Source organism: Giraffa tippelskirchi, chromosome 3 (genome assembly GCF_054371585.1).
Source record: "Giraffa tippelskirchi isolate mGirTip1 chromosome 3, T2T-mGirTip1v1.2.pri, whole genome shotgun sequence".
NCBI lineage: Eukaryota > Metazoa > Chordata > Mammalia > Artiodactyla > Giraffidae > Giraffa > Giraffa tippelskirchi.
In genome coordinates, this window is record NC_137277.1 from 179,489,333 (window position 1) to 179,559,505 (window position 70,173).

The 70,173-nt window shown below is 50.0% G+C and overlaps 1 protein-coding gene and 1 long non-coding RNA gene across 5 annotated transcripts; both read left to right on the forward strand.

Annotated features, from left to right (window-relative positions):
• The first annotated feature begins 5,655 nt into the window (after positions 1–5,655).
• Positions 5,656–28,386, forward strand: MATN1 (matrilin 1). 4 transcript variants are annotated; one of them, XR_014080973.1, is made up of 11 exons: positions 5,673–5,897; positions 12,748–13,094; positions 14,197–14,419; positions 15,327–15,452; positions 16,438–16,854; positions 17,783–17,935; positions 19,502–20,031; positions 23,653–23,889; positions 27,466–27,500; positions 27,705–27,759; positions 28,251–28,386. XR_014080973.1 is itself a non-coding variant. In XM_081586132.1 (8 exons), the coding sequence occupies exons 1-8, from the start codon at positions 5,846–5,848 to the stop codon at positions 20,578–20,580; spliced, it is 1,863 nt and encodes a 620-aa protein (XP_081442258.1). In that variant the 5' UTR covers positions 5,656–5,845; the 3' UTR covers positions 20,581–20,654. The 4 variants fall into 4 exon arrangements, 3 of the variants coding, with proteins under 3 accessions (XP_081442258.1, XP_081442259.1, XP_081442260.1); XM_081586132.1 differs by lacking the exons at positions 23,653–23,889; positions 27,466–27,500; positions 27,705–27,759; positions 28,251–28,386 and adding an exon at positions 20,566–20,654 and having other exon boundaries at positions 5,656–5,897; XM_081586133.1 differs by lacking the exons at positions 5,673–5,897; positions 23,653–23,889; positions 27,466–27,500; positions 27,705–27,759; positions 28,251–28,386 and adding exons at positions 10,915–11,023; positions 20,167–20,654 and having other exon boundaries at positions 19,502–19,580.
• A 5,536-nt stretch (positions 28,387–33,922) lies between these two features.
• Positions 33,923–49,547, forward strand: LOC145543703 (uncharacterized). Its single transcript, XR_014080974.1, has 4 exons — positions 33,923–35,600; positions 44,711–44,865; positions 45,122–45,166; positions 45,855–49,547. It is a non-coding gene; the product is annotated as an uncharacterized LOC145543703 (long non-coding RNA).
• Positions 49,548–70,173: the final 20,626 nt, after the last annotated feature.

Consider the following 70,173-nt stretch of genomic DNA (forward strand, 5'->3'; position numbering starts at 1 on the left):
CCTGGCCCAGGTGGTCAAGCAGGACATTGACCTTGAAGCTTCCTCTGCCCCTTGTGCTGGGGGGACAGGCCAGGCAGGGGGACTGCCTAGGCAAAGACTTGGAGATGTTGATCACAGGTCAGAGGGTGGTTCCCGTCTGGAAGTGTCCCCTCTGAGAACTCACAGTTTATGACAGACACCACAAGTTGTTCAGCCTAGTCCTTCTTGCCAGGGCCAAGTTGCTGACAATTTATATGGAGGTGGGGCTGAATTCTAGTCCGAGGGTGTGGGGAAAAGCCAAGGTATTCTCAGGGGCTTCAGGTGGAACCTTGGAGGGAAAAGGATGTCACCATGCACCTTCCCGGCTCCTCTGTCCTGAGAAGTGATGTCAGGTGTCTTAAGGGGAGGGTGAGAAGGAAAGGTTCAGATGTTCCTGGCATTGGGCATCCTTACAGAGGCTGTGGGCTTCCCAGGTAGCTTATGGGTAAAGAATCCAGCTGTAATTCAGAAGATGCAGGAGACAGGTCAGGAAGATCACCTGGAGGAGGAGGGCATGGCAACCCACTCCAGTATTCTCGCCTGAAGAATCTCATGGACAGAGGAGCCTGATGTGCTACAGTCCATAGGGTTGCAAAGAAGCTACTAGCATGCACGCATGCACAGAGGCTGTAGGTGGAACCACCTTGACACTGTAACATTCCTCTGTTGCCCATGGTCACTCTGTAAGAACAGGGCCAGATCTTGCTCTCAGGTGACCAGATTCCACAGGTTGCTTCCCCAACACCCTTCATCACTGAAGGCACTGCAGAGGGAAGGGTGTGAAGACTCGGTAAGCACTATGTGCAGATTTGCTGTAATTAACACCTAGTCTTTTCCTTGTGACTCAGCTGGTAAAGAATCCGCCTGCAATGAGGGAGACCTGGATTTGATTTCTGGGTTGGGAAGATTCCCTAGAGAAGGGAAAGGGTACTCACTCCAGTATTCTGGCCTGGAGAATTCCATGGACTGTATAGTCCATGTGTTTGCAAAGAGTCAGACACGACTGAGCGATTTTCACTTTTATATTTTTATTAGATACAGGCCTAAATGTGGCATTCCTGGAACATAAGGTTCCAAGTCAATTTTTAATTTTCTGAGGAAACGTCATCTCGCTTTACATAGTGGCTGAAACAATGTACACTTCCACCAACAGGGAACAAAGATCCCTCTTTTCCACATTCTCACAGATGGAGGAGATACCTTATGGTTTGATTTGCGTTTCTCTGATAGTGATGTTGAGCATCTTTTATGTACCTGCTGGCCACTTGGATGTCTTCTTTGAAAAAAAATGTGTATTCACTTCTTCTGTCCATTTTTGAATCAGATGTTTTTGAAGTATAGTTGATTTATAATATTGTGTTAGCTTCATGTGTACAGCAAAGTGATCTATACATTTAATTTTTTCAGATTATTTTTCCTTATAGATTATTACAAAGTATTGAATATTATTATACAGTAAATCTTTGTTGTTTACCTATGTTATATACAAGTGTGTATCTTTTAATCCCATTCTCCTAATCCCTTCCCCACCCTTTGGTAACCATAAGTTTATTTTCTATGTCTGAGTCTCTTTCTGTTTTATAGATTCATTTGTATCATAAAAATGTCATATTTACTTGTCAATCCCCTGCCCCTTCTTTGTTCTTTTTTGAAAATTAATTAATCAATTAAAATCTTTTTTAGCTAAGCTGGGTCTTCATATTGTTCATTGGGTTCTCAAGGCAGGAATACTGAAGTGGTTTGCCATTCCCTTCTCTCAAACTACCGCACAACTGCACTCATCTCACATGCTAGCAAAGTAATGCTCAAAATTCTCCAAGCCAGGCTTCAACAATATGTGAACCGTGAACTTCCAGATGTTCAAGCTAGTTTTAGAAAAGGCAGAGGAACCAGAGATCAAATTGCCAACATTTTGCCAACATCATTGAAAAAGCAAGAGAGTTCCTGAAAAACATCTATTTCTGCTTTATTGACTATGCCAAAGTCTTTGGCTGTGTGGATCACAATAAACTGTGGAAAATTCTGAAAGAGATGGGAATACCAGACCACCTGACCTGCCTCTTGAGAAACCTGTATGCAGGTCAGGAAGCAACAGTTAGAACTGGACATGGAACAACAGACTGGTTCCAAATAGGAAAAGAAGTATATTGTCACCCTGCTTATTTAACTTAAATGCAGAGTACATCATGAGAAATGCTGGGCTGGATGAAGCACAAGCTGGAATCAAGATTGCTGGGAGAAATATCAATAACCTCAGATATGCAGATGACACCACCCTTATGGCAGAAAGTGAAGAGAAACTAAAGAGCCTCTTGATGAAAGTGAAAGAGGAGAGTGAAAACATTGGCTTAACACTCAACATTCAGAAAACTAAGATCATGGCATCTGGTCCCATCATTTCATGGCAAATAGATGGAGAAACACTGGAAACAGTGGCAGACTTTATTTTTGAGCTCCAAAATCACTGCAGATGGTGATTGCAGCCATGAAATTAAAAGACGCTTACTCCTTGGAAGAAAAGTTATGACGAACCTAGACAGCATATTAAAAAGCAGAGACATTACTTTGTCAACAAAGGTCAGTCTAGTCAAGGCTATGGTTTTTCCAGTAGTCATGTATGGAAGTGAGAGTTGGACTACAAAGAAAGCTAAGTGCCAAAGAATAGATGCTTTTGAACTGTGGTGTTGGAGGAGACTCTTGAGAGTCCCTTGGACTGCAAGGAGATCCAACCATTCCATCCTAAAGGAAATCAGTCCTGAATGTTCATTGGAAGGATTGATGCTGAAGCTGAAATTCCAATACTTTGGCCACCTGATGCGAAGAACTGACTCATTTGAAAAGATCCTGATGCTGGTAAAGATGATTGAAGGCGGGAGGAGAAGGGGACGACAGAGGATGAGATGGTTGGATGGCATCACTGAGTCAATGGACATGAGTTTGAGTAAACTCCGGGAGTTGGTGATGAACAGGGAGGCCTGGCGTGCTGCAGTCCATGGGGTCACAAAGAGTCTGACACGACTGAGTGACTGAACTGAACTGAACTGGGTCTTCATTGCTGTGCATGGGCTTTTTTCTAGCTGTGGCAAGCAGGGGCTACTCTCTAGTTAGGGTGCACAGGCCTCTCGTTGCAGTGGCTTCTCTTGTTGTGGAGCATGGGCCCTAGGCACGCAGGTTTCAGTAGTTGTGGCATGTGGGTTCAGTAGTTGTGGCTTGCAAGCTTAATTGCCCTGCCACATGTGAGATCATCCCAGACCGGGGATTGGACCTGTGTCCCTTGCATTGCCAGGTGGATTCTTAAACACTGGACCACCAGGGAAGTTTTGCTCTCCCCCTGTTCTATGCCCACGTATATCACCTAAGGTGGATAGAATTCTGAGAAGCCTCCAATGACCTATGACCTTGTCTAGTTCTCTCCCCTCGAGTGTGGGTGGATCCTGGGATTCTGATCGGACAGTCACTCCTGGCTTTGAGTTATGTTATCTGGCAAGTTGACTTTAAGAAAGGGAGATTATTCTGGGTGAGCCAGACCTGATCAGTTGATCCCTTAAAAGGGACTGGGCTCTTCTGGAAGAGGGGGTTCGGCATGAGAGAGATGTGACCTGTGAGAGGCCTTGGGGGAGCCCACATGACAAAGAATGCCAAGTGGCCCCCTGCAAGCTGAGTGTCTCCTGGGTAGCAGCCTGAAAGAGACCGGGGGAGAGTGGTGGAGGGGGGAGGTTCAGTCAAGGAACTGAATCCTGCCAGCCACCGTGTGGACTTGAAAGAGGGTCCTGAGATCCAGAAAAGAAGAACAAGGCCTAGTCTTGACTTCAGCTGGATTTCAGCCTTGTGAGGGACTGAGAACCCAGACTTCTGACCTTCAGGAACTGTGAGGAACTTTGTTTGCTATGTTCAAGCTGCTAATTTTGCGGTAATTTGTTACACAGCAAAGGGAAAAGAATGTAGCACTCCTTTCCAGATTGGAGGAAGTTTTATTTTTCCTCTTCAATGTCTAAGTGGCAGCTGCACCAACGATCTCGCACATCTGAAGTCTTGGTCAGGGTAGATTCAGAGTTTTGAGACTGAAGGGTGGAACAGGTGAGCCAACCACTGTTTGCACATCCTCACACTCTCTTCTCAGGTCTCCAGACACTCTGCTTTGAGGGGAAACAGCAGGGATTTCAGGCAGCCCAGAGAGAGGTTGGATACCTCAGAAAATGAGGGAGAAAATATATTCCGTTCTGCTAGCTAAAGCATTGTATTAAATTCAGAGCTCATATTTTTTAAGAGGGAAAGAGACAAATTAAAATGCCACTGGGAGCTGGCACCATGTGCTGAAATCCATGTGTTGTAAAGGATGGTTGTAGGAAATGAAGTTTTCATTAGAGAAGAATTGATTCAGTAGGGGTGTGACCATGATCTTTAGGTTGCTGAACATGGTACATGGGGGAGACTGGCTCACTCGCTGTCTTAGCTGGATGGACAATACTTTGGGGGATCTCTGAGCTCCCAGGACAGAGAGCAGATTTACGTTTCTTATTGGAGGCTGGGTGAGATCGGTGCTTTAGTTACAGCAGAAACCCCTGGAGAGCTTAGAAATACAGGTTCCCTGGGTCTGGGATGGAGCCTGGGAATCTGTATCCTCTTCTGAACTATCTTATCCAAACTGTCTGGATAGCTTGGGAGCAACTGAACGAAATACAAAACAGAGAGTGACTAGCAAGGGCATCTGAATGAGAATTGTGCTCAGCACTCCACAGATCCCAGTTGCCCTTGGGGTCCTGTAGGGGCATGTCTCTTTCTGGCCTTCACTTGCCCCACTGCTTGGGGGTTCTGTTCTTCCCCACCCCCAGGTGGGCCCCAAAACTTTGCCTTCACTTTGCTTAAGTTCCCCACCTCTGCCCCCCGCCAGCGCAGATCCTGAGACATAGACTTGGGTGCAGGTCGTTTTTTTGGGAGGTGGTCCCAGGGAGTACAGTGAGAGCAGGAGGGAGGCAGAGCAGGGATAGAAGCCAATAAAAATGTGCAGTGAGGGAACTTCCCTGGTGGTCCAGGGGCTGGGACTTGGAGCTCCCCATGCAGTGGGCCTGGGTTCGATCCCTGGTGGGGGAACTAGATCCCAAATGCTGCCAACTAAAAGTTTCCATGCTGCAAATAAAAAATTCCACAACTGAGACCTGAGGCAGTCAAAGAAATAAAAGTAAATGTTAAAAAAAAGTGTGGTGAGAGAAGATAGAGGGAGTGACTCATTCTGCGGCAGAGAAGAGATGGGGAAGGCTGGGGACAGGGAGAGAGACTGGCAACTGCCTGGAAAAGAAGGAAAGAAACAGATTTTGAAGGACGTTAAATGCCCAGCTAGGTCTGAATATTCACCTAGAGGTGATACAAGACCATCATAAGTTATTTTGCCTTGAGCAGAGTGACAGAGAGTGTCCTGCTCACTAGATACCCACATCCATCTCCAGGCAGAGTCCGGTGATGTCTGCTCCTTTTGTCTCTCTTGTCCGTGTGGCTGGAGACCAAAGGCTTGGACATGATGGGTTAGCAAGCTGGTGGCAGCTTTGCAGAGGGCCCGTCTAGCACTGAACTGCATCACAAGAGAGAAGCAGACCTTTGTGTCGAGCCATTGTGATCTTTTGAACTGTGAACTGTGGTGTTGGAGAAGACTCTTGAGAGTCCCTTGGACAGCAAGGAGAGCCAACCAGTCCATCCTAATGGAAATCAATCCTGAATATTCACTGAAAGGAGTGAAGCTGAAACTCCAATACTTTGGCCACCTGATGTGAAGAACTGACTCATTTGAAAAGACCCTGATGCTGGGAAAGATTGAAGGCGGGAGGAGAAGGGGATGACAGAGGATGAGATGGTTGGATGGCATCACCAACTCAGTGGACATGAGTGTGAGTAAACTCTGGGAGTTGGTGATGGACAGGGAGGCCTGGCGTGCTGCAGTCCATGGGGTCGCAAGGAGTTGGACACGACTGAGTGACTGAACAGAACTGAACTGATTGTGATCTGAGTGCTTGCTTGTTACTGTCACTTAGCCTGTTCTATGCTGACTAATACAAGAAGACACTCTGAGAACCGTAAGCACAGGTGTGGCCTTCAACACCTTTCCTTCTCCACTGTCCTCTGACACTGGCGTTGAGAGCCCAACTTTATAGATGAAGGGCAGAAAAGCAGAGGATTCATCTGATGTCAAGACAGCTGGCAGGGAGCAGAGCAGAGCCTCAAGCCCAGCTCTGTCTGATTCTAAGAGTTTTTTCACTTCATAGGAGTCCTTAATATCTGGCATGAGCACCAGTGACAGAAATCAAGATAATTTTCCATGACATGTGGATGAAAAAGTTAAGTTTAATTCATTTTGAATTTATTTGAAGGCATGTTGGAATAAGCATGTAATCTGTACATCAAACCAGTGATTTCATGGCTACCATTTCAAATTAGAAGGAGAAATTTTTGCCTAAAAGTGAGTTGCTTTAAAGTTAGAAAGATTCATTAAAAAAAATAGTAAAAGATATATGTGCTGAAGAATTGATGCTTTCGAACTGTGGTGTTGGAGAAGACTCTTGAGAGTCTCTTGGACATCAAGGAGATCAAACCAGTCAATCCTAAAGGAAATCAAGCCTTAGTCTTCATTGGAAGGACTGATGCTGAAGCTGAAGCTCCAATACTTTGGCCACCTGATGCTAAGAGCTGACTCATTGGGAAAGATCCTGATGCTGGTGAAGATTGAGGGCAGGAGGAGAAGGGGACGACAGAGTTTGAGATGGTTGGATGGCATCATCGACTCCATAGACATGAGTTTGCGCATACCCTGGGAGATAGTGAAGGACAGGGAAGCCTGGTGTGCTGCAGTCCGTGGGGTCGCAAAGAGTTGGACAAACTGAGTGACTGAACGACAACAACAAATGTGGATCCAGTAAATGGTGATGATGTTTTGAAAGGAGGAAGGAGACAGGCATCCGTGGATTGCGCTGCGTCTAGAGATATCCAGGTTTGCTCTTCAGGAAAAGAACTGAGTGTGGGGCACAGGATGGGGAGTCCTGCGGGCCTTCTCCTGACCCACACTCTGCCCAGAGGCCTCTTGGTGGATCACAAACACTCTCTCTTGGATAAAACACTAAAGGTTTTAAGTCTCTGGAAACCCGGGGTGTGTGAAAACAAGGAGAGGGAACGGGTGAGCCCTTCACGGGCTGCCTGTCTGACTTCAGGAACAGCCTCGGTGAAGGCGCCTCAACGCACTGTTTCTCCTCGGCCAAGACCGGACACACTGCTCCCCATTCTGATTCCTGGGGTAAAATGTTTCACATTTTAAAAACACAAATATTTAGTTTCTCTCCTCAATGTATATATTTAACATCCAGGTCTCCTTCCCCTCCCTAAGCTCCCGCTATGGAATGTTAAAGCTGCCCCTTTGGGGGAAACCCATCTCTGTTCCTGAAAACCTACCTGTAGCATATTTCTGTGGCTTCGCTAATGAGCAAAGTGACACAGAGAAGGCGCTTGTATTCCTCCGAGGAGCCCATAGACCTGCCATTCAGAGAGGAGCTGAAAGAGCTGTTTCACGGGCCTAGCCGCTGCCCCGGCCAAGAGGGCTTTGTACCCTGTCCATCGGGAGAGGGGCGGTGGTGGGCGAGGAGGCTCCAGCTCACGTTCTGCTCGTCCACCTTCAGGAGGGAAGTGGTGGCGGACACTTGCCATCGGCCACCATCGTCCACCGCTGTCTGACCTTTGCTGGTTAACATGGAAATGGACCCAGTTCTTCACCAGTTCCTTCTTTTAATTTATTTCTTCATTTGCTCACCAGAGATCTGTGATAGGCCTGGGGAGTTCACTGATGATTAGACAGATAAGACCCCCACAGGGAGGGAGCTGACATCCTCTGGAGCAGGGTGGGGGTGGCAGTGGGGGGAGCAGGTCCTACATTCATAACACAATTTTGGGAAGTGATTTGGGCCACAATGACTATGCCCTGCGGCATCTCGGGAGGAGAGAAGCAGACTTACAAGTTGCAGAGAGACAAGAAGTCAGCTTCAACTGATTGGAGGAGGTGGTCAATTGTGAAAAAATGAAACTAAAATGAAAAGTCAGAAGGATTTAACTTCCTTGTTCTCTAAAATAGGGGCAAAGGGGAATGAGACCTGATTTATAAGCTTGGCTCTGTCTCTAAACGGGCTGGGTGGCTTCAGGCAAGTCAAGAACCTCTCTGCGCCTGTTTCCTCATCTGACAAATGGGCTAACAGAGTTGGGCCTGATGACCTCACAGGTTTGCTGGGGGAACAAAAAATGCAGAGTGACCCAGTGAGTGATTGTGTCACGTCACATGTACAAGGGACTGTCACCTTCATCATTCCTGAAGGTTGCGACAATGCTGGTTGGATCAGCTGTGCCTGGCAATCACTTTTTAAAAAATATCTGTACATTTCCTTTTATGGGGGTGTAATTTATATAGAGTGAAATCACAGGTCTTAGGTATTGGTAGTTATACCTCCCCAAAGATGATAATCCTTCAGCCTTACAATCTCCACTTCCATCCTCTCACTGACTCCTCACATGGTTCCAGTGAGGCAGGCAAGCCAAGTCATGTCATCCTGCCTGGCAATAAGCTGAGGCTCAGAGAGGCTAAGTCACCAGCTCCAAGTCACACAGTTGTGAGCAGCAGAAGCGAGTTTGAACCTGGGTCTCTCAGATGGTTAAGCCCATGCTTTCTCTATCTCATCAACTACTAGACCTGCAAGATGACACCATCCTTATGGCAGAAAGCGAAGAAGAACTAAAGAGCCTCTTGCTGAAAGTCAAAGAGGAGAATCAAAAAGCTGGCTTAAAACTCAGCATTCAAAAAACTAAGATCAGGACATCCGGTCCCATCACTTCATGGTAAATGGAAGGGAAAACAATGGAAACAGTGACAGACTTTACTTTCTTGGGCTCCCAAATCACTGCAGATGGTGACTGAAGCCATGAAATTAAAAGACGCTTGCTCCTTGGAAGAAAAGCTATGACCAACCTAGACAGAATATTAAAAAGCAGAGACATTACTTTACCAACAGTAGTCATGTATGGATGTGAGAGTTGGACCATAAAGAAAGCTGAGCACCAAAGAATTGAAGCTTTTGAACTATAGTGTTGAAGGAGACTCTTGAGAGTCCCTTGGACTGCAAGGAGATCAAACCAGTCCATCCTAAAGGAAATCAGTCCTGAGTATTCATTGGAAGGACTGATGCTGAAGTTGAAACTCCAATACTTTGGCCACCTGCTGTGAAGAACTGACTCCTTAGAAAAGACCATGATGCTGGGAAAGATTGGAGACAGGAGGAGAAGGGGATGACAGAGGATGAGATGGTTGGATGGCATCACTGACTCAATGGGCATGAGTTTGAGCAAGCTCTGGGAGTTGGTGATGGACAGGGAGGCCTGGCATGCTATGCCCATGTCTATGGGGTCCTAAAGAGTCAGACATGACTGAGCGACTGAAATGAACTGAACTGGGCCTAGATGCAATGATGGGGACCCTTCCTGGTTATATTCCTTTATTTATAAGCCTTTAGTTATGCCTTGTCTGTGCAGACCCTGGACTGGGCCCGGATGCAGAGATGAATCAACCAGACACTTATCCACTCATGGGTCAGACAGACAAGGTACAGAAGCACAGGGAAGAGGTCCTAACCCAGGGGAGTGGGGAGAGAGATGGGCAGGGAGAAGGCCCCTCCACCGAGCTTCCCCCACGCAAGCAGGGTGCCTGAGAGCTCTTGCCTGTGGCCCTTTTCTGGCATTGACACTCAGCTGCACTTAAGACAAGTTACTTCAAAACTTTAGTTTTCAGTTCCTCATCTGGGAAGTGGGGGTAATAGTATTGGTTGCCTCAAAGGGTTGTCCAGAGAATTCAATGAGATGGTTCGTATAAGACTGCTTGCCCCTTCAGTCAACTCTGGGAGGTGGGCACCATTAGCATCCCCACCTTTCAGATGAAGCACAGAGAGGTGAAGCAACCTACTCACAGTCACACACAAGTAGAGAGCACACCCAGCTCATCTGGCTCCTAAGTCTGTGCTCTCAACCATCTTCCCTACTGCCCGGCTCCTACTGAGCTGTACTCAGTCGCTCAGTCGTCTCTGGCTCTTTCCGACCCCATGCAGTATAGCCCATCAGGCTTTTCTGTCCATGGGGATTCTCCAGGCAAGAATACTGGAGTGGGTTGCCCTGCCCTCTCTAGGGCATCTTCCCAACCCAGTGATCAAACCCAGGTCTCCTGCATTATAAGCAGATTCTTAACCATTTGAGCTACCACAGAAGCCCACCCCGCTCCTACAAGGGGCTCATGTACATGTTCGCTCCAATATGACTCTGAAAGATTGTTAGGCAAGGAGCGATCAGAAGGAGGGGGCATTATGGGCAGATGGTCCTGGGTGGGCAAAGGCTTGAGGAGCACTCAGATCCAAGTGTGGCTGGAGAGCAGGTTGTGTGTGGAGAGCCAACGGACAGGACAGCCAAGGCTGGAGGTAGGAAACTGGGGCTGGAGTTGTAGGTAGGAGAAGAGTGTTGGTGTGGGATGAGGGTGCCAGGCAGGGCTGTTGGACTCAGGTTTACCTGGGCTCAGTCTAGCAGCTTCGGGCCAGTGCAGGCTCCGGGCCCTGGAGGAGCCACCCTCCACCCACCTGATATTTCCTGGATTCCAGCTGCAGCTTCTGCAGGCAAAGGAGCCCTTGTGGTCAGAGGGGCCTCTGGAGCCCAGGAGGGGTGACTCCCTCCTTCCCTCCCTGGCACACACACCTCCATTCAGCCTGGCTCCGCCCTCCAAGGGGGCTGACCCCACGTTAGTGGGGGGCCCGCCTGACTGGGAGGCTGGGCCAGCGGGCAGTGAGGTTGATAAGACCTGGCCCCCACTGGCCCCCACGACTGTGCTGCTATTGCCCGTGGGCCAGAACCATGAGGGCACTCAGTGGCCCCCGCCTCGTGCTCTGCGGCCTGCTGCTGCTGCTGTTCCAGGCCCCATGCACCCCTGGCCTCGCCCCCCTGTCCAGAGGTGAGGGGGCCCCATGTGAGGTGGGGGATATCGGGCACTGAGACAGACAGAGGCTAAACAAGATCCAGGATGGAGGTTGGGGGGGAGGCAGGGGTGCCCCACAGGGCTGACCCAGGAGCAGACAGAGATGGTGACAGACACAAGGACCAGGGTGGGGTGCCCCTGTCTGTTCTGTGTGGGGAGCTCGAGATGGGTTGTCTGAGCCTGTCTCTGGGCTTTGCAGCTCCCAGGCTGTCCTCAGGGACCACGCATCCGGCAGGGACCTTGGTCTTCTGGATCACTGAGGGCGCAGCCTGCTGTCACCTGGGGCTGCAACCAGGCCCAGGGCTGAGCTCACGATTCTCTGATGACTGCAGATCTGGGGGGTGGGGGTGGGGGGGCCAGACGACATTCCCCCTTCCACCAGCCCTTCCAGCATATTCTGAGCTGGGCTCTCCATAAGCTGTACCGCTCTGAGTTTCAGCTGTGGGGACAGAGTCCTAGGATGCCCAGCTCCTCCTATGCAGATGGGGAAACTGAGGCCAGAGAGGGGAGAACCTGTCTAAGACCACACAGTGAGCGAGAAAGCCTCATAGCCTCATGGCTCCGGGTCCACTGTCCCATGGTGTGGCCAATGCCCTCTCCATCTCTGGGCCTCAGTTTACCCATTTGTAGCCTCAGCTAGTGGAGACCAGGAAGCCAAGCTGCAAGGTGATTTCTGAGGTCCCTTGAGGACCTCTGGTGTCTGGGCCTGGGGCACCATGGCTGGGAGATAGGACTGTCCACACACCTTGTCTTTCTTGACTCTTCCTGCATCCCTGCTTGGGAGCAGCCCAGATTTAGTGCGGGACAGAGTGCAAACTTCTGTACTGGCTGCAGGGTCAGGCCAGTGATAACATCAAGCATTAGCCTATCCTCCCCTCCAGGCAAATGAGAAAACTGAAGCTTCAAAGCTGCAATGATCTCCCCAAGGCCACAGAATGGCTGAGCTGGGATTCAGAATCCCTCTACCTCACTTGGACTCTGTGTCCCTCCCAGTACGTGGTGCTGCCTCCCAGGCTGTCTGGAAAGACATCGCTCCCTGGGGGTGTGTCTTGGGAGCCCACTTGGTCAGACTGCCAAGGTGGCCACGAGGAACTCCTGCTGTTTTTCCTGTTCTTAGATACCAGTCAGCAGGCTCTATGGGATTGGGGCAAATTGGGTGCACTTTGCTGATTTTCTCTGATGCTCAGATGAAAGAGCCCACGTTGATCGGTGTTGCATTGGCTTTCAAGGCTGTGCCTGCCGGAGGGCCGACCCTCAGTTCCCTCCTGCCCAGGCAGGGGAAAGAGAATCCCTTGTTTATACTCTGGGCTGAAACCTGAGACGTGAAGGCTATCTTCTCCTTTGCTGCCTCTGAGGACTCTACATGCCCAGCCCTGAGCTGGCACCTTATACATATTTTTGCTTGTCTTCAAAGGATTCTGTAAGGAAGGGATCGCCTGCCCATTGTACAGATAGGAAACTGAGGCTCAGAGAGGTGAAGGTGCCATTTGAACCTCTGTCTTTCCTATGGGCTGACCTGGGGACCTCTGGCAAGTTGGTTGCCCGAGTGTCCCCATGCTGACAGTAGGACCCAGCCAGGCTGATTCATGTCTGGTCTACTCTGCCTGAGGCCTCAGGTCTGGACCTAAGTAGCCCTTAATGCTCTGTTTCTTTGTCTTGAGTATCTCTGCTCCATCCTCCCGACCTTTGCCCTCTCCCAGGGCACCTCTGCCGGACCCGGCCCACCGACCTGGTGTTCGTCGTCGACAGCTCACGCAGCGTGCGGCCCGTGGAGTTTGAGAAGGTGAAGGTGTTCCTGTCCCAGGTCATCGAGTCGCTGGACGTGGGGCCCAATGCCACCCGCGTGGGCCTGGTCAACTACGCCAGCTCCGTGAAGCAGGAGTTCCCGTTGCGGGCCCACAGCTCCAAGGCCGAGCTGCTGCAGGCCGTGAGCCGCATCCAGCCGCTGTCCACGGGCACCATGACGGGCCTGGCCATCCAGTTCGCCATCACCAAGGCCTTAAGCGATGCAGAGGGTGGTCGCCCCAGGTCCCCCGACATCAGCAAGGTAGGGGCTCACAAGAACATGGCAGCCTGTGGCAATGAAGAGATACAGCTAGGTTTTCAGAGGCAGGAGCCTCGGCCCCTGGAGAGGAGGAGATTGTACAAGGCCGCTCCCCAGGGGACCCAGGGTAAGGATACTAAAAATAGTGCTGCCTCCTCTGGCTTCTTATCAAGAATCCTCTCAGGGGGCCTCACCACACCCTCTTTATCCAGATAAAGAGACATGGGCTCAGGAAGGTGAGCTGTATTTCTAACCCAGGCCCGTCAGGTCACCAAGACAGGGGTCGGGCATCCAGGCCAGGGGAGGAGACTCAGGAATCAGAAGCAGACTCAGGTCAGAAGCAGAAAAGCAGCCAACGGGGCTGGACGCTGAGTCCCAGATTCCCGCAGAGCAGTGAGGAGGACCTGACTTAGGGCAACAGGCTGGGCAGGGGGTGGGGGAGCGCCAGCCTCAGCACCAGGGTCCTTTCCTTTGGCCCTTTCCCAGATACAGCACACAGGGGACTTGTGGGAGGGCAAACGTTTCCCTCCTAGGGAAGTTAGTGTCTTGGGGAACAGAGGGAGAAAGGGCAGCGTCTTCCTGCATTCCGTGGGCATCTATATGGGTACCGCCTCTCTCCCAGGGTATACAAGGGAAGATGGTCAGAAGAGAGGAAAAACTGCCATTCTTTAGCTTCTGCCTCACTCTGGTGGCCAAAAGGTAGAACTGCACGCTGTTGAGTATAGCGGTTTGGCCCTGCCCTCGCAAGCCCCCCAGGCTGAGGGAGTAGAGGTGGCTCTGCCCTCAGAGGTCACAGAGCTGTCTGATGGAGGAGGTGACACCCAGAGGCCCTAACCAGGTGGAAGAGCACCTTAGCCACGCCTCTCACTCAGAGGAAACCTTTCTCCCCTTCCACTATCCAAGTTCTTTTTTCCCCGGGCTGATGTTGGTGGTGGTGGCAGTCATATCCACCTGTGACCCGGGCTCGCCCCTCCGCCCCTCCGGGTCAATCTCCTTTTATGTCAACCGTCCTGGGGTGTTGGGGTGGGGCTACTGGAGGACCAAGTGGCCCACCCCGCGTGGGGAGGGAGGCCAGGTCCTCGCACGTCCCTCGTCTGCGTCACAGGTGGTCATCGTGGTGACGGACGGGAGGCCCCAGGACAGCGTGCGGGACGTGTCTGAGCGGGCCCGGGCCAGCGGCATCGAGCTGTTCGCCATTGGCGTGGGCCGCGTGGACAAGGCCACGCTGCAGCAGATCGCCAGCGAGCCGCAGGACGAGCACGTCGACTACGTGGAGAGCTACAGCGTCATCGAGAAGCTGTCCAAGAAGTTCCAGGAGGCCTTCTGCTGTGCGCGGGCGGCGGGGGGCAGGCGATGGACCAGGCTGGGGGTGGTGCTGGAGGAAGGGAGGCTGTGGAGAGGCTGTCGGGTGTCTGGGCGGAGCCAGGGCAGGGGCGGGGCTGAGAGTGGACACTTGGGGGAGGAGCCTGGGAAGGCGGTGGCCTATACGGGGCGGGGACTGAGATTGAGACCACATTGGGGGCGGGGCCAGCGCCTTATCTGGGCAACCCAGTCCTAGGTTGAGGGACTTGGGGAGGAGACGACGCTCAAAAGAGCTTTTTCTTTTTTTTTGGAGATAGAGTCCTGGCACGGAACATGGGGAGGGCCTAACAAAGCCTGTGCTATTTGGCTGCGGAGTGTGTATGTGTGTGTGTGTGGTGGTGGGGGGGTGGTGTTGGGGTGCCAGAGTCTTCTGCGATGTGGGAGGGTCTGAGCCTGGGCATTGGGCTGGAGAAAGTTCAGAGCCTTTTGAGGGGTGGAGGCAGGCAGTGCAAGGATTCTTTTTCACGTGTGAAACAGGTCTAGGAAGAGCCTGAATCTAACTGTGAGAATTCTAGGCCATAATGCACAGTACCGCAAATCTGGTATTTCACAAATATTTATTGAGCGCCTTCTGTGTGCTGTGTTCACTGCTGCATGTTTTGTTCTAGTCATTTGGAATACATCAGTGAACAAAAGGGCTTTAGGCCCTGCCCCTGTGGCCTATATCATTTCAGCAGGAAGCTTTAATTTATTATCAGCAATGTCACCGTCTCCAGGAATGTCAGCCTGGCTGCAGTGATTCTGGCCTGGGTTGAGGGTCTGGAATCCCACGTGGGTGAGGGTCTGAGTGTCCCTGAACGTATGAGGGGCCATCTTGGCTGAGATATCCAAGGCCTGGTGACTGTGTGATTCTGTCTCCTCTCGTCCCTGCAGTGGTGTCAGACCTGTGTGCCACGGGTGATCATGACTGTGAGCAGGTGTGTGTCAGCTCCCCGGGCTCCTACACCTGTGCCTGCCGCGAGGGCTTCACCCTGAACAGTGACGGCAAGACCTGCAATGGTCAGTGGGCTGGACACAGGCAGCCTGGGGAGGGTGGTGGGGAGGGGATGGGGCCTTGGCCAGTCCCTAGAAAGCCCACCCAAGCCTCCCTGCTCCTTGCCTCTGAACCAATCTGCAATAGTTGTCTTCTATGGACTTGTGGACACAGAGGGGGAAGGAGAGGGTGGGATGAATTGAGAGAGTAGTATTGACATGTGTGCTCTACCATGTGTAATACAGATAGCTAGTGGGAAGCTTCTGTGACTTCCCAGGCGGCTCAGTGGTAAAGAATCTGCCTGCCAATACAGGCATTGCAGGAGATACCGCTTCGATCCCTGGGTTGGGAAGATCCCCTGGAGGGGGAAATGGCACCCCCCTTTAGTATTCTATCCAGGATAATCACATGGACAGAGGAGCCTGGTGGACTGCACAGTCCTTGGGGTCATAAAAAGCTGGACACTACTGAGTGACTGAGCAGGCAGGCAGGGGAAGCTGCTGTAGAGCACAGGGAGCTCAGCCCCATGCCCTGTGATGCTTAGAGGGGTGGGATGGCGGGGGGGGTGGGAGGGAGGCTCAGGAGGCTTGTGTGTACATATAGCTGATTCATGCTATTGTATAGCAGAAACTAACACAACATTGTAAAGCAATTACCCTCCAGTTTAAAAGAAATAGATGCCTTCTAGAGTTTGGTGTTTTCAGTTCTCTTCCCACTGTCCCTCTTTCTGCCACTGTGGATATTGGGTTTAGTGTGGTGGAAGGAGTTATATAGTCTTGAGCTCACATCTTGATGCCACTACTTCTGAGCTGTGTGATTTAACAGCATTTAGAGATTCAAGATTCAATGCTGTAAAAGGGGACCAGGAGCTTAGGCTTCCAAGAGGGAGTTTTGAGGCCCAAATGGGATGATCTTCTGAACAGCTCTTGGGTGTGGTGGGTACCCAGCCAGTGGCTGGGATGAATGACTGTGTCCTTAAGCTTCACCTCCGTGCCTTCCTACTCTCTCTAGTCTGCAACGGTGGTGGGGGCAGTTTGGCTACTGACCTGGTCTTCCTCATTGATGGGTCCAAGAGTGTGCGGCCGGAGAACTTTGAGCTGGTGAAGAAGTTCATCAACCAGATTGTGGATACACTGGATGTATCGGATAAGTTGGCCCAGGTGGGGCTGGTACAGTACTCAAGCTCTGTGCGCCAGGAGTTCCCGTTGGGCCGCTTCCACACCAAGAAGGACATCAAGGCAGCCGTGCGGAACATGTCCTACATGGAGAAGGGCACCATGACTGGGGCTGCCCTCAAGTACCTCATCGACAATTCCTTCACTGTGTCCAGCGGGGCTAGGCCTGGTGCCCAGAAGGTGGGCATTGTCTTCACTGATGGCCGGAGCCAGGACTACATTAATGATGCTGCCAAGAAAGCCAAGGACCTCGGTAGGTGCTCCTGGGACCCTGAACACCACCAGTGGCCAGGGGTACATATGGAACAGCTCAGTTCAGTTTAGCTTAGTGTCTGTTCTGATGAGTGCCCTAAAACCAGGTTCGATATAAATGAGGTTTGTCCAACTCTTTCTTATACTGATGAGAAAACTGAAGCCCCAGAAAAGTAAATGGCTTCTTCTGATGGTCTTTTGGTAAGTGAGGCTTGGAAATTTTCCAGCTGAATATTCCTAAGAACACACCATCTGTTGGCAGGCAGATGGTGTGTTCACTTGTCACTTTGGGACAAGCCTGAGTCTCAGCTTTATCACTTATTAAATGAAAATAATAAAAACCAGTAGATGGATATTATAAGGGTTACATGAGATTACAAAGTTCTCAGTACAAAGAGTCAGTACAAGTCTGAGATATGGTAGCTTCTCAGTAAATGTTGATTTCTTCAATGTCTTTGTCCCAGGCATTGTGCCTGCAATTCCAACATCTGCCACAAGGAGGTGTCTGGTGTTGATTGCCTGGGCATTCCCAGATTTAGCTACGGTTGCCTGTCCCTATGGTGAAAGTGAAGCGAAGTGAAAGTCACTCAGTCATGTCCGACTCTTTGCAACCCCATGGACTATACAGTCCATGGAATTCCCCAGGCCAGAATACTGGAATGGGTAGCCTTTCCCTTCTCCAGGGGATCTTCCCAACCCAGGGATCAAACCCAGATCTCCTGCATTGCAGGCAGATTCTTTACCAGCTGAGCCACAAAGGAAGCCCAAGAATACTGGCGTGGGTAGCTTATCCCTTCTCCAGAGGATCTTCCTGACCCAGGAATTGAACTGGGGTTTCCTGCATTGCAGGTGGATTTCTTACCAACTGAGCTATCAGGGAAGCTGCCTGGCCAAATGGCCACCATTATTCACCTTGTTCCTCTTGGTAGGCTTTAAGATGTTTGCTGTGGGTGTGGGCAATGCCGTGGAGGATGAGCTGAGGGAAATTGCCTCGGAGCCCGTGGCAGAGCACTATTTCTACACAGCTGACTTCAAGACCATCAACCAGATTGGCAAGAAGTTGCAGAAGAGGATCTGTGTGGGTGAGTGAGACCAGAAAGGGCACTGGTGGGAGGAGTAGGTGGGGGTCTGATGATATATGTGTGTGTGTTTGTGTAACCATCCTGGACTAGATATGCGTGGGGAAAACAGGAGCTGGGATAGCATTGTGAGTTGGCAAAATTGGGAGGAGGGCTGACCAATATGACTTTTCAGTTCAGTTGCTCAGTTGTGTCTGACTCTGTGACCCCATGGACTGCAGCACACTAGGCTTCCATGTCCTTCACCATCTCCTGGAGTTTGCTCAAACTCATGTCCATCAAGTCGGTGATGCCATCCAACCATCTCATCCTCTGTCATCCCCTTCTCCTCCTGCCTTCAATCTTTCCCAGCATCAGGGTCTTTTCCAATGAGTCCGTTCTTCACATCAAGCGGTCAAAATATTGCAGTTTCAGCTTCAGCATCAGTCCTTCCAATGAATATTCAGGACTGATTCCCTTTAGGATTTACTGGTTTGATCTCCTTGCAGTCCAAGGGACTCTCAAGAGTTTTCTCTAACACCACAGTTCAAAAGCATCAATTCTTTGGCGCTCAGCTTTCTTTATAGTCCAACTCTCACATCCATACATGACTACTGGAAAAATCATAGTTTTGACTAGACAGACTTTTGTCAGCAAAATAATGTTTCTTCTTTTTAATATGCTGTCTAGGTTGGTCATAGCTTTTCTTCCAAGGAGCAAGAGTCTTTTAATTTCATGGCTGCAGTCACCATCTGCAGGGATTTTGGAGCCCAAGAAAATAAAGTCTGTCACTGTCTCCATTGTTTCCCCATCTATTTGCCATGAAGTGATGGGAATGGATGCCATGATCTTTGTTTTTTGAATGTTGAGTTTTAAGCCAACTTTTTCACTCTCCTCTTCTCCTCTGTCTGGTTTTTTAGAGCCAGCAAACATGTGCTGAATGCTCTTCCACAAGTGACACTGTTCTCAGTGCTCTCCAAATATGAAATCATTTAATCCTATTTGGTAGGAATATTATTATCCCTATTTTAGAGACAGGAAAACCAAGGCCAGAGGGGTGGAACAACTGAGTAACTGGAGGAGCCAGGATTTGAACCCTGTTTCCTCTCCTGGTTCCCAGTAGTAAAGAGTGTAGTTTCCCCATTCAGACAGGCCTGGGTCTGCATGTTTGCTTTGACACTAACTAGCTGCTGGCTCTGGGCAAGTTGTTTTCCTTCTCGAGTTCTTCGTTTGTAAAATAGGATTAGTGACTTCAAACCCAAAGAGTTGGGGTGAGGAGACACCAAGATGACCTACAGGCCCCTGACTACAGCGTCCTGCACATCGTAGGTGACCAGCGTTGGGGAAGCTGTTTTGGAGTTCTTTATCAGGATTTTGAGGGATCAGGAAGACATTCAGGGATCGCCCCCTCCATCACTCCTGGGAGCTCTGTCTTAAGAGTTCTACATGTCTCTCTGCCTTCTCGCATCTCCCAGGCCCCACAGTCCCCCAAGATACTCCAGTTCTGGCCCCGATCAGTGACTACCTGCCTCCCCAGCAGGCAGCCACTCACCATCTCCTTTCTCTTTCCCTACTTCCTGTCCACCCCAGAGGAAGATCCGTGTGCCTGCGAGTCCATCGTGAAATTCCAGACCAAAGTGGAGGGGCTGCTGCAGGCCCTGACCCGGAAGCATATCCTTTCCCAGAAGCCTCTGCGAGGAGGGGGAGAGGTCAGGAGGGCCCTGTGGTGGGGAGGAGAGAGCCCTGCCCCTTGTGTGGTGGGGTCGGGCAGGCTCCTGCTGAAGACGGGCTGGATCCTGGCTCGGGAGGCTGGCCCTGGCTTTGGTACTGACAAGGGAGAGACAGAAACCAGGAGCTGGAAGCTGGGCACACACGGAGTCCTGGACACGCTCGGGAAAACATGGTGCCTGTGGAGTCCACTTTCTCAGGCGCTCGGTGGCCTGCCTACCCACCAGACTCCTCTCAGATGGGGCTGCACCCCGCACAGCTCCCCGGGCTCAGGCAGGACTAGGCGGGTACCCAGCAGGCCTAAACCTGCACCTGGGCAGGGCTGGGATTTCCAGACCCACTGCAACTGCCGGCTTGTTTTTGGAAAGCACCATCCTGAGGGCTGTGGATGGGTAAGTTTTGACACTGGGGTGAGCACACGCTATGGGGAGGGATGAGAGAAGGCCCCTGGAAGCGGGGCCCCGAGTGTAGGTGCCACCCCGTCACTGCCCTGCTCCGGTCAGCCCTCGCCTCTCCTTAACTCCCAGTCCACTGGAAGCTGTGAGTAAGCGGCTGGCCATCCTGGAGAACAGAGTCGTCTAAGGCCGCCTGTCCCCAGCGCAGCTCACGGAGCCCTGCGTGTGTCCCCTGGAGCCCGAGTTTAGTCTAGCTTTGCCAGTTCAGCGAAGGGGGTTCGGGAGGGGTGGGGCCCCAGGATGGGACTGGGCTTCTTCCTCTCTCACCCTTCAAGCCTGGGGGGAGTGTGCGTTTGAGTGTGTGTGCTGGGAGAGTGCGCCTGTTTGGGAGCATGTGTGTGTGTGTGTGTGTATGCCCAAGGGTAGGCATGTGACGAAGAACATGAGTGAGAACACAGGGGTGAGTGTGGGAGGAACTGCGTTTGCATTTTTTTTTAATCAAAAGCTTAATATATTCCTGTTTTTTTTCAGTTCACTCTTTCTTGACTGTGAGTGCTGTGAATTTCTTTTCTGGTTTCTCTATTCCCTTTTGAAAAACCATTAAATGTGATTTAACGTAAGCACTGAATGAGGCTGGCGGCCCTGTGGTCATTTGCAGGGCAGGAAGAACGACTGTGGGGGTGGCTGGTGGTGAGTTTGCTTGCAGGAACTCAGCAATGGTGGTACCAGGGAAGATGGCCACTGCTCCCAAACCCGTGCATGTCTGTCCTGACTTTTTAGTTACAGATTCATTGATGAGATCTCTATTCATCCTCCCAGCAATCTTACCCAGAACAGACTTGAGTCATCCCCATTTTACAGATGGGAAAGCTGAGTGAGTGACGAGATGACTTGCTCGGCAATGGGTCCATTGGAGAGACAGGGCTTGAATCTGGGACTTTGAGACATCAAGAGAAAAAAGCATCAGAGAAGAAGGGCAGTGGCACCAGAGAGGACCATCCATCCATCCATCCACCCATCCATTCATCCATCCATCATTCATTCAGGCAACAAACACAGAGCCTATGCCCCGTGTCAGGCGGTGGGGAGATGGTGGCCTGTGGGAAAGACGCAGTCTCGTCTCTTCCGTTGGACAGGGCACCCTGTCACCGCAGCTGAGAGGTTCAGGTTGTACCAGGAGCCCCTGGGATGAGTGAGTGAGTGCATGTGTGTGAGGTTGGTGATGAGCAGGGTTGCAGCCTGAGCCCGGGCTGGCCCTCTGCCCGGCACCACACCCTCCTGTGGAGTTCTCTCTCTTGCTTCCTGGTCAGCAGCCTCAGCCCCGTGCCCAACACAGACAGTTGCAGCCTCTACCTCAGGGACAGTACCAGGAACGTCTTTGACCACCATGTCCCCCCGACCCTGTCACAGGTGCCTCTGGAGTCTCATTCCTGCACCTTCCCCTAGGGGAGCTTGGAACCCTTTCTTGTTTAATGGAGCACCTTTAGCATAAGTACTAGATTCATACTTGAGAGCTTGTAAAAGGCTTTTATAAGAAGCTCAGACCATCCTGAAAGATCTTCCTTAGAAAAGGAAGATCAAGAAGGTAGAACCAACACCACAATCAACACCCAGGAACTAGCCTGTGTGTTGGTAAAACAGCACAGCCTCCTAAGAGCAATGTAAAAGTCACACAACCTTGCACAGCTTTCACCCTCGGCACAGCCAAATTGGCAAAGCCCTTTTCTTGTGCCAATCTCTGGACGAGTGTTTTTTCTCTTGTCTGAAGAGGCTCCTTGTCACAATCCCTGTGGCGATTGCTCAATCCACACTTCCTGCCTTCTCAGATTATCCCCACAACCCACCCCCAGCACATCAGTGGGGGTGGGGCAGCAGGGTCATGTGGATACAGGATAACCTCGCCTCCTAGACTCAGCTAATTGGTCAAAGGGGGTCATGTGACTCAAACTGAGCCAATTGCTGCCTCTCTTCTGAGAATTTGGAAGTGTGGACCCTGGTTACCTGGCAGCCGCTGCTGGAGCTGGGAGGTCTCTCTTCTTCCAGATGTGCTGAAAGGTTGAGATTGGTGGTTGACATCCTCTGGAGGGAGAAAAGTAGCATTTGCTGGGTTGCTGATGGCCTTCTAGTCTAAGGTTGTTTCAGTGACCTGTTGCTGTAAAACAGACCGCCCCAAAGTCAACAAGCCATCTTAGTGGCTTGTAACGACCACCTGGTATTGTGTGATTCTGTGATTGACTGCGCTCAGTTGGGTGGTTCTTCTGCTCCACCTGGTGTTGGCTGGGGCTGCAGTGAGTCCCCTGGAGTCCCCACCAGGCTGGAACATATAGTGTGGCCTGCTCACATGACTGCTGCCTTGGTGGAAACAGTTGCCAGACTGGGTCCCTGTCTTTATCTCTCTCTCCATGTAGTCTCAGGGCCTTACTTTCTCCATGTGGGCTCTTCAGCAGGGGAACTGGACTTCTTAACATGGCAGCTCAGGGCTTCCAGAAGTTTCTGAGGCCGAAATTGGCCTTGTATGACTTCCACCACATTTTGTTGGTCAAAGTAGTTATAGGCTAGCTCAAGTTCAAGGGGGGGAGAGATAAACTTTACCCCTTCTCCATGGGGGGAGAGTGACAAGGAATTTTTGGCCATCTTTAATCTACCACCTGGGGTCATTCACTGGTCCCCTACTTGGGCCTGGCTATACTCCCTGCCTGGCCATGCATGAGACACCCAGTCAACCTCAGCAAAGATAAACATGGTCAAGTCACTTTCTCTTTCACGCAACGCAAAAGCCCTGACTTGGCTGTGTCCTCACCTGTATCTCCACCCAACCCATGTGAGGCCTTGGTCTTCTGGTTCTCAGCTTTCAATTCTGGGAAGTGACTGGGGCATCCTGGCTTCTAGCTCCTCAGTGGCCTGCTATCTTGGCAGAGCCTTTCACCTGAGTCCCGCAGGCTACAAGTGTGGAAGAAAACTACCAGCCTTGCCGCATGGTGGGGTTGTAGCATGTGAATAAGGAAAAAATAGGAAGCATTCAGTATGGTGCCCACCCACACTTTGCATCCAGAGTGGAGCTGGCATCACTGATGGGGGTGGTTTCCTGGGGGTGGTTTCCTGGCCTCAGGAACACACCCACACCTGTCAGCTCCTCAACACCTCCCTTGCTCCCATCTGGCACTGCTGTCCCTTGAGATGCTATGGCCACTTGGCCTCCAGTGGCTGTGCCACTTGCTGGGAGGCCACCCCAGAGGGTACACTGTGACTCCCTGCAAGCCTTCTGCTCCTCAGCAGGGAGCTTGGCCCCTCTGTGTTATGTTGGCAGGTTCCCATCCCCTGGCCCCAGCAGGAAGCCAAGGTGAGGACAGCCTTCCCTCTGCTGTGAGCGGCAGCCTGAGGGCCAGGGCTGAGGAGGGCAGGCAGGGAGGGGTACCAGCCTGGGAGCCTCTGAGAACAGTGGCCACTCCATCACACAGTCACTTGGCAAACGTTTGCACCACACCAATGCCAGGCCCTTGTCTGGGTGCTAGAGATAGAGAACAAAATAGACCGAGGTCCCTGTGTTCATGGGTGACATTCCAGCCACAATTATTTCTGCCTATGTGAACCTGCACAAGTCACCCTGTCTCCCTGCAGGCCTTGGTTCTTCATCTGTTAGATGGAGAGATGATCCAGAAACATGGAATAAATGAGGAGAAATCTCCAAAGAAGTGGGTGGTGTGCACTCAAAGACCAAAAGCTGTCAACACTTCCTTGATGAAATCAACAAAACAGAGATAACAAAGTACCCAGGAGGAACCTCTCTGGCCTGGCAGAGACCAAGCATTGGGCCCTGAGGTTCCAGGAAATTGTCCCATGGGGAGGTGATGGCAGGTGGGTGAGCAGCCCTGTCTTTGGAGTCACACAGCCCTGGTGTGAGTCCCCTGCAACCCCTTTGCCTTGAACAAATTCCTACTTTCTCTGATGTCAGCTTCCTCAACAGTAAGCAGGGCAACAGCATGCTTCTCCCAGTGGACATCACCTAGGCAGACAGAGGGCTTGGTATGGGTGTGGCCAGCCCTGCAGGGATCCCTGGAGGAGGCAGCAGAGGGGGATTTAAGGGGAGTAGGAGGGCTGGACCTGCAGGGGAAAGCCCTGCAGGGGAAATCTGGAACGTGAGGTGTGTGGGGAGGGAGAGAGGAGCTGAAAAGCAACTTGTTGTGGGGGAGGCATGGAGGGCTTGGGGGAGGAAGGGAGCCGTGAGTCAGGCTGTGGGGTTGCAGGGATAGTTCCAGTCTGATTCCTCTCTCCTTCCTTCCACATTTACTAAGCATCCCCAAAGGCCAAAGGGCTTCCCAGGTGGCTCAGTGGAAAAGAATCCACCTGCCAATGCAAGGAGACACAGGAGACGTGGGTTTGATCCCTGGGTCAGGAAGATCCCCTGGAGGAGGAAATGGCAACCCACTCCAGTATTCTTGCCTAGAGACTCCCATGGACAGAGGAGCCTGGCAGCCTACAGTCCATGGGGTTGCAAAGAGTTTGACATGACTGAGCGACTAGCAGATACTTTCTTTACTTCTGGTCAACAGACCCTTTTCTTTAATAACTAAAGCAGATGTATAATGTTTGTTTGATAAGCCAGAATGACTTCCCCAGACCTTGATATGTGAAAGTTTCTTTGATCAAGGATGTGCCACAGGGGCTCATAACAGAGGGTCCAATCAAGTCATGCAAGGGTGGAGAGGTGTCCTGGAATATGTGGACTTTAGCATGGATCTGAAGGTGGTTTAAGAGGAAGTGAAAGGGGTGGTGGAGAAGAACATGTCAAGAAGAGAGAACACCTCTTCTTGCAAGTGCAAGGGCCCTGAGGCAGAAAGGCATGTGGTCCTCCAAGGGTCTGGATGCAACTCTACCTGGGGGAGGGAGGGCAGTCAGGAGCAGGGATGGGGCCCAAGACCAGACTGGGCAAGGGCTCCATCTGTGGTGGAATGCGAAGCCACGGAAGGGTTTTAAGCAAGGAGGTGAAGGGACCAGATATATAAATTATCAGTAGGACTCCTGTTTCTCTTTGGGCTTCCCTTGTGGCTTAGCTGGTAAAGAATCCGCCTGCAGTGCGGGAGACCTAGGTTTGATCCCTGGGTTGGGAAGATCCCCTGGAGAAGGGAAAGGCTATCCACTCCAGTATTTTGACCTGAAGAATTCCATGGACTGTATAGTCAGTGGGGTCGCAAAGAGTCAGACATGACTGAGTGACTTTCACTTCACTTCACTTCACCTGTTTCTCTTACAAACCCTCAGATGGAGTGTGAGGTGGGCTGCGAAGAGGCCTCAGCTGGGGTGGGCACAGACCAGACATCCATGTCACATCCCCGAGCTGGGTCGGGTGCAGGCAGCTGACCTGCCTGTCGGGCTAAGGCAGTGAGACCTGGGCTGGTTCAAACACTTAACTTGCGGGGAGAGTTGAGAAAGTGCTTCTGAAGATGGTTCTGGAGGCTCTGATGAATCTGTGCAGTGACCCTCGGAGGCAGCATGACTGTGTTCCGTGTGATGGGACTTGTCCGAGTCAGTGGAAGAGCTGATTCCTTGGTTTATCTGATGCTAAGGTTTTTCTTAGGAACAGCCCGTACTGAGCTCTGCTGGTTGTGATAATAGATGTCAAGCCCAGGGCATACAGTAGGTGCTTGGCAGACCCCAGTGACCTCCGACTGCCCCCAACCCAGGCAGTCAGCAGGCTCATGGACTGGAAGAAAGTGGATCTGGTCATGGAGGAGCCTGAGACTGGACCTTGGAGGGCAGAGGGGACAGGGTTGGACCCCAAAGGTGGGGACTGGTGGGGGCCAGGCAGGGAGTAAGGGCCTCCTCAACAGACTGGGGTTGGAGAAGGTGCCAATCATGGAGAATCCTCAGAACCCAGTGCCAGGGAGGGTCCCCAGAATGAAGGCTGGAAAAGGCCACAGCTCAGAGGCTAGAACCAGTGGGCCTGACGCTATTATGGTCAGGCCTGGCTTTGGCCCCAGTTCAGGCTGAGCTGAGGTGGTTTGGGGACCTGGAGCCTCAGAGTTTTCTATGAAAGCAACAAATGCAGAAGGGTGCGTGCCCAGGGTATGGCCATTATGCTGGGGTGGGGAAGGCGGACTGCTTCCTGTTTCCAACATTCCTGCCTGAGGAATTCTTTGCCTGGAGAGAGAGTAAGACGCAGCTGGCAGGAGAAGCAGTGAGCTCAAACACTGGAAGGCTGGTGCAAAGGCACCGTGGGGCAGAAGAGGGTGTTAGAGCTCCTGGTGGCAAGTGACAGAAACTCTACAGCAAGCAACTTAAGCAAGAGAAGGGAGTCAGTGGGATCCAGTGACTGAAGGTGCTGCAGGGGGTGGGGTGGGGTGTGGGAGGGGGGCGGGTTCAGGGATCAGCAATGTTGTCAAGCCTCCGTCTCTCTCCACTCTTGACTCTGGTCTCCACCACCATGGCCTCAGGCCCTTGCACGTCCTCTCCTGGAGACAGCCCATCAGCTCTGCCCTGACACTCTGCCAGCTCCAAGTGTGTGGCCCTTCCTACAGTTCAGTCCCCTTGGGTGTGACTGGGTCCTCCACTCACTCTTGAACCATCACTGTGGCCAGGGGGAGACAAGGCTGTGACTGGCCAGGCTTGGGGCTCAGCCTTTTCCTGGTGATGGGTGAATTGGCTGCAAGGGATTCTCTAGGTCCAGAAACCTGAGCTTCCCAGGTGGAGCTAGTGGTGAAGAACCTGCCTGCCCATGCAGGAGATGTAAGAGATGCAGGTTCGCTTCCTGGGTTGGGAACATTCCCCTTGGAAGAGGAAAGGGAAACTCACTCTTAGTATTCTTGCCTGGAGAATTCCATGGACAGAGGAGCCTGGCCGGCTACAGTCCATAGGGTTGTAAAGAGCCGGACATGACAAGTTACTTAGCAGTGGTTCTTCAAGGAGTAGGGGTTGTGAGGTGCAGGGGCCTGGAGCAGGGCAGGCAGAACTAATGAATAGTCCCAACTAGTGTGGGCAGGGACGCATGGAACCCCTGCTGGAAAAGCTCCCGAGGATCACATCATTCTTCCCTGCATGGGGAGAATGGGGGTAGGGTGGGGAGTGAGCTCTTAAAGGACCATGTCTCAGGATCCAAGGAAGGCAGGGGCTGGCATCCTGGGATCTTTCAAATCCAAACTCTTGCGGCTTGCTCATCTCAATTCTGCCCACAGCTACTCCAGGTCCCCTTGCCATTCCGCCCCCTCTCTATGTAATTCCCCCCCATCTCTCTGCTTTCAGTTTGATTAACAGAAGGTTATAAACAAGTCCCAGAAAGAAGGAAAACCAGCATCTCCCCAGGGCAGCTGCAGTCTTTTGGCAGGCAGCAAGTTGCTCTGTAACTGGTATTTTTGGGTTTTTTTTTTTTTTTGATTTTTGTATAGATAAACAGAGCTAAACTAATTAGGTTTTTTTTTTCTTTCTTTCTTTCCTCAGGTCGTGGCTGACAATAGCAGTCTCTTGGCCCCCCAGTGAGTTGGTTACCAGGTTTCAATAAGGGGTTTGTCTTTGTAATTACAGTTCATTAATGGATTTACAAGGGAGGGAAGATGGCAAAGTCCGCTAAGGGGATTGTTTTGCATTTCTCCTCTTTTAATTACACAATTTTTTCCTGAACCAATGCGCTGTGAAAAATGGTAGAGGGTGGGGAATTCCCAACATCCCATCTGTTCCAGATACAAATGCAGTTAATATAGGAGGAGGCAGGAGATGCTCAGAGCCTCCCGCTACGTGAGTATGCTCCCCCACCTGGAGAGCTGCTGTGTGGCGGGGGAGGGGAAGGGGGAAGGGGAGAAAGGGAGGGGGCTCAGTCGCGGCTAGGTAGGCCTGGGGAGGGGACAGCTCTGGTGGGGGCATGGCAGCCTTTGCATATTTGGGATCAGAATCAGATTTAGATCATTCACTGAGTTACCTTTTTTGGATCATCCATTAGGTGCTTCGAAATACATATGCAATTTCTAATTCAAACTTCCTAGTGATCTTTTTAAATAATTTTTTTCCGTGAATGGGGAAGCAAAGGTTGCCAGATACAAAGCATCACCCAACCAGTAGGTGGCAGGGGTGGCATTTGAACCCTGGAATCTAGGACTCCAAAGTTAGAGCTTTTCCCAGAACCTCTTCTGTTTGGGATTCAGACTCACTAGGATGAAAAGAAGTTCTAGTCCTTTCTCCACAGGTTGGGACCATAGCAGCTTAACTGGCTTTCCTGTCTTGTTCTTCAGTCCGTTGTGCACACTGATATCAGAGTGATGGTCCTACAATGAACATCTGATCAGTCACACATACACCCTTGCTCAAGAACCTTCTCTGGCTCCCTATTATCTTGGAGATAAAATTCTTAGTAGTTGAGCATTCTAAGTGCTGTACGGTCTGGTTGTTGTTCAGACCCATTGGGCTATTTCCTACTGTTTCCACTCAGCCTTTGCTGCTACCTGGGTGACCTCGTTTCCCCAGTTGTGAAATGGACCCCTGACACTGGGCAAGAAGATCTCAAGGATCACTTTGGACCTTGGAGTTAAGTGATTGTATTGGGGCTGGAATTGCAGACCTGGGGCTGCTATGGTGGAATTTGGCCACCGGATGGCACCATCAGCCCAGGAATGGGGTTCAGCACTCCTTCCTGTGAGCTGGGGCAGTTCCATCACTCCTCACACTCAGTAGCACCTACTCTAATCCCTTTAAACTGCCCCTGCCTCCTGCACACAGGGGCTCCCAGGAAGGCAGACTTTGGGTGTAAGTCTCAGAGGTGGGTGCTATCCTCCCATTCTTATCGCTCGCTCTGAGCCCTGGGAAGGGTCTGGGCTGGAGGCACCTCCTGTCTCGTAGGGCCTGTCCAGGGGCTTTGCTGAACTAGGGGTGGCAGCTCAGTTGTGAATGTTGGGGCAGGGTGGGGGCTAAGCAGGAGGCCCCCCAGGAGACATCTTCCTGTTCCCCTACCCTCTCTTGCTTTGGTGGGCAGTGGTCAAGTCTTCTGTCTCTAAATCAGTGTATGTGTTCTCAAGCCAAAAATAACTGTACCCTGGGGAAGGGGTTACTAGAGACCCTGGGGTAGAGGTGACTGGGGGCCCCAAGACACTTCACGGTCCAGGTCCCAGTGCTGTCCCTCCTGTGCTGCGTGTCTTCGGGCTCCTCTGAGTCTCCATTTGCTCACCTAGGAAATGGGGAGAATGATTCCCCCCTGGCTGGGGTGTGGAGACTGAAAGGAGACAGTGTGTGAGCGCCGAGCCCAGGGCGAGGGACCCGAGGGGCTCAAGACAGAAGCTGCATCTTTGTCGGGGTGTGGGTCCGGGACCCCCGTCTCAGTCACAGGTCTCCCCCAAAGGCCTCAAGGAGGAAGCGCATCTCCTCACATCTAGAACAGTCCTTTCCTGGAACTTCCCTGGCAGTCCAGTGGTTAGGATCTGCACTCCCAGTGCAGGGGACGTGGGTTCAGTCCCTGGTCAGGAACTAAGATCCCACATGGCAAAAAGGAAAAAAAGAATGGTCCTTTCCTCCCTCATGAAAATCTGCTAACAGGTCAGGGCACAACTCCTCCCACATCTTCCCCAGGTCCCAGGGCTGAAGTGGATCCTTTCTGTGTCTCCTGCCTCCTTGTCAAGTGCGAGTGGCCACCCAGCTCAGTGATGGGGCAAGGGGGCTCTGCAGGGGGGCAGTCTAGAGGGTGGGCCGCCTGCCTGTGCTCAGACCTCGTGTGACCATGGCAAGTCCTCCACTGCCCTGAGCTTCATTCCACGATGCCATCGCGGGCTGCCCCAGGTGCACAGAAGGCATGTTGTCCCTGGGAACTGACCTTGGAACCCTGGCACCCTCACAGCTACAGGTCCTCCGTCCTTTCTAAGGTACACACCCGAGGGTATGTGACTGTGCAGTCATGGCCCAGGATGAGCACAACTCTGCCTCTTGGGGCAGAGTTGCTCCAAGTTGCTTTTGATAATCCTGTGTGTTGAATGAATGTGGGAAAGAATGAAGGCATCCAGGCCACACAGAGCATATCTGCTCCCTTGGTTCCCCTAGCCTTTTAGTGATAATAATAAAGCATAATTTATAAACTGTGATTTATGGTATATCACAGTGTATATAGTATAACTATATACTTATATGTAACACATTAAGACATAAATTAAAATAAATGAATCATATAATTATGCAAATAATAAATATATTATAAATAATACGGCTCAATTGATATGAGTTTGAGCAAACTCTGGGAGTCAGTGAAGGACAAGGAAACCTGGCGTGCTGCAGTCCATGGGGTGGCAAAGAATTGGACATGACTGAGTGACTGAACAACAGCAACCAAAATATAATAATTATGCCAATAATATAAATATAGCATATAAATAAATATACAATAATATACTTACAGTATAACTATAAATAGTAATTATACATATAACTCTATGAATAGCGAACATAGATCTGTGCTTACTATGGGCTGTGCTATGTTGTGCTACGCTTTGTTGCTTAGTTGTGTCCGACTCTTTGCGACCCCGTGGACTGTAGCCCGCCAGGCTCCTCTGTCCATCAGGATTCTCCAGGCAAGAGTACTAGAGTGGGTTGCCATGCCCTTCTCCAGGGGATCATCCCAACCCAGGGATCGAACCCAGGTCTCCTGTATTGCAGGCAGATTCTTTACCATCTGAGCCACCAGGGAGGCCCTACTATGGGCTAAACCTTGTCCTAAGAGTGCTAATCTTTTCTATTTCTTACAAACACTTTGGGAAGTACGATTATCCTCATTGTACAGGTTGGGTTAAGTGAAGCTTAGAGACCAGAAGGGACTTACAGAGACAAGTAGAGGCTCTGGGACTTGAACTCGGCCTGTTTACCCTACTTGATCCCAGAGTCTTCCTTCCTCCAGGAGGAAACCCCTTCCTAGACTGGGATCCTGGCTCCACTGATTCCACCTCTGGACCCTCATACAGCTTGGTCACATCCCCTCTACCGCGTTGGCTGAAACAGACTCCCCTCCCGGTCCTGCAGCCTTCACTCCCACTTGGGGCCTCTCTGCCTGCCACCTCCCTCCCCTCCACCCCCGTGGTTGGGGTTGGCGCAGCTGCTGCTTGGGTGTGTGACCACAGTGGGGAAGGCTTTTCCCCCCTCCTCTTGGTATCAAATTTTCCCTTGCAGTTTCCTGCTTTCTTTCCTGGCAGGAGTCCTTGGCCTGTGGACAGCAATCCCTCCCAGCCTCTCTCCTGTGTTTGGTGCAGAGCCAGGAAATCTGTCCCAAGCCTGAGGCTTCCTCCAGCAGCCAGGGCTGGCGGGGAGTGGATGTGGTGAGCACTCCCATAGGCATCCCACTGGGGCCATCACAACCTTTTTGGTCCCTTCCCCCCAGGGTCTTCCCTCATGTGGCTGGTGGTCAGCAGGCCCCCCTCCGGCTGCCCTGGTGTTTCCCTTTGCCAAGGCCCAGTCTGGGGCAGCAGATGAGGGTGGGGCCTCCCTGGGAGGAAGCACTGCTGCTGTTCTGGGCTGGGCTGGGCTGGGAGAGGCCAGGCTGGCTTCACTGCTCAAATGCCACCTCCTCTTCCTCCTCTCTTCTCCAGCAGCAGCTGTGGCGTCTCCCAGGGAGGGGGGTCTGAGAGGTGATCACAGGTGGTGCATGGGCAAACATTAATATTCTATATTTTACCAGTCATTTATTTATTTTAATGAATATCAGAAAAAAACCTCACAAGCAATTAATGCATTAAACCTTGATTTCATGGATGTTATTGCTCAGGGTGAGGCAAACTGCAAAAGGGAAGCCATTTCAAGTCAAAGGGTTGGACTGAATCAAAATCAATATTGTGCAGGTAGAAGTGTGGGCGGCAGTCTCCGGGAGGGTCAGAGAAGCTGCTGGAGCTCAGGAGACACGGAGGAGGCCCACGAGATCCCAGGGTCCAGCTTGGCTCTGCTGGTGGCGGGATGGGGGCACCTTGGGCAGCTCGCTGCACCTCACGAGCCTCAATTTCCTCCTCTGTCATGTGGGGAGGAGCCGTAGCAGCCCGAGGGGCTGTGGCGGGGTGAAACCAGGTGAGGCAGGTGGGGGGCTGGCTTGGAGCTCAGCACTGAGTCATTGCCCGGAGTTGCGGCAGCAGCGTGTGATGGTATTATTGGTAGTATTAGCATCACTGTGCAAGCCTCAGGAGCTTATTCTGGGTGCTAACTTAAGTTCAGCATAACTTCATGTGAGCAGCCCCTGCCAGGGGCACCCTGCTCATGTTCACAGCTCTGGGCCAGGCAGGCAGGGTGTCCATCCAGTTCGGCCATCCACTGGGCTACTTGGAGCCACCATATCCTTGACTGTAGCCTTAGACCAAGAGACCCACTTCATAGATGTCATGGCTGTGAAGAGCAGCAAAAAGGGCTGGCCAGGTCTCCAGAACAGTAGGGCTTCATCCTGTGTGAGATTTTGTCTTCTCTTGGGGTGAAGATCTGCTAGTTGGGCAGGGAAAGTTTGGTACAATCTGGGGGGTTCTGAACCAGCTCTGAGTGTTAGGATGTGTTGTCCTTGATATGCTCATCTATCTACCCATCCATCATCCATCCAGCCTCTATCCATCCTTCATCCATGTCTCATTTATCCATTCATCTATCATCCACCATCCATCTGTCCATCCATCTCCAACCATCCACCCGTCAATCCAATAAATGGTGGTGGGGGCAGTGGAGCCATGCCAGGGAGTTGTGATGTTACCCTGAGCAATCGCTACCCAGGGTGTGAGGAGGGGAGGAACCTGGGCAGATTTGGGTCTGAAGGTCCCTCTGGTCACTGTGTGGCTGTGGACAGGGCTGAGAGTGGGAAGAGGCCAGACAGGAAGTGGTGGCTGCAGGCTAGAGGTGGCTCCTGGAGGAACCAGCGTGGAGGTCAGGGACGCCTTGACAAGTGCAGTGTTACAGGGGCTGCATGGGGACTGTGGTGGGTACAGGAGTGTGTGTGTGTGTGTGTGTGTGTGTGTGTGTGTATGTGTACTAGGGGGGTGGGTGGGAAACAACCATTGTGGACCAGTGGTTTAACAAGTTGGGCTGTTAGGGGAAAGAGAGGGATACAACTAACAGGGATGTGGAGTTCAGGTTTGTTTGTTACAAGGTGAGAGACTTGAATACAAGGAAATATGAATCAGGCGTGAAGGGAAGGGGGCCATAGAGCTAGACAGAAATAAATACAGACAGATAGATGATAGATAAAGAGATCAAAGTTGTGCTTCCCTCTCCCCCTGGACAGACTGAGGTGGGGCAGGAGGGGCCTCACGGAGCAGGTCTGGGCCCAGGCAGAGGGAGGGGACAAGCTCCATCTTCAGGAGGAGGAAGAGGAGGGGTGGGGCGCCAGGGGGTGGGGTGGAATGTTTAGTGTCAGGAAATCTAGAGGGTTTCTATTTTGAGGCTTGGGTTTTCTTCTGGCAGAGAAGTGAGCTCACCTGCTGAGAAGGGGAGGGGAGGGGTGCCTGAGAGAAGGGCTGAAACAGTCCCCTTGGTGATGAGACCCTTGGGGTAGCTAGAAACTGGGGGAGGGGTTGACTCCAGGACCCCCTTGGACTTTGTGGGGGTGTGTGAGCTGTGTGTTTGTGTGTTGGCTCATAGGTGGGGCTCTGGGTTGAACTGACCCCAGGCCACTTCTCAACCCATCCCTTCCACCGCTACCCCCCTCCCCCACCCAGCTGTTAACACTAGTTATCCAACCTGGGCTTCCCTGGTGGCTCAGACAGTAAAGAATCTGCCTGTGATGCAGGAGACATCAGTTTGATCCCTGGGTCTCGAAGATCCCTTGGAAAAGGGAATGGCAACCCACTCCAGTATTCTTGCCTGGAGAATTCCATGGACAGAGGAGCCTGGTTGGCTACAGTCCATGGGGTCACAAAGAGTCGGAAATGACTGAGCAACTAACACCACTACTATCCAACCCGTGGCCCTTGTGTGCCAGGAGACCCTCTGTGAAAGGAGGGCCCTACAGTACTGGGCCCAGGAGATGCACAGCCTTCCAGTTTGTCCCTTTCACACCAGTCCTGCAGCTGGAGGGTGCTTTCTAACATAAGTATTTTCCTGCCGTGCCCCAGCTCAAGAACCTTCGGTGGCTCCTAACTACCTGTGGGCTCAAGCTCAACCTTCTTGGCCTGGAACTCAAGGCTTCTCCAAGTCTGACTCTGCCTCCTTTCAAGCTGTGGCTTCTTCCTGCTCCCTCTTGACACATCTGGCTGAATGCTGAAACTGGGATCCAGCCACACTAAGTTTTTTCTCGAATAAGCCAGACTCTTCTGTGCCTCCTTTCCTCTGCACGTGTGCCTCTGCCCAGGATGCCCTTCCTCCTCTGCTGAGGCTGTTGGTAACTTAGCCCCCCTTCCTGCAGTCCTCCCTGATGCTCCCAGGGAGAGTGCTCCCTGGGGACTCCACCAGTCCCTCTACCTATGACCATTCTCACTGGACTGGGAGAGCCTTCAGACATCAGTGATGGTCTTATCCCTCCTAGTGTCTCCCTCCAGGACCTGCTCAAAGCAGTTCTAGGCTCCTGCTATAAATCAGCAAGAGAGTGATTGGATGGTTGGATGGGTGGATGGACAGACAAGTGGATAGACGGATGAGTGGATGGATGGATGAATGAATGGATGGATTCAGAAAGAGTTAGGAACTGAAAGACCTCCAGGAAAGGAGCCAGCAGAGAGCTCAGAGCACAACCTTAGATCCTGCTTCAGCTCATGTTTTGCTGTGTTCCAGGCACACAGGTCTCACTCTAACCCTCCCGCTGTTGCCATAGGGTCATCACTCCCATTTAACAGATGCAGGAACTGAGGCTGAGAGAGGCCTAAGGCATCTAGGAAGTGGATGGGCCACTGTTTGAGCCTCAGTTTCCCACTCTCTGTCCAGGGCCCTTCCTGGAGCTTACAGTTGCAGAAGCTCTGCCCTGATGGAGCCTGTCAGTTCAGCTCAGTTCAGTTCAGTCGCTCAGTCGTGTCTTGACTCTTTGCGACCCCATGGACTTCAGCACGCCAGGCCTCCTTGTCCATCACCAACTCCAGGAGTTTACTCAAACTCATGTCCATTGGGTCGGTAATGCCATCCAACCATCTCATCCTCTGTTGTCCCCTTCTCCTTCCGCCTTCAATCTTTCCCAGCATCAGGGTCTTTTCCAATGAGTCAGTTCTTCGCATCAGGTGGCCAAAGTATTGGAGTTTCAGCTTCAGCATCAGTATTTCCAATGAATATTCAGGACTGATTTCCTTTAGGATGGACTGGTTGGATCTCCTTGCAGTCCAAGGGACTCTCAAGAGTCTTCTCCAACACTACAGTTCAAAAACATTAGTGTTGGTTATTTCATGTCTACGTTGATTGGGGCACAAGGAAAATCACCTGCTTTGGAACCAGACAGGCCTGGGTGGGAACCTGGCCCTGTCACTGAAGAGCTGGGGACTCGGGCTTGTCATATCATCGTGGACACTCAGTGTTCTCATCTGAAAAATGGGGACATTAACAGAGGCTCCCAGGGCCATTGTGAGGATTACAGAAGACAGAGTGTGTGAAGTGCCCATCATAGCTGAGGGCTGGCAGCTCTGAACACAAGCCTTCTCCATCTCCCTCTCCTCCCCCTGCTCTCCCAGGTCAGCCCCTCCCTCAGGGCCCCAGGCCCTGGGTTCTCTCCCCTCGGCCCTGTCCCCGGCTGGCTGTGCTGTAGCTGCCACCTCACCCTGTGAGGGGAGGAGGGAAACAGGCCAGGGCAGTGACAAGGCTGCTCAGTTCTCATCTGCCCCTGATGCTCTGGCCTCACAGGTGTCTCCCCCCAGGGAGGCAGCCTGGTCTCTGGTCCTTAAGCCTTTGGCAGTCCTGCCTCTGCCTGGGGAGGGTGTAGGCTTCTCTTCGTTCACCTCTGATCAGAGGGACCAGGGAGGCAGCTGCCAGAGACGCTCTTGCCTCCAGTCCACATGGAGCAGGTTGGCGGGCACCCTTGCCTCTTGATCCCCAATAACCTCCTCTGCCTCACAGGCAGGTCTCTGAACCCAGACCTTGGGAGATTTAGCCCCAGCCACCCCTGGTTCTCACCTCCATGGCTAAGTCTGCTGGGCTCTGCGCTCCAGGTCCCCTCTCTGACACAGGTTCCCCAGGACCCCCACCTGCCTGCTAAGGTCAGGGTGGGTGGGGGCTGCCCTGGAGGATTGACTGCAGATGCAGCCTCCACAATTCCAGCCCCGCCCTGCCTTCTCCCATGCCTCCTTCCCGAGATCCAGTTCTTTCCAGAAAAACCAAAGGGAACCCGGCAGGACGTCCGGTGCTCAGAGCCCACTGAGAGCCCAGATTAAACAAGGACTAGAGAAGAGCTCTGCGGAGAGGGCGAGAGGATCAGGGAACAGAAACAGAACTGAAGGGAAGGTGCTCTCCCGGCTTCTTGCTCCTTAAGGTGTTTCTTTTGAGTGAAACTCACCAGTAAAGGGCTTCCCTTGTAGCTCAGTCGGTAAAGAATCTGCCTGCAGTGCAGGAGACCCGGGTTCAATCCCTGGGTGGGGAAGATCCCCTGGAGAAGGAAATGGCAACCTGCTTCAGTATCCTTACCTGGAAAATCTCATGGACACAGGAGATGTGGACTACAGTGTCCACTGGTGGGCTGCAGTCCATGGGGTCGCAAAGAGTTGGGCACGACTGAGCAACTAGCACTTACTTACTTAAACCAGAAAAATTCCAGTTGGTTTCCAAAGACTGCATCCCTACTCATAATTAACACTAGAGGAAAAAAAATCCCTGAGGTGTTCTTCTGGGATGACATCTGCCCAAAGATTTTCTAATGGTTTTTATTATCTGGGCTTTAAGACCAGCTAAACCTACTTAAGATGCGGGGGCATGTGCAGGCATCCCTGTGGTGACCTTACACCTGGGTTCTCACAGGTGACAACTTTCCCACCGAGAAGGTCCCAACCACAGGGCAGAAGGGGTGCAGCCCACGCTTGCCACCCAGGTCTGGGAGCCGGGGGAGGGCAGGAGGAGAGGACCTGGGGTGCAGGGAGGGGTGTCCCAGCCCTGGTGCTCCAAGCTGGGGGGATGGTCCCCGGGGGAGTGTATGTGCAGGAATCCAGAGAAGCAGTTTGTGGACTAACGTCAAAAGAAGGGCGTGTCTCTTCTGGCAGGTTGACTGGGTGGAGGCTCAGGTGGACGTGGGGAGGATGTGGGGGTGGAGACTTCCCTCTGGAATGTTTCATTCCACTCTGAGGGCTTTGGGTCCTTCAAGAGAGAGAGAGCAGGGTGAGCCAGGTGGGGATGAGAGAGGGAAGTGAATGGAATGGGAACACCCAGGGACTCCACTTTTTAATGCTGAGAGGTCCCTGGAGAAAAACCACGGAATAATCTCTTAAAGATATCGAAAATTCTGAGAAGCCCAGGGTCTCTGAACCTTCATTTCCCTTATGTAGCTGGAGCATTCTGGAATATGCTAGTACCATTCAGAGCATCCGAGATGCACAGAATCTTGGGATTAGAGCATCTTTCACAGGCTCAAAGATGCACTTTATAGAATCTTTAAACCGCAAGATCTGAGCATCTCATCTTTGTACAGAGTCCTAGAATTATAGGAGCACAGATGCATTCATGGACTCATAGGCCCACAGATTCTGAGGATTTAGGAATCTTTACAAAAAACATGGGACAACATAAAGGCATTCAGAGGAACAGAGTTGAAATAGAAATGTTGGAATCAGGATATTAGCACAGGAAATAACTTTAGCCCAACTCCCTCCTCTAATATAGGAAGCTCCTTCTTTGTTGTAATAAGTTGGACATTTCTAGGGATGGGGAGCTCATCATCTGACAGGGCAAACTGTCTCACTGTTGAGATTTGGCTGCTGATGCTGAGCCTAAATCTATCCCCAAATAAGTCACCCACCCCTCTCTCCATGACCCTACTCCCTGCCTCCCTCTATTCACCCCAAAATGCTGAATGGGCTAAACAAGCAACATAGATATCAAGACAGAAACTGAACTATCTCCTGGCTAAAAACATTATGACTTTTGAGGGCAATGGGGCTACGGAAGGCATAGGCCATGACAACTCCTGGCAATGACACTCACTGCTTCCTTTGGTGCCCTGCTGGAGTGAGAATAAGCCACCCTCTGCGTGCTAGCCCTTATCCTAGCCCTCCAGCTCTGCAGAGGCAGAAATTGTTGTTGTTCAGTCACTAAGTAGTGTTTGACTCTTTGCGATCCCGTGCACTAAAGCACGCCAGGCTTCCTTGTCCTTCACTATCTCCTGGAGTTTACTCAAATTCATGTCCATTGAGTTGGTGATGCCATCCAACCATCTCATCCTCTGCTGGCACCTTCTCCTCCTGCCCTCAAACTTTCCCAGCATCAGGGTCCTGAAAAGAATCATGGAAAAGACAAGATCTGCTCCCAGTCAAACCCAGGCAACAGCAAGAAGAGTGATGTGATGGGGAAACCACGCACTATTCTGAGTATGGGATCTGGATTTCACCAGGCTGTTTTGAATGTCCACAGTGGGTAGCGTGGGGTGTGATGGGAAGGCCCAGCCCTTCCGATGAGCCTCAGCCATGATACTGCCTCAAGGCAGAGCTGGAAGTGTGGCCAGAGTACCAAGCTGGAGTCCCAACTCTGCTTCACACTAGCTGTGTGAGCTGAGGCAAGCTTCTAACCTCTCTGTGCATCAGGTTTCTATCCAATATGATCCTAGCCTTGGTCACTCAGGCAGACTTGCTTCCTGCCATCCAGTAATCCATACTTGCATGTTCAATGTGTGCATTTATTCTTGGTCTCAACCATTCATCCACCCATCCATTCATTCAGGCATCGGTTCACTTGTTCCTGCACTTTTCAGTGCATTGGTTCATTCATGCATCCTGGCAGGCTGAATCCACCATCCAACTTTTGTCCAGCTTGTGGGTGAACAGTTCTGGCCCCAAGAAGGAACTCTAACCTTAGGGCTGGTAGAAAACCTGCGATCCCTTCCATGTCACTTAAAGGTACTAGAAATTTTAAGGATCTAGGGCATGACTTTATCTGGGTCTCTTGGCCCCAGACCCCTAGCCTGTCTCCTCCACTTGGTCACTTGTGGACAGAGTGGCTCATTAATGGGCAGATCCTGGAGGGCTGGTCAGAGCAGCCTTCCTGGAAGGTTTCTGTGACATGGACCAGACCACCTGCCATCCCTGTACCCCAGGAAGTCCCCTCACCACTGGTGAGAGTTGTCTGAGCACCGCAAGCTCTGGGCTGGCCGGACAGTTCAGCTTGTAACGTGTTTGCAGAGAACAGCCTGTCATCCATCCAGCTACTTGTGGCCCTTCTTTTATTGAGGTGCATTCTGGTGTAAGAATACAACCCCTTATTCCAGAGAATTAGAGTTCTTTTCCCTCAAGTGTCTCACTTCTGACCTGGAGGGGCTGAGGGTTGGAGGCTGAGCCTGGTTCAGGGTCAGCTCTGCTGACCCAGGAGGTGTTGAGATGGATCATTTTCAAAATTTATTTCACTTTTTACCTTGGTTGAGGGTCTCCTGTAGCTACATGCCCACTGGTTGGTCACACTAATTGATTTTATTGCCCATATTTGAGTCTCTGAGCCCCGCATGCAAATATATGCCAGTAACCAGAGGAGCGGGTTGAACTCAAAGCCTGGTGGCCATCCGCCTGGACTGGGCTGACTTCTCTGCTCATCTTTCCCATGGCAGTCCTCCTGCATTCCCAGGGAGCAGAGTCCAGAGAGGACCAGGGACCTGAGAGCCAGCAGACCTGGGTTCCAATGCCAGCCGCACCTCTCACTGCCCTGTGCCACCCTGGGCCATGAGGGCCCCCCACCAGATAGCTGGGAGAACACTCCAAGCTGTGTGGGCTAGGGGCCCAAGGAAGCAGGCACCCCACAAATAGAGGCGTCTGTGTCAACATGACAATGAATTCTGGGGAGAGAATGATAGTGGCTCAGCCGAAGAAGGTGGAAGGGAACTCGCTGTTCTGTTACCTCAGCCCAGGATGGGTGAGGAGGGGACAGGGAGGGGGTGCAGCCATCCTCTGAAACCCCAGGCCACAGTCTCCAGGCTACGGGCATCCATTCTCTCCAGGGTGAGTCCAGCGTGGGCCAGAGTGCCCAGGTTGCCAGGCTTCCAGGGGAGGCTCACGTTCAGAGAGCCCTACCGTGGCCCCAGCACTGTTTTCAGCTCCTTGAATCCCCAAACCACCCTGAGAGGAGGTGGCTGCTATCATGTCCCCCTAGTCAATGATGGAACAGCCCAGAAAGGGTTAGAGACCTGCCCAGGACCTTCCAGCTGGAGAGCACCAGGGCCTGGGTTTGGCTCCAGAGTCTGGGCTCTTAGCATGTAGCTGTGCTCACCTTCCCAGGGACCACGGCCTTCGCTTGTCCCCTCCCTCTGCCCGCCCATGGGTTGCCCTCCCCCAGCTGGAGCAGCCTGTTCTGCAGTTTCCAGAACAGCCTTACCCACGCTTGTCCCGGGCCTTGGTACTGGTTGTTCTTTCTAGCAGAGCATCTCTTCTTCTCTCTTCTGCTTCCCCATCTCCTCTTCCTGCCAGGATGTGCTCACCCTCAGGCCCCGGAGCAGACAACCTCTCCTTGGGAAGCCCCTGACACCCCAGGCTGGTTAGGGTCCTCCTCTGGCTCCCATATCGCCTGTGCTTCCCCATCAGACCCCCCTGCATCCTCATTGTCTGTCTCCCAGGGGTGTCTCCATCCCCAGAGTGAGCATAGGGCCAGCCTCCATCATTTGGACAAGTCTCGTGACCACTTGGAGCCTCAGTGTCCTCATCTGTAAAAGGGGTGAACTCACACCCCCTAGGATGGCTGTCGGATGAAAAGAGCCGTGTGCAAATACACGTGCTCCCCAGACACCACCTCCCCCTTCCCTCCCTCTTACCTCTTCCCAGTCTCACCTGGGCTCTGAGGGGTCCAGCGTTCCTCTCCCCTGCACGGCTTCCCATTGCCCACCTCCTACTTTCAGAGCAAAGTCAATGACAGACTTCCTCCAGGACTCACATTCCTGGAGTTCTGCGCTTAATTAGCAGCCCCTGTTCACACAGGTGTTCTGAACTCAACCTTTCCAGTGCTGGAGGGGTGTGAGGTGCTGTGACACCCCTGGCTTCTCCCTGTCAGTGTTTCTCTCTTTCTACCCTCCTGGCTTTTTGTCTCCCTAGAATCTGAGTGGGTTTTACTGCCATGAATATTTGAAACTCAGGGAGCGAATGACAAGGCTTCATAAAGAGTCACAGACAAGGCGAGTGAGGCATGGAGAGGGCAGGCCCTGGTGGGAGTCAGAGCTGAAACTGTCAGAGCCAGAATTCAAACTCATTAAGGAACTAATGCATGTTAAAAACATGCGTCAAAGTCCAACTGGGTGCCGCAATGTGGAATGCCCCAACTTTAGTGAAATCCAGTATTATCTAAGGGCCTTGAACGGACCAACTTAACACCTGCATGTGGAGTATCACCTGGTGCTGGGCTCTGGGCTGGCTTCCTTCATATATGGATTCGGTTCATTCTTAAGGCCGCGTGAGCAAGCACACACTGTCGTCCCTGTGTGACTGAGGATGGCACGGGAGCTCAGAGAAGTGACAGAACTTGGAGACAGTTCTGCAAGTGTTGAGGCAGGATCCAGCCATGGGTCCCTGGACTCCCAGTGTGCTCTTTCTAAGAGGCTGGAGTTGGGGTCAGCTGTTAGGAGTGGGCCGAATCACAGGGCAGTGAGGGCAGTGTTAGGATAGGGAGGCCCTGAGGCTGGGATTGATGGGACGAGAATGCTCATCTCACTCCCAGATGGTCACTGAGGCCGGTGGCTTCTGCTTCAGAAAATCCCTTGAACCGTTTTGGTCTGGACATGGGCTCTGCTGCTTAGTGGGGACAACCGTGGATGCAGCCTGAACCTCACTGAAACCCAGATTCCTCACTGGAGATGCTATAATTTATCATCTTGGGGCTTTCCAGAAGAGAATGCCTCTAATCTGGGTTTTGCTGGATCAATAAGGGTTTGCCAGGTGAATGAGGAGGAAGAGGGCAGCTTGAAAAAAGTAGAATGCACTGGAAATAGGAACCAAATATGGTTCAGGGTAGCATGTCCAGGGTGGGCCAGATCAAGAAAAGTCTCAAACGCCAGGCATGAGGGGAGGATCTCTGCTTATCCTCCCGCTTGGGTCTGTTTCTGCCCCTACCTGTCCAGTGCATGTTGACACTAGCGATGGCTATCTGCCTGGCTAGATCTGACCCCTTCACCCTGGACACTCTTCCAGATCTCCTCTGGCTGCAAGCTCTGTTGCCTACAGGTCAGTCCTGACCCAAAGGCAACAGTGGAGACTCCAGACTCTGGAGGACTGAGGTAGAGCAGGTGGGCCATGTCAAGAGCCTGGGCTCTGGAGCCACAAAGACCTAGGTTCAAGTCCCAGTTCCATCACTGACTCACTTCTTTAAGCTTCTACTGTGACATAGGGGTCTTAATCCTGCTCCCAGAAGGTTGTCAAGAGAAGAAAAAGATGAGAAGATAATAATACCAAAAGCTGCCTTTCACCAAGCACTTACTAGGTACCAACAGCCTTGTACACGCTTGCCTCCTATAATCCTTTTCACGTCCCATGAAGCTATGCTTAGCATGAAGCCCAGTGCCTGCTACACCCCACCTCACCCCCCTGACTTCCATGGTGTTTATAACCACCACTTCCCACCTGGTTGCCGGGACACTTCTTTTCCCTTTGAGCTTGCAAAGAGAACCCTCTTCACTTATGTCCCTGAGGACCAGGGTCAGCCATGGAGCCATCAGATGGGCTGTGGGGCTGGCTGAGAGTGAGTTCCTTATGTGTGACACACACTCCGCCCCCTGGATACCCACACAGAAATACACACACACATAGACACAGACACACACACGCACATTCCTCTTTCAGATATGCAGGTCGGGCTGGTTAAATGAGATGATGCTCTCTGCCTCTCTTTCCCTTTGGCTCTCTCCTCCTCACTCCCTCGGCAGTGCACCTGGTGGCCACACTAGTGCACAAACACACCAGGGCACAAACATCCAGACACGGATGTGCGCTGTGGCCCCGTCTGCTCAGGCTGGTAGGTCGGACTCTTGCCCTCATTCTTTTGTCTTCCCTCCGTTCTGCTGCAAGCGCTCCAGACGGGGCCAGGGGAGGGGTGGGGGAGGATGGTTGTCACTGCAGGGCCTTGTAAGGACCTCAGGGTCACCCTGAGTGCTTTGAGAATGGGAGACCGGGTGAGGGGTGGGCGGTTTGAGCAGAGGAGTCACGGGCTCTGACTCGTGTTTGGACATGCCCGGCTGCTGGATTGAGGTTGAGTGGAGCCTTGGCGGGGCGTGGAGCAGGGAGCCGCTCTGTGCAGCTGTGACAGAAGCGTGTGGCTGGACCAGAGCAGTGGTGGTGGGAGGAAGCGGTCAGTTTGGGAACACTGGAGCTAGCGCCATTGGGATGTGCTAGGGGCTTGCTGGGTGTGGGGAGTGAGAGACGTGAGCGGTCAAGGTGGACTCGGGGTTTTATCCTGAGTGATGAGAAGGAGGGAGCTTCTGTTCTCAGAGATGGGACGGCGGTGGAAGGGGCAGACGGTGGATGGGACGGCACCGCTGGGGACAGGTGACAGTCCAGAGTTCAGTTTCGGGTATTAAGTTTGAGACGCTCATTAAATGGCTGGAAGGAGATGTCGAGAAGGCAGCTGGATCTAACAACCTGGAATTCCAGGCTGGAGGGAAATGCTTGGGAGTTGTCAGTGGTGGTGGTGGTGGGCAGGGTGGGGAGTGGTTATTTAAGCCTTGACGCTGGCCTGGTTCATCTAGCAAAGAAAAGCAAACAGAAAAGAGAAGAGGTGTGAACACCTGGCTGAGGGCATCTCCACAGGTAGAGGACAAGGTGCTGAGGAGGAAGATGCAAAGGCGACCCTTCTTGGGAAGCCCCCAGACCCAGTCTCAGACCTGCTCGGGAGCCAGTTGGGCAGGGCCTCCAAGCCTGTTTGATGGGGGGTTGGGGGGATGTCCACAGTGTGGGGTTGAATGTACTTACTGGACAAGGCCAGATTTAGACACAAAGGATTTTGAAAAATGGTATTTAAAAAACCTCTCAAGTTGACAAGCTGTTAGGAAACTTGAAAAAAACCAACCCATTAAATTAAAGGGTTGTCTCTCCGTGTGCTTTTAGAGGATGGTCGTCCTCTCTTCCCTGTGTCCGCTTCACCTCCTCCGAGGGGAGTCCCGCCTCCTCTCCTTCCTTCCTTCCCCACCCCCTTGAGCTGTAAGCAGGGCAGGCAGAGAGCTGGGCTCCCCTGTCCCCTCAGCAGGAGCTGAGCCCCTCCTCTGGGGCCCTTGCTTTCCCCACCGATCAACCATCCATGGGATGAGCAGCCCCTGGGGCAGATGTCAAAGCTCCCCTCCTCTCCCACCTCCTGACAGCAGTGGGGGGCTGGGGCCAGGGGTGCAGGCTGGGACGTTCCCTCCCACCCTAGGTGGTTAGGTCCACATTAACGGCCAACCCAGGATTCTCCTCCAGTGGCTGTGCAGATTGCTTAATGCCCAGATGGTAAGGAGAGGGGGTGAGCAGGACTTTGAGGCATTTCCTGGGTTCTCAGGTGGGTAGGCCCGAAAGTACCCTGGAGTGTGTTTAAGTGAACAACTAGGTCCCACCATGTGGATGGGTGACATGGATGGGAGAGGGGACACAAGCCCCGTGTCCAGCCTCTCTGTCTTCTGTCTTCCCATCTCCATCTCCACCTCCCCCTGCAGCCCAGGATTCCTTCTTCCCAGGCCTCCCAGTAGACCGAGGCTCCCAGGCCTAGATCCCAATCTGCTCTGACCTGGGTCAAGCATCCTTTCTTGGTCCAACCCACTTGAGTCAGAGGTGCGGTCACAGGCTGCAGACTCTCTGGAGCCCAGAGCAGGTGAGCATGTCTGGTTAGGAGGGAGGATGGTTTCTGGAGGAGGACAGGGGCTATTGTGAGCAGGGTGGGTGTCTAGGAAGGGTCGCAAGGGCCCAGAGTTGGCACCAGCTGGGGATTGGGAAATAAATGGGAGCTTGTTTGGCAGAGAAAGGGAAGAGGGGAGGGTGTGTCTTTTGGAGGGAGTGCCCATGACACGGTGGAGGCAAGGGAGCCTCCTCCAAGCTGATGCGGCGTTTCGTTTTGTTTCTGTTCTCAGACGAGGAAGAAAGATCATTTTCAGAAAGATCTTCTCCTGTCCACGGTTGTTCAGTTTATTCCTTTACTTGGTGAATGTTGCTCTTCCCCAGGAGACTCTCAGTCCCAGGAGGGCAGCCCTGCCTGTCCCCTTCACCCCTATAGTCCCGGGGGAGCCCTGCTGGGCCGTGGAAGGTGCTCAGTTCATGTGAGTGAAACGAATGAACGAATGCTAACAGGGAGCCGAAGTCTCAAAAGAGTAGGAAGTAACAATCGCCGGTTTTATGTTTTACTCAAACGGTTGTTCTAAGTATCGTCATCCATAACAACAAATCTTCATCATGCACTTGGTATGTGCTGGGCTCTGTGCTGAGAGCTTTACACCCATTTCCTCACTTGACCTCCAGCCACAGCCTTGATGGAGGGGAGGGTGCTCTCATGTCTTACAGCGGAGGGCAGGAGACCCGTGGGTGCAAAGTGCTCAGGGGTTGTGCCTGATGAAGAGCAAAGCTGGCACTTGAGGCCTCATCCCTCTTTCCTGCCCAGCCCCCCGTCTCTCTGTGGGACTCTAAGTCACTCTCAGAACCGTACGCCATCTGCCCTCCTGTATGTAGGCCCTGAGCTGGGACCTGGAAATGAGGGACACATGGTCCTATACCATGAGGGTCCCACCGTGAGTCAGGGAGATGCAGTTGTATAATGAGGATGGAGAATGTTGTCTTCAATGATCCTCTCACCTGGATCTCACTCTGCAGATGGGAAACCGAGGCCCAGATTGGGGCAGGGGCTGGCTTGCTGTGACTCAGCTTCCAGGAAGAAGGAGTGAGGTGAAAGCGGAAGGTCAGACGCTCCGTGTGAGTTGGGCGGTGTTCGTTTCCAGAGGATGCTGGGGTCTAGGGGTTTGGACCCCAGGCCGCTGTCCAGGGCAGCACAGGCTTGGGCAACCGCTTGGTCATCTGTGGGAGATCCAAAGGAATTAACAGGGCAGCTATGTGAGGGTGGATGGAAGGGGGAGATGGCATGAATTGAGGTAATCTTGACATGATGTGGGGCAGGTGGTGGAAAAGAAAAAAAAGGGACAGAAAACCACAGCAACATCACCCTGAGTTGGCAAAATATCGATCAACATGGTATTTGGTCTGTTTCGGAGACCTAGAACTTTCTAAGTGAGGTGTTTTGAGGTTGTCACTTTGTAGGGACAGAGGGAAGGTGGAGGGCTTATGCTGGGTATAAAGTCACTGTGAGGGATGGAGGCAGCTTGGTCCATGGCCTCCCTGGGGAATCTTCCCTCCCTCCCGAAAGGGCTGACAAAGGTCTCTGTGCTTGATCCCCTCCCCGAGCTGAGAGAAGCTCAGTTCAGTTCAGTTCAGTCGCTCAGTTGTGTCTGACTCTTTGTGACTCCATGGACTGCAGGATGCCAGGCCTCCCTGTCCATCACCAACTCCCAGAGTTTACTCAAACTCATGTCCATTGAGTTAGTGATGGCATCCAACCATCTCATCCTCTATCATCCCCTTCTCCTCCTGCCTTCAATCTTTCCCAGCATCAGGGTCTTTTCAAATGAGTCAGTACTTCGCATCAGGTGGCCAAAGTATTGGAGTTTCAGATTCAGCATCAGTCCTTCCAATAAATATTTAGGACTGATTTCCTTTAGATGAGAGGGTTTGGGCAGCAGCAAAGGCCCCATGGGCTTGTCTTGGCCACCTGGGGATAACGGCCTCATTCCTCAAGGTCCCTGCTTTCTCCAGGGCATGTCCACATTGTTCCTGGCTCACCCTTGCATTCTGCATGGTGCCGAGCACGTGGGAGATGAAGGAGCAAGCGTCAGACCCTCTATCCTCCCCGCACTCACTCCACTGTTCCCAGGGCAGGGTTGACTTGGCCAGTCATACCAAGGTTCACGGCTCATCCACACAGTGCCCAATGGGGACTGGCACTCAGGTCCCTGGGTCCCAGAGCAGTTCCAGAGAGTGAGAGATGCCTCCCTCGTGGTGGTCGGGGCTTGGACTCTGGGGACAGAGGGGATGCCAACCTGGAAGCTCCTTCTACAAAGTGTGTCGCTGTCCTGTCTCTGTTGCATTCCTGGGACCCGCGCTGACCTGGCGCATGGTGAAGTGAAGTGAAAGTGAAAGTCACTCAGTCGTGTCTGACTCTTTGCGACCCCATGGATATACAGTCCCTGGGATTCTCCAGGCCCGACTACTGGAGTGGGTAGCCTTTCCCTTCTCCAGGGCATCTTCCCAACCCAGGGGTTGAACCCAGGTCTCCTGCATTGCAGGAGAATTCTTAGGCCTGGTTCAGGGTAGGTGCTCAGAATCCACTGCCTGTGGCCGGGGTCTCCTCCGTGTTGCTGGATGGGCCTCCCGGATGCTCAAAGGGAGAACAGTGGAACCATGTGATTCTCAAGGCATAATTTTGTGGAATTCTCAGCCTCCTCCCTTCAGCCCTGATTGATTCAGCGACTTAACGTGCCAGTGGGGCTCTGGCAGAGGTGGTGACAAGATGACAGGGAGCCAAGGTCTTGGTGCCCTTTGCTCCAGTATTTATCTGCCTGATTTCACGTGGCTGGAGCCCCAGCCGCCACTCAGCTGAAGTGTCCAAATTGTATTAAATCCCAGGACGCAGACAGGCAGGTGACAGGAGAACACCTGTCACCCACCTCTTGCCCGTCCCCCCTGGTCTCGAGCCTGCAGCTAGGAGGGATCATCGTGCTCTGAGGGCTTGGCTCATTTTACCTGCATTTCTCCATAATCATAGTCTTGGAACTGGAAGCAGTTTTCTCGAGGTGAGAGCTGGTGGTGGCCGGGTGCACACACTCACAGCCTGCGGTCAGTGATGGCCAGCATGATGGACCCAGGAGTTTTGCGTCCTGATAGCCTTGGGGTGGAGCATCCAGCTGCTGTCAGCGGACACATCACAGGCAGCTGTTGGGCTGGGTTGTTTTCTCCTTTAATTTTTTTTAAACATGGAAGTGATGCAAGCTTGCTGTAAAAATCCGAGCATTGTAGAAGAGTATATTTTGAGTGTCTGGTTCCCCTAGCTCCGAAACCCACTTCCAGATGAAACAGTGCAGGCACTGAGGACAACGAGCTTGCTGAAAGATGGCTGCAGAGTCAGGCTTTTAAAGCTCATGCTTCCTCAGTCCTGTTATCAGCTCCGCAAGGTAGGTTCTGCTGCCCTCTCTTTTTAAGGACAGGCAAAGGGGCTTAGAGCTGGTGCCACCCCCCCACCCATGACCCAGCACCAAGACCACTCAGCTGGTTCCAGGGCAGGGATTGAATCCTGTGTGACTCCAAGAGCATTCTTCCGCTTGATGACGCTCCCTGTCTGTTCCCTCTTAGTGTATGATAACGCATCTTTGTTTTGTAAACACGAGATTGTACTCCAAGCATCATTCTTGGAGCTTGCTTTTTTCAGTTTCAGAGAATATTTTCCTACTTGGCTCTGCCCCATTTTTTTTTTCAGCATCTGTCCAGTGTCCTTTTGTCAGAGGCGCCTGTAGTGGTTTAGTTGGTCCTTTTCAGGTGAGTGTTTAGGTTGTTTTCGGGTTTCCTCTTATTACTGGCAGTGCTACAATGCACATAACCCCCTGACTTTCTCCCTAAATATTAACTTTGACTGTGCAAGTGCTATCTGCGTATATTTTCCTTGTCTGATAGTTGAACAACTTAGATAAAGGAAAACTTCCTTGGGCTACCTTCCTCCACCACTCACTCCTACATTTCAATCTCTTCTCCATAGTAACCACTGTTATCAGAGTAGCGTATGATCCTTACAGCCTCATTTCCATGCATTTATATACATACATATGCATGTGTTTTTGCTATTGGTCTTTCAAAAAACATGAAAGGTATCATGCAATATGCATGTTTTTGCATCTGGCTTTTTTTTTTTTAATATTAGTAACATCCCAGACATTTTTCTACATTAGCACATAGCTGCTGCTAAGTGGCTTCAGTCGTGTCTGACTCTGTGCGACCCCATAGCTATATTATTCTTTCTAATGAGGTCATATGCCATGTTCCATGGCTTGGATGTGCCATCTTGTTTTAAAAAAATTTACTTATTTATTTAGGGTTGCCTTGGGTCTTTGTTGCTGTGTGCTGGCTTTTCTCTAGTTGCAGCAAGCGGGGTCTACTCTCTAGTTGCAGTGCACATGCTTCTCATTGTGTGGGATCCTCCTGTTTCAGAGCACAGGTTCTAGGGTGCCCAGAGCTCAGTAGTTGTGACACATGGGCTTAGTTGCCCCTCGGCATGTGGCATCTTTCTGGAACAGGGATCAAACCCATGTCCCCTGCATTGGCAGGCGGATCCTTAACCATTGGACCACTAGGGAAGTCCGCATCATCTTTTAAAAAACCATTTCCCTATTGATAGACGTTTAAGTTCCTTTCACCTTTTTTCTCTCCATAAAAAGTACTGCAATAAAAATCTCTGTGAATGTCTCATTGTGTGCATGTGAGAACGTTTCTCTAGAATCGATACTGAGAAGTGGAATTGCTGAGCTCAAGGGTTTGTCAAGCTGGGTCTTGTCTGAGGTCACAGGAGGCTGGGGAAGGTGTGGGTTGTGGGTTTCAGGTGGCTCTTTTTTATAGGCAGCTTGAAATAAGAGGGCAGGGGCTCTGGCCTTTGCCCAATAGTCCTCTCACTCTGGCCTGGTTTTTGGACAGCTCCTGGTGACACTGCTAACTCCAGGAGGATCTCTGACTGGCAGTTATTTGGACAGAATTTTCAGAACAGCACCGTGGGTCCCCTGTGAATCCAGCCCCAACACCGTCTGACTTTCTTTTCCTCCTTGCACTGACTGGAGGTTGGACTGACTGACCCAGACTGACTAGTTATTTTGGTGGTTTTTAGTCTGTTTCTACTAGTTAGCTCTAGGAGAGTTAGGGGGGAAAGTTGTAATAAGTGGTTCAACCACCCACCATTACCTGCATGTAGGTCTATATGTGTTGTTTGTTGATTATGTACTTGGTTTGTTTTTAACCTGCTCACTAGCCTCCCCCATTACCAGGTCATGGTACAGCCTTTCCATTTCTGTTCTCCCATTAATTACAATTCTTTGGCTTCCGCACTTCCCAGCTTAGAGCTCAGGGATGGACATGTGACCCATGTCCGTGGGTTGGCCAATCAGAGTACTGCCTCCCTAAGCCACAGTGACTGGCTCAGGACCCACCCATCAAGGCCTCCCCCGGGATTTTCTGCTGCTGTCTATGGGAGAAACTCCCTCTTGCCTTTGGAGTAAGAGTTCAAAGTAGACTATTGGGGTCACCTTCCCTGGCCTTGTGGGGTATGCCCAGGAGCAGTGGGAGAAACTGAGGCCACCTGGCAGAAAGAAGCAGAGACAGAGATGACCGATGGTAGACAGAGTGTCCTGGGGGCACCAAGATCCTGATTCTGGCTTTTCTTTTTACTGCCCCCAAACTTCTGAGCCCCTTTGTCAGCCTGGGGACTAATTGTCTCCCTTCTAAAGGCTTCAGCTGCTGGACTGAGGCCTCTGTTGCTATGGCCTAGAGTCCTGACCAGTATTGGGGGTGGCCTCATGAGGTTGTAAGTTTTCTGGATGGACAGAAAGCAGGCAGGCTGAGGATGAGAATCTCCTCTGACCCAGGTTCCTGACTTCAGTACCTCTTCCATTATTCTGTCCACTCTCTCTTCTAAAACCCAAATCAAACATGACGTTCTCTTTCTTAAAACTCTTCGGTGGGGGCTTTCCTGGTGGCTCAGTGGTGAAGAATCTGCCTGTCAATGCAGGAGATACAGGTTCGATCGCTAGTCCAGGAAGATCCCACATGCTGCAGAGCAACTAAGTCCATGTACCACAACTCCTGAGCCTGTGCTCTGGGGCCTGTGCTCTGAGACAGGGAGAAGACTGTGAGTAGCCCCTGCTCGTCACAGCTAGAGAAAACCCTCTGCAACAACGAAGACCCAGCACCGCCCAAAACAAAGCAAAACAACAGCCAAAGAAACGCTTGCATAGCTTCCCATTTTGCTTAGGCTCAAGCCCAAACTCCTTAACTGCTGTGGTGGACCTGTGTGGATCAGCCCTTGCCTGTCACCCATCACTGGCCACAGCTTAGGTTTTATCCAGCTTTCTGTTCTGTGTTCAGGCCAGTCTCTCTCCTCCAAGCCTTTGCACATGCTGTTCCCTCAGCCTGGAATACCTTTCCATCACTCTTCTCCCTTAACCTCTCCACTGTTCTTTACCAGGACGACTCATACTCCTCTTCTGGTTTGCAACTAAACACCTCTTCCTCCTGGAAGCCTTCCTGTTCCCTGCTCTGAGCCCTCACAGAATGGCATTATTCAGCTCTGTGGTAATTGTTTAATAACCTGGTTTCTTCAGAGGACTCTGGGTTCTATGAAAGCAAGTTCATGTCCATCTTGTTCATTGTTGCATTTCATGAATACCAGCTTCCAGCACAGTGTTAATTCACTATGTGGGGAATTAATCAACAATGAGCTCTTGTTTAAGGGGCACAAGATGGGATGGAAACAGCTTGATTTTGAAACAAAACAGACCTGGTTTCTGCTGCTGCCTGCACACTTTACCATCCTTTGGCAAATTACTTCACGTTTCTGAGTCTCATTTCCTGAAATTCTGATGGCAATGTTATTACCCACCTGTGAGAAAGATAATGAAGGAGATAGTATGAAGAACTCAAATTTTTAAAGCTACGGGTCAATGATAATCAATAAACAGAAATTGTTCTGATAAATATGCTGGTCCTCCCCCTACTGAAGGATGAAAATAACAGCTGAGAGATAAGGGAGGGGAAAGAGAGAGCCACACACTAAGAGCTGTAATTATTATTATTATATATATAATTATTAGACAAATTGAGCTTATTAATTTTCTCCAGAAAGAACTTCAGTGACTTTCATTAGATTTGTTGCTAGGTATTTTATACTTTTTTCCTGCTGTAAATGATATTCCTTTTTATTTTACTGAGGCATGGAAATGTAATTCAGCATTGTATATTGATTTTGTGACCAGTAAACTTGTTAAATTTCCTTATTTTTAATTCTTTTTTGAGGCATAATTGACATAAAATAATAAGATATTTAGAGTGTATAACATGATTTGATATACACATAAACTGCTTTATTAATTCTATTTATTTATCTGTAGATTCTTTTAGACTTTCCCCATAGACAATCACATCATCTGCAAATAAGGACAGTTTTCTTTCTTCCTTTTGCCTTTCATTGCTTTTCTTTCTAACCTTCCCAGAGTGGTGATGGAAGAGACTGTTGTCTCATTCCTTATTTCAAAGGGAAAGCTGTTTTCACTACCATAATGTTTGATATTTGCACTAGGTTTTTCAGAAATGCTCTTTATCCTGCTAAAAAGTCTAATTTATTCTTAGTTTGCTGGGAGTTTAGTCTTGAAGAATACTGAATTTTATTTGCATCTATTGATATTTACATGTTTTCTCTTCTTTTAACTTTTTAATGTGATGGTTTGCATTAATTAATTTTCTAACTTTAAATCAACCTTGCATTCCTGGAATAACCCCAATTGGTCACAATATGTTTATTATTTATATATTGCTAGATTTCATATGCTAATATTATGTTTAAGAATTTTACATTTTTGTTCTTGACAGAATTTGGCCTGTGATTTTCCATTCTCATATTGTTCTTTTCTGGGTTTAGTGTCAAGGTTTTATTAGCTTCATAAATGGGACCTGTTTTTGAAAGATTAGATTGTTCTTTATTTACAATGTCTGAGAAATCATGCTATAAACCATCTGGGCCAGTGTCTTTGTCAAAAGGTTTTCTACTTCTAATATAGATTCTTTAATTCTTTCATAATGTTATACAATTATGCAACAAGACATAAAAATGTCTTGTTGAGTCAGATTTCATAATTTGTATTTTTTACAGGAAGGGCTCTGTGTCATCTCTTTTTGAATTTATTGTCATAAAGTTATTTCTGATATTCTATTTATTTATCTATTTAATCCCTGTAGCTTCTGTGGTATGGTCTCTTTCCCATCGTTAATGCTGTTTATTCGTGTCTTCTCTCTGTTTACTTTTTTTTCTTATTTCACTCATGCCAGGGACTGTGTTTTTTAGTCATTTCAAAGAACCAATCTTTGGCATTGCCAATCCTCTTTATTTTATTTGCTTTACCCATTCTGTGCCTCTGTTCCCCTATCTACAAAAAGAGCAACAGCAATAGTGTGTGTCTTGTATGCTTGTGAAGATTAATTGAACTAATACATATTAGAATTGCATTCTACACATAGTAGGTGCTCAGTAAATCAGTTCAGTTCAGTTCAGCTTCAGTCATGTCCGACTCTTTGTGACCCCATGGACTGCAGCACATCAGGCTTCCCTGTCCATCACCAACTCCTGGAGCTTGCTCAAACTCATGTCCATCGAGTTGGTGATGCCATCCAACCATCTCATCCTCTGTCATCCCCTTCTCCTCCTGCCTTCAGTCTTTTCCAGCATCAGGGTCTTTTCCAATGAGTCAACCCTTTGCATCAGGTGGCCAAAGTATTGAGCTTCAGCTTCACCATCAGTCCTTCCAATGAATATTCAGGATTGTTCTCCTTTAGGATTGACTGGTTTGATCTCCTTGCAGTCCAAGGGACTTTCAAGAGTCTTCTCCAATAGCACAGTTCAAAAGCATCAAATCTTCGGCGCTAGCTTTCTTTATAGTTCAACTCTCACATCCATACATGACGGACCTTTGTTGGCGAAGTAATGTCTCTGCTTTTTAACATGCTGTCTAGGTTGGTCATAAATTTCCTTCCAAGGAGTAAGCGTCTTTTAATTTCATGGCTGAAGTCACCATCTGCAGGGATTTTGGAGCCCAGAAAAATGAAGTCTGTCAGTGCTTCCTTTGTTTCCCCATCTATTTGCCATGAAGTGATGGGATCAGATGCCATGATCTTTGTTTTTTGAATGTTGAATTTTAAGCCAGTTTTTTCACTCTCATCTTTCACTTTCATCAAGAGGCTCTTTAGTTCCTCTTCGCTTTCTGCCGTAAGGGTGGTGTCATCTGTGTATCTGAGGTTATTGATATTTCTCCCAGCAATCTTGATTCCAGCTTGTGCTTCATCCAGGCCAGCATTTCACATGATGTACTGTGCATAGAAGTTAAATGAACAGGGTGACAATATGCAGCCTTGACGTATAGTCCTTTCTCAATTTGGAACCAGTCCATTGTTCCATGTCCAGTTCTAACCGTTGCTTCTTGACCTGCATACAGATTTCTCAGAAGGTGGGAAAGGTGGTCTGATATTCCCATCTCTTTAAGAATTTTCCAAAGTTTGTTGTGATCCACACAGTCAGAGGCTTTGGTGTAGTCAATGAAGCAGAAGTTAGATGTTTTTCTGAAACTCTCTTGCTTTTTCGATGATCCAATGGATGTTGGCAATTTTGATCTCGGTTCCTCTGCCTTTTCTAAATGCATCTTGAACACCTGGAAGTTCTTGGTTTGCATACTGTTGAAGCCTGGCTTGGAGAATTTTGAGCATGACTTTGCTAGCATGTGAGATGAGTGCAACTGTGCGGTAGTTGAACATTCTTTAGCATTGCCTTTCTTCGGGATTGGGATGAAAACTGACCTTTTCCAGTCCTGTGGCCACTGCTGAGTTTTCCAAATTTGCTGCCATATTGAGTGCAGCACTTTCACAGCTTCATCTTTTAGGATTTGAAATAGCTCAACTAGAATTCCGTCACTTCCACTAGCTTTGTTCGTAGTGATGCTTCCTAAGGCCCACTTGACTTCACATTCCAGGATGTCTGGCTCTAGGTGAGTAATCATACCATCGTGGTTAACTGGGTCATTAAGATCTTTTTTGTATAGATCTTCAGTGTATTCTTGCCACCCCTTCTTAATATCTTCTGCTTCTGTTAAGTCCATAGCATTTCTGTCCTTTATTGTGCCCATCTTTGCATGAAATGTTCCCTTGGTATCTCTAATTTTCTTGAAGAGATCTCTAGTCTTTCCCATTCTATTGTTTTCCTCTTTTCTTTGCATTGATCACTGTGAAGGCTTTCTTTTCTCTCCTTGCTTTTCTTTGGAACTCTGCATTCAGATGGGTATATATTTCCTTTTCTCCTTTGCCTTTCACTTCTCTTCTTTTCTCAGCTGTTTGTAAGGCCTCGTCAGACAACCATTTTGCCTTTTCGCATTTCTTTTACTTGGGGATGGTCCTGATCACTGCCTCCTGTACAATGTCACAAACCTCTGTCCATAGTTCTTCAGGCACTCTGTCTATCATATCTAATTCCTTGAATCTATTTATCATTTCTACTGTATAACTGTAAGGGATTTTGTTTAGGTCGTACCTGAATGGTCTAGTGGTTTTTGCTACTTTCTTCAATTTAAATCTGAATTTTGCTCAGTAAATACTTGCTCTCATTTGTATTTTTATTATTAATTTTTGCTGTCTCTTATTTCCTTCCTTGCATTTCTTTAGGTTTATTCTTTTCTTTTTCTAACATCTTACTTTGAATACATATCTCATTCATTTTAAGCTCTTTTCTCATTATTTAAGGCTCTGAACCTCTAACTATCACTTTCTCTATACCCATCAGTTTTAATATATCATAGTGTCATTATTATTTTTCTGTATTTTTAAACATTTCCATTATTATTTCTCTTTCAGTTTTGAATTGTTTAGAAATATGGTTAATTTCTTAATGCAAGGGCATTTCCCCCATTATCTCTTTCATTATTAGCTTCTAACCTAATTGCTTTGTGATCTGAGTCCTTGTACCCATCCTTTGACATTTGTGGAGCTTGCATTTGGTCCAGGCTTTGGTCTATTTGATAGATTCTTCTAGCTGTTACTCTAGTTGCTTTAAGATGTTTACTTCAATTAACAAGGCTTAAAGTTAATTGGTATTTTACACTGCTCCCAAGAAATACGGGAACACTGGGATGCTCTAATAACTTTCCCTCAACTTACCTGGGGTTCTTATCAGGTATTTTTGTTCTCTCTTGCTTGTTTCTAACCTCTGAAATGAAATTTTATTATTGTTATCACACTGTTGTCCTTGATGTTAGAGATGTTTATTATTGTTTCAGACATTTACTGTTAGTTTAGGTTTCCCATGTGATAATCAGCATGTCACCATTTCATTTTTTCCCTCAGTCCTTATACTGGGACTCATTTTCCCTTTGCCCAAACCACATCCTTCAGAGTGGAGTAATTTTCCTCTTGCCTGAAAAAGGCATGCTTTAAAATTTATCTCCAGCTGGTGGTGGACTCGTTGTTTTTGTTTGTCTGAAAATATCTTTCCTTTTCCCTCCTTAAAGATAGGTTTGCTAGCCTTCTATGTTGACAGCTGCTTTTCCTTAGTGCAATGAAAATAGTACTTCACTGTCTATTTTTTAGCTTTTACCATTGCTGCTGAGAAGTTATCCATCCTTGTTTTGCAGGCATCTTCCCCCCCCCCCGCCCCTGGATTTTAAAAATAATTTATTTTTCAAAATACATTTTTATTCCTATAATCACTGTACTGTATATTAGGTTTCCGGGACTTATCTCCTAGTTGCAAGTACGTACCCTCAAACATCTCCCCCTGGGGGGAGGAAGTGAGGGAATGGAATAGGAGAGATGTTGTCTCTGGCTGTTTTTAATATTAATTCTCTCTCTCTCCTGTTGTTTTATTATATGTATTACAGTGTGGTGTGACTGTCTTTAATTTTCTCATTTAATGTTTGGGAGATGAAAATTGTTGTCTTCCAGTAATTCTGAATAATTATCTTCAAATAGTTCTTCATGCCCATTGTCTCTTAACCTCTTGTTTTAATATTTTCCATCTTACTGTCTTTTCGTACTGCATTCTTCAACAGTATTACTTGCCTCACTAATAGTCTCTTCAACTCTTTCTAAACTGTTCTTTTCTTCGATTCATTCTAAAATCTGCTTGGTCAATTTTTTTTGTTTGAATTTTTTACTGTCTCTTGCTGCTTGCTCGTATTTTCAATCTTCTCTTTTATTGCATTACACATATTAGACAAAGCTCTTCTAGTTCTTGGCTAATAATCCTGACATCTGGAGTCTTCATGGGTCTGATTCTCTAGTCTTGAGTTTCTGTGGACTCTCACTTATGGTACTTTTGTCCTTGTGTGTGCTGTGAACTTATGGTCCTTAGAGGTTGCATTCTTTCAGTTTGCATTTATTGCTGCTCATCAATGTGGGGTCACTACCAACTAAAATGTTAGTTGTTTGAATGATGCATATCACAAATTTGACTCCAAATTCACCTGAGAATGGGCTTGTAGTTATAACTCTTTGTAACTCTGTAGTTAAAACCCTTTGTAAAGTGTTTCTCCCTTTACCTAACACTGAGTTTGAGTCAGACATGTATTCTAGCATGTGTTCTTCTCTTTTCAGTGTGTTTATTCTTTATTTAACCATTCTCTGAGGTTGCAGCCCTTTGGGGGTCTCTCTTTATTCAGGAATTTCCTATTAGTCCCATCACCTTGCATGGTGTTAGACTTTGTCTCTTATTGAAGTCTCCAAGATTTTGTAAAACTTTTTGGGGAAAAGCTAGTTAGGGTGCTTCTTACCTCCTAGGAATTCTGCTATTTCTTTGTTTTTTACTTCTTAGGATTTCATAATTTTGTGCCAGTGCCTTGGTACCTTTAATGAGATTAAAAGGATCAAGGTTATTTGCATGGGGAGCAGTTGTTTATGGTACCTGGTCCACCTCTCTGCCAGGTATAGCGGTTCAAGTGGACTAAGTGAGCTGGGCTTTGAAACATGAATAGGAATATAACAAGTAAAGGATGAGAGAGAGAGTGAACTCTGGAGGTTGTGGGGGGTGATGCATGGGAACCGGAAGCTATGTAGTGTCTTCTAGAAAAGGCAAATGGGTCAGGACCTGACCCATTTGCTCAATAAGCATTGTTGATTATCTGCTGACTGAGGACATTTCTATATTTAAACAAATATGAATATCTTATGGATAGAGCATAAATATTTCATAGTATTAGAAATAAAATAAGACTCAGTGCTTGTGTTAGTCAGGGATCTTCTTGGAAATAGAACCACCAGGAGATATACTCCTTTTTTTAAAAAGGAAATTGCCTAATGAGATGTGGAGGTCTGGCAAATACAGAGTCTGCAGGGTAGGATGTCGGGCTGGAGACCCAGGGAAGAGCTGCTGTTCAAATCCAAAGGCAATCGGCTGGTAGGGGTCTTTCTCCCTCAAGGGAAGTCAGTCTATTCTATTCAGACCTTCAACTGAACTGGACAAGGCCCTCTCACATTTTGGAGGGCAGTCTGCTTTACTCAAAGTCCGTTGATTCAGTTGTTCATCGCATCCAAAAACGCTGTCTCAGAAACACCCAGAATAATAATTAATCAAATATCTGGACACTGTGGTTTAGCCAAGTAGACATGAAATTAACTATCCCAGTGCATCAGCTTTGGCTTACAACTCCTGAGCCCTGTGTGGGGCACTCTCTCTTTTTCCTGTAAGGTTCTTGGGAGAAGAAGTGTGAAAAACATTGTTCATGACCCTGGGAAGGGACTCAGGGCTTCCCCTGTGCTGAGTTTGAGCTCTGAAAGGGATAGAAAAACTCTGCATGTAGCAGGTACAAATTCAGAAGTACAGAGATACTACTAATCTCCCTTTTCCACGACTTGTCCTGACAAGTCTAGAGCCCCATTCTTCAGAGTGGTGGAAATATGGGCTCAGTCAGTTCCAGGCTGACTTCTACCATTCCGCAAAATCGTGTCTGATTCCAGGGCCTGTTCTCCATCTTGGCATTGGTGGAAGCATTTCTCTCCCTCCCCTCAGTTGGACATGCAGCTGGACCTTGTCTGTCTCCAGGACTGCTCCAAGCTAGCTCTCTTCTGGCCTTTCCTCTGCCTGGCTGGGACCTTGAGAATCCTGTGAAGCCATCTACAGCTCCAGCCTCTGGATACTCCCATCATCCCTTTCTTCTCTGATGTCTTTCCTGCCTGCCTTCCTGGAGCTTCTTCAGAGAAAGATGCTCAGGATCCCTCTGGTCTCAGCTCCCACACACTGTCTGGGAATGTGTGTGTGCTCTCCTTCCTGGGACGCAATACCAAGGGGGCAGACTGGGAGGAGCCTTCTGCTTAGGAATCCATTCTGTATTCTACACATATTTATTGAGCACTACATCATAGGAAACAAAAAAATAAAATGATCCTGGCCCTAGCACACTTTACAGTCTAGTTAAGGAGGAGACAGACCATAAATATAATAAAAAGCAAAGATACATAGTGTATTGGAAGTCAATGAGGGCATGAGACATTCATGTAGGGTAAGGAAGACTGAAATTGCTTGACTGAGGGGGGATAGAAATGTAATTTTAAAGGAATATCTGAGAAAGGCCTTACTGAGAAGGGGACATTTAAGCAAAGGCTAGAAGTAGATAAAGGAGTGAGCTATGTAGAAATCTAGGAAAAGAGTGTTCCAGGTAGAGGAAATAGCCAGTGCAAAGGTCCTGGGGCAGGTGCATATCTAATGATCCAAGGCGTGGTGAAGGGCTCTGAGGCTCAGGTGTAATGAGCAACTGGAAAGTCTCTGCTGGCATGGAGGCTGAGAGGCAAAGGTGGCCAGAGCGAAGGTGGTCTCCTAGGCCTCTGTAAGAACTTAGCCTTGACTCTGAATGAGGAATGAGTCAGTGGATGGTTTGAAGAGGGCTGACACGATGTGACTCAGGTTTTCAGGGTCAGTCTGGCTGCTGTGTCTGCAGGAGATTGTAGGGGGCAAGGGTGGAAGCAGGGAGGCCAGTGAGGGAGCTATGGAATAACCTAGGATAGAGATGGTGGAGGCGTAGCGGACGGGGTGGCAGTAGTGGGACTTCATCTGAGCACTTAGTAGGTGCCCTCCCATCCGCTTGCTCCCCGACCACATTCATCCTTCTCTTGCTTTCATGGAAAGCCCAGCTCACCATCCCTGTGTGTCTTTTCACATCCATTGTTGACACCCTGGGGACCTAGGACTTTGCTCATCAAAAGGTAGGTCCAATTTATACTCAGTTTCCTGCTAAAAGTTCTTTTTCACAGTCAGCAAAGAGGCCAGAGTGACTAAGGGCTGAAAAGGGTCAAGGGGTGACTGAAAGTAATACACAAAACATTGGTTACTATTTCAAGGGTTTTGCTCCTGCAGAAATGAAAGGTTCATGATAAAGACCTCAGTGGGCAGAGAATTAAGTATACGAGCCTGCAGAAATGGGCAGAGCCTGTCTTGTAAAGGCAGGAAACTTGACAGGCATGCATGAGGACCTCATCTCTCCAGCAGAGACTGGAGAAGAAGGGTTCCTTCATTTTCAGCTCCTCCCATCCTTCTGCCCTTCCATGCAATTCAGCACAGTGGCTGAACACACAGACTCTGGAAGCTGACAGCTTCCGTTCACATTCTGGGCTGCACGATCCTAAAGGGGCTGGAAGTTGGGAGGGGAGGAGGGAAAATGAGGGAAGGAGCAGACCCTGAGGCCTACCTTTCCACCTTCTTCCCAGCAGGGGTCCCCAAATTCTGAATTCCGGTCAGGCCTGGCCTGGTTGGACCACACTGGACCTCTCCACGCTGGCTAGGGGACAGAATGAATTCCACGGGGTGCTGGTCTGTCTCCAGGGTCTGCAGAGCTGTTGAGTCCACTTGGGAAGTCCTTGAGCATTGAGGTGGGCCTTAGGTAGAGCAGAATTGAGGGAGAGTTGGGGGAGAATTGCATCAGTTTTGTTTGTGCCTCCATCAAGTTCAGCCTAGGCAGTAGTCTTTTACGTATATATTTTGCATTTTTTAATGATGCATGGGGACTCTTCTATGGCTCTCTCCCAAGGACTTCAGGCATAAATACATTTACTGCAGGGCCACTTATAATAGCAAAAAAAAAAAAAAAGGGAAGAATCTAAACTCAACAAGAGGAGTTTAGTTAACTAAATTATGGACCCTCTGGAATACTTCTCAGGTGATGGAAATATTGCTTACACTCATAAAGGATGGGAAATACTTAGTGCTATAATATTAAAGGTTTAAAGGATCCTAGAGTGTTAAGTTATACCTACAGATCAATAATAACTATGCCCAAAAAACTGATTAAAAAATACTGAAAGAAATGCAATCAAATGTTAAAAATACACCTTTGGGTGTTGATAACACACATTAAAAAGAAAAGACAAAACACATTTTTTTTATTACCAGTGTACACTGATTTGATTTAATTTAAAATGAATATTGTTATTGTTTTTCTTACTAAACAGTTAATAGAACCTTTTTTACATTTCCTTCTGTTCTTTAAAGACAGTGAAAACCTCCACCTCCTCTCTCCTCCAACTCCAGGAGTTGGCAGTTTGTTTTTCAGACCTCTGGAGACATTTTATAAGAATGAGATCATTCTTTATACACTATTTCTCAACTTTCCTTTTCCCCTTCTAATTTGTCTTGGAAATGTCTCTCTGACATCATTATATATTTACTTCATTAAAAAAAAAACCCCACACTGTATTTCATTCCATTGTGTGGATGACCCATGATTTATTAACTAGTTTTCCCACTGGAGAGGGTTTCCCCGGTAGCTCAGTGGTTAAGAATCTGCCTGCAATGTAGGAGCCACAGGAGATGCAGTTTTGATCCTTGGGTCGGGAAGATCTCCCAGAGAAGTACATGGCAACCCACTCCAGTATTCTTGCTGGGACTATCCGATGGGAAGAGGAGCCTGATGGGCTACAGTCCATAGGGTCACAGAGTTGGACATGACTGAAGCGACTTAGCACGCATGCCCTCCCCACATGATGGACATTTAAGGTTTCCAGTTTCTTTCTGTACAAACAGTGCTGTTAGGAACACGCTTGAATGTACGTTTTTCAGTATTTTTGTGTATACTTCTGTAAGATAAATTCTTGGGTATGGGCTTCCTGAGCTAGAGGTTAATAAGCATTTAAATTTTGAACAGCATTGCTCAATTGTCTTCCAAAATACTGTACCCATGTATACTCCCACCAGCTCTGTCTGAGGGGTCTTGGGTATTGTCTTTATAATAAGAGTAATAAAATAAACTTTGTGCTGTTCTGTGTTTAGTTACTCAGTCATGTCCAACTCTTTGCAACCTCATGGACTGTAACCTGCCAGGCTCCTCTGTCCACGGGGATTCACCAGGCAAAAATACTGGAGTGGGTTGCTTTGCCGTCTTCCAGGGGATCTTCCCAACCCAGGGATCGTACCCAGATCTCCAGTATTGCAGGTGGATTCTTTACCGTCTGAGCCACCAGGCAAGCCCAAAATAAACTTTAGTATTATTTAAAAAAAAAATTAAATGATGGTCCCTGAGCTTCCTTGCTTCCATCTCTGGGGCGCTCAAAACCTGAGCTTCACAGATGCCCAAGGCCACTAGATCTCAGGTCTAATGCTGAGCAGCGCACTCAACAATTGCCTTAAGACAGCTACTTATAGGGAGATGATATGGATTTTAGCTCAAATTTTAAACATGAGACAATATAATAGAATTGATGATTTCCTTTTTGGTTATCATGTATACGCAGTCTGAAAAATTCTACTTTTTCTTTCTCTAAAATAATTTTTGGCATTTCACAGATTTATTCCATGAATATCAGAGGAATACACTTTATTTTTTCACTGTTATACAATAAGTAAGTGGCAAGTGATTCAAGTAGATTTTAAATCAGAAAAAAAAACCCCAAAAACCAACAACACAAAACCCTCCACCCATTCCTCAAGGTTCTGCTTCAACAACTGGCCATAAATCAGGAGGCCCAGATTCCAGGCCAGCCTCTGATACCTCATCGTTGTGTGACTTGAACCGAGCTGCCTCGGTTTCCCTATCTGTGCAATGGGTGCTCAGGACCTAACTTTTTGACCCACACCCTATCCTGGCTCAACTTCCTTGTTCCAGGGTTTGAAGTTTGGAAAATTCAGGGAGATGCATTTCTCCTCCTCTTTCACAGTGTTAATGTGGTTCTGGGGTTTGGTCCTCTCCAGGGCTCTGGCTACTGTTTCTGGCCTATCAATTCCAGAGTACAGATGTGTCCCTGTCTCCCATTTGGGGAGACAGGCTAGGGGAGCTGCATGAGTCTCCATGTTACCTTGAGGAGCGCTGGAGTGCAGCTGGAGCCTGCCCAAGCTAGGGCCCTGAAGGCCAATCTAAGTGGGCAAGAGAGGGCATTCTGGCTCAGAGGGACAGGGCTGCTGGGTGAGCAGATCAACCCAGTCCAGAGACTTCGAGTAACTCCCTCCAAAGTTGCACAGCAAGTGGCAGCTCATTCAAGCCCATTCCCAAAATGTGAATGCCGGAAGGGTATTTACAGATCTCCAAGGTGAGTACCCATTGCACTGATGGGGAAACTGAGGCAGTTGGCCTTGGGTCACATGATGAAGAAGAATCAGTACCTAGCCTAGAACCTGGGCCTCCTGGTGTATGATGGATTGCTAAACAGAACTTTGAGGAATAGGTGGGGTTTACTGGGACAGAGGGAAAAGGGTGCTGAGGTACTACATACCCTGAGGACTGTTCATCCTCAGAGGGTCATTTTGCCAGTGGAATGATGTGATGTATGGAAAGTGGCCCTCCCATTGTCTGGCCTGGTTCATGGGAAGCATGTGGTACTGCTAGGGCTCTCTGGTTAATCCTGCTGCTCACTGTCTGCTGCTTGAAGGATCATGAAGGTCAAAGCTTACAGACCATCAGCTCTAACCTTTCCGCGGATGGGGAAACCTGAGCCTCAGAGAGATCAATAACTCGCCCAGGGCCCAAGAACCAGTGAGTGGCAGGGCTGGAATTTAAACCCAGATCCACGAGATGTTGAGGGGCTGCCCTGCCCTGCTGTCTGTCTGCAAATCCTCCTCTTTCCCATGGAGGCCCAGCCTCAGGACCGCCTGCAGTGATTCATCTCTCTCCACCTGGGAGTCAGGCTCCCCATGGCCTTGTCCTCATGGCTGGGACTGCAGATATGGGGGTGCTTGGGGGCCCTGGCTGTGAGTTCCCATTTCCCACAGCTGCTGGTTATCTACCTGCTCGGTCTGGAAGGCCCAAGAGGCAAGTCTTGAACCACATGAGGCCAGCCACCTCCTCTGGAGTCCTGATCCCTTTCCCAGGTCATGGGGATGCAAGAGGGTGCGTGCATTTCTCCTTGGACCCCACCCCACCCTGTTCCTGTGCCTCCTTGTGCTAGGTCCCTATCAGAGCTCACTGGGAACACGACAACAGCCTCCTGACTCCCCATCCCTCCCCATCCGAGCCCTCTGCCTTCCAGTATTCCACACCCCATACTGGCCCATTTTATAGCAAGCTCTGCTCCTGTGCTGCTTCCACTACATGACCCTCCGTTGCCAAGAGACAAAGGCCCTGCTCCACAGGGGAAGTGGGAAGCAGGGGGGTGGGCGTGGGTGGGAAGGTGAGGGTCGGTGGGTGGGGGGAGCATGTGGCCAGATGGGCTGTCCCATGCCCTGACTCTCCTCTGGAGAGTCTCCCCCTTGCCTTTTCTGGCAGTGAGTTTGGGCAGGATCAGCCTGCCCTCAGCCCCCCAGGGCGCCTCTGCTGCCATTTGCGTTCCCAGTGCGGGTTATAAGCATGAAGCAGGGCTGGTCTTTGCCTCTGGGTTAGGTTCAATGTCCCTGGACTGAACTCGCTCGCTGCCTGTCTTGCTCGCTGTCCTATCCTGGTATATGGCTTGGAGTATAGTAGACATTCAGTACAGAGCCCATGGATGAACCAAGGCAACACTTTCCCATCATTTTGTGCCCCTGTTGCCTGTCCGTTGCTATCCTTCCCCCTAGACGACCTTGACCTGCACTTAACCAGATGTGCCAGGAACTGGCCTGACCTGCCTCCCAGCAGACTGTGGCTCCAGGCCTGCCTGTCCCTTGAGGCTGCTCTGTGTGTTTGAGCAGGTTCCTCTCCCTCCCTGGGCTTCAGCCTCACTGTCTGGATGCTAAGATTTCCAAGGGAACCCCCTCCCTTCCAGTCTCTTTGGTTCTCCAGCTCTCTACTGCTCAACTCGACCCAGTGGCTTCTCGTACTGTGGCGGAGAGGGTACATGGAGAGGGCTTGCTGGCATTGAGAAGCCTGGCACGTCCACTGTTTGTGTCTAATTACTCTAGTGTCTGTTTATTGCTCTCTAATTATTTCTGCAAACATCCCCATTACTGGGAAGAATTTTCCAGCACCAGTTTGGGCTGTGAGGCATGGAGGGTCTGTGATGGCCCCACCTCCGCCTCCACACACAGCCCAACCTCTGAGAGAGGCTGAGGGAGCCAAGGGCAGAGTGCCTGCCCTTCCTGGTGTCCTGGGACCAGGGGGTCTCAGTCTCAGCCCTGCCTCTGACCTCTCTGGGTTGCATACTGCAGAATGGGCAGTGCTTCAAAGTGGTTAGAGCACAGACTCGGGAACCTGGTGGACCTGGGTTCAGGTCCCAGTGCTGCTACTTACTCACTGTGTGACTTCAGGAAAATTCCTTCTGTTCTGGGAGGCTCAGTTTCCTCATCTGTAAAATGGGGATTGCTGTCTGCCCAGTTGTCATCCCTCCCTCCTGGCGTCTGACCCTGTTTCCAGGTGACAATAGCAGAAGTCCACCTGGTCTTACTCGAGCTTGTCATCACTCCTGGAGACTCGTTAGTGGACAAGGATGGGCACTGACCAGAGGTGGACAAATCCGGGTCCCCCATGACTTCGGCCACAGTGGTAGACATCTGACCATTGCAGTTGAGAAAGTTGGTCCTTCTCTGGTGAGTGAACATGTGACTCCCAACAACTATTGGGTCCTGAGTTTTCAGCCTGTGGAAGGAGACAGTGCAGAAAGGCAAGAGGCAGAGCCCTGGACCTTCACCTCCTTCAGTCTGGATGCTAAATCTTTATTAATAGAACCCAGCAGAGGCCTCAGTTTCTGGGTAGTCAGAGGTTCTAACACCAAGGTCTTGACACAGCAATACTACCTGCCTACTTTCAGCCTGCCATGGATCCCCTGGCATCTCATTCCATTCTTTCTGAGAAAACCCACTTTGGTCTTGGCCAGGGCAATCTGGATTTTTGTCACTTCAACCAAACCAATCCTCACAATCCAGGGTTAATAGCAGCTGCTTCCCACCAGCTGTGTGAGGAGATGAGGTATTGCGTGCTAGTGGTGGATGCTACTCTGGGCTCGGGGAATGTGGGGGTGAGGTACAGGGGGCAGTTCCCATAACCCCATAGTCTGCTCCTTAGGGCGTGGTCCCAGTAGTCTGGGTGTCTCTTAAGCCTAGAGCAGACAGCATTCCCTGGGTCTGATTGGGACATTCACCTCCTTCAGTCTGGATGCTAAATCTTTATTAATAGAATCCAGCAGAGGCCTCAGTTTCTGAGGAGTCAGAGGTTCTAATACCAAGGTCTTGACACAACAGTATTACCTGACTTAGGGGCCTGGGGAAGCAAGAGGCATGGAAAGGGCAAGGATTTGGGTGAGCAGATGTCATTTTGAGGTCTGTTCCTGACATGCCATACTTACTCAGTCTTTCTCAGCGTCTGTGATCCCAGCCCCCAAAGAGGGAGGACAGCAGCACCTGCATTTTGTGTTGTGCAGATCAAATGGGGAAAAGAGGGAAAAGGCCTTAACTCCAGCCTGGGCACATGGGAGGGACAGTTATTAGCATTATGAGGGCCATTGTTGGGGCCCAAGTTTCCTCACAGGATGTGCCCCAGGGTGCTTCCCTGGTAGCTCAGCTGGTAAAGGATCCACCAGCAATGTGGGAGACCTGAGTTCGATCCCTGGGTTGGGAAGATCCCCTGGAGAAGGGAATGGCTGCCCACGCCAGTATTAGGGGCTTCCCAGATGGTGCAAATGGTAAAGAACCCTCCTGAGAATGCAGGAGATGTAACAGACACAAGTTTGATCCCTGGGTTGGGAAGATCCCCTGGAGGAGGGCATGGCAACCCATTCCAATATTCTGGCATGGAGAATCCCATGGACAGAGGAACCTGGCAGGGTGTGATCCGTGGGGTCGTAAAGAGTTGGGGCATGACCGAAGCGACTTAGCACACACACATGCCCCAGGGCAGATAACCTCTGGACCCACCTGATTACTGGTTCCCTTCCTCATCCATTTGTTCACAGATAAGTGATGAGCACCAACTAGGCGGTCATCATGCCAGTGCTGGGCAAACCTGATTGCAGGTTTCTGCTCTCCTGGGCTCACGAATGGGCAGGAGGGGAATTCCTGCAGAGTGAACAAAGGCCTGTGCTCCAGGAAGCATGTAGTTTGTGAGGTTGAAGGGAACTCTGCTGTAACAGATCGGTAGGAGGAAGTGGCTGTGGCTGAGGCTGGGAATAGAAGGGGAATCAGGTTGGGTAGACGAGTGGGTGTATCAGGAGAGAGTTCTGATGCTTTTAAAGAGGTCCAAGGTGCCAGGAGATGGGATGTGCAAATGTGCCTCACACAGGAGAACACCTCTTCTTCAGCACCCCCTGCCCACTACCCATTTCCTACACCACACAACTCTTTCATCCAGAGGGAAGAGGGGCTGCAAATGAGCTCCACTTCTGGCCTCCCTCTTCCAGGAGGTACCGCCTAAAGCCCTCTGACTTGGTAAAGTGATGGGACTTTGAGGCAATCTCCTGGGCCACTTCAGGACCAGAGTGTTCTTGCTACCAAATCAAATTTGGGTCTCTTCGCACAGCAAAATTGATGCCAGGTCAAGGTGCAAGAAAGTACAGCATTTATAACAGGGTGCCAAGTGTGGAGAATGGGCAGCTCATGTTTAAAAGACCCAGACTCCTTGACGGTGTTTGGGAAAGGGCTTTTAAAGACAGTGTGATGTTGAGGCCTGTGGACAATTCTCTGTTGGCTTGATGGGAAGTTAACAGAGTGATGTTTTGGGTTAACTCAATTGTCAAACTTCTGGTTCCAACTGATCTGAGGTCTGTGTGCTGGCTGTCAACATGCATTCAACTTCCTCCACCTGGTGGGGGTTTTAGTATCTGCAGAGCAGCTCAAGAATATGGCTCAGACTAGTATCTGTAGCTCTTGAGAAGGAACTAAAGATTCTTGACTTTGTTTAAAACTGTTTTTGCTTTGCTTGACTGCTTCTCTTTGTTTCTGCATTTTTTTCCACTTCTCTGATTAAATTTGCTCTTTGGAACTGGGGGCAAGCCTAGAAGGTTAAAGCTTTTCTACAAACAAGAGGTGGGGGGGCATGGGCAATCTATCCTCAGGAAGGCCCCACAGGGTCCTTCTCAGTTCCATTCTCTGGAGCAGGTGCTGGACAAGTGCTTGTGGAGGGAAAGATGAGCCTGAGGGTGAAGCTCTGGGACCAGGTAGCTTCTCTCCCTGCAGACTCGCTGGGAATTTTCCTTGGCCCAGTGGGTGAGCTCAGCATCCCAGGATGACTGGTGAGGGCCAAGGCTGGGGCAGCAACCACCACCTGGTTTGGGGGGTTTTCTCTGAGTCTGGTTTTGGTGGGTCCCACAGCTCCCTCGACCTCAGATCTGGGGAGTTGGAGCCTCAGCCAGCCTAGCCCGAGCCCAGAAGAGGCCTTTGATTCATAAACTGCTGGATCTAGCAATCGGGTTTCCAATTGATTTCCATTGGGGAGGGAGGGTGGATTTACAGCTCCTAAAACAGGCTTGCGGCCTTGCTGCAGATCTGTGCCAGGCAGTGGGCAGGAAGTTATTGACTTGACCTGGGACCCTGGGAGGGAAAGATAATGAGGTTCAGTAAAATCCATCTCTGTGGGGTTCATCCTGGGCCCTTGAAGATGTACCTCCTCCTTCTGATGCGCGTGCACAGCTCTGCAGATGCTGAGTGGAGAGGATGGAGAGAAAGCGGGTCCTTCTCCCCTTTCCTTCCAGCTCTCAGAGGAGGCTCTGGCTTTGCAAAGGGTCGAAGACTGTGGCATCATCCAGGGGACAGAGTATGGAATTCAGAGATCTCCGGAACCCTGGGGGCTGGCTGCCCAGCTCCTTACAGGTCTTCTTACAGGTCTCAGGGGTCCCCTGTCCCTGCAGCCCCCTCCCCGCAGCTGGGGCCCATTGTGTGGGTCACTCATGCAACCTCAGAACAAGGAAGGGAGGAGGAAACCTCTATCACTGTGGGAAGAGGGAGCCCTGGGTCTGAATTCAGGGAGATTCTTCCTTTACTGGCTGTGGGAATTTGAGTGACCTCCATATGCCTCCAGGCCTCAGTTCCCTCACCTGTGAAATGAGAGATGAGGAGACTTCCCTCTGAGGATGGCTGTGGGAGAGACGCAGTTCTATTTCCAAGAGTCTTCTCCAACACCATAGTTCAAAAGCATCAATTCTTCAGCACTCAGCCTTCTTTACAGTCCAACTCTCACATCCATACATGACTACTGGAAAAACCTTAGCTTTTACTGGACGGATCTTTCTTGGCAAAGTAATGTCTCTGCTTTTTTTTTTTTAATTAGTTTATTTTCTATTTTTTAACTTTGCAATATTGTATTTGTTTTGCCATACATTGACATGAATCCACCATGGGTGTACATGTGTTCCCCTTCCAGAACCCCCCTCCCACCTCCCTCCCCATCCCATCCCTCCGGGTCATCCCGATGCACCAGCCCCGAGCACCCTTCTCCAAAGAAGACATATAGATGGCTAACAAACACATGAAAAGATGCTCAACATCACTCATTATCAGAGAAATGCAAATCAAAACCACAATGAGGTACCATTTCACGCCAGTCAGAATGGCTGCTATCCAAAAGACTACAAGCAATAAATGCTAGAGAGGGTGTGGAGAAAAGGGAACCCTCTTACACTGTTGGTGGGAATGCAAACTAGTACAGCCACTTTGGAGAACAGTGTGGAGATTCCTTAAAAAACTGGTAATAGAACTGCCATATGACCCAGCAATCCCAGTGCTGGGCATATACACTGAGGAAACCAGACTTGAAAGAGACATGTGTACCCCAATATTCATCACAGCACTGTTTATAATAGCCAGGCCATGGAAGCAGCCTAGATGCCCAGCAGCAGATGAATGGATAAGGAAGCTGTGGTACATATACACAATAGAATATTACTCAGCCATTGAAAAGAATACATTCGAATCAGTTCTAATGAGGTGGATGAAACTGGAGCCTATTATACAGAGTGAAGTAAGCCAGAAAGAAAAACACCAATA

Coding starts and splice junctions, on each gene's coding strand:
- MATN1 (XM_081586132.1), top strand. CDS start 5,846: ATGACAGAGGATGAGATGGTTGGATGGCATCACCAACTCAGTGGACAT. Junction 5,898..12,747: donor CCAACTCAGTGGACATGAGT/GTGAGTAAACTC, acceptor GCCCTCTCCCAG/GGCACCTCTGCCGGACCCGG. Junction 17,936..19,501: donor GCAGAAGAGGATCTGTGTGG/GTGAGTGAGACC, acceptor TGTCCACCCCAG/AGGAAGATCCGTGTGCCTGC.